Here is a 71,525-nt window from a genome sequence, read left to right as displayed (position 1 = left end):
TCGATAATAGATTCAAATAACAATCTACTGATTGCTGGTTTCACCACGCTCTGCTACAATTTTCGAACGGGTGAATACTGGCACACGTGGTTTAACTGATCTAGAAGAGCTGGGTCGAGCTGTCGAACGATCCGGAGAGTCTCTTGTACCTTCAAACAATAATATTTATCAGTCTCAAATCCTATTCAATTGTTCAAAGCTAAACTTCTTAAGTATATACGCATTTTTCGGGTTTGACTATCAATTTGAGGTATTTCGAGTCTGAATTTGGCCAAACGGATTATGGAATCGGAATCAGGGCGTCGAAAAACATAAAGTATGACTTTTCGAAAATTCAAATTCTTGGTCAAAGTCAAAGTCAACCACTTTGACCGTAAATTTGGAGACCTTCGGATTCGAATTTGACAAAACGGACCACGGAAACGGATTCGGCACGTCGAAAACTATCAGGATAGGTATACTCGGAAAAGATTAACGGTCGTTTAATGCTCGGTCAAAGCCATTTTAAGTTTTGGTCAAAGAAAGTCAACGGTCAACGGTCAACGGTCGGGTCGGGTCGGGTCAACGGTCGGGTCGGGTCGGGTCAACGGTCGGGTCGGGTCAACGGTCTGGTCGGGTCAGACCGGTCAAACCGGTTCAGACCGGTCAGAACCGGTTGAAAACCGGTTAAACCGGTTTCCAGCAGCCACTCGCCCTGCGGCGGCGCGTGTGGCGCGTGAGGCGTCCTCCGGGGCCCTAAAAATCCCGGAAAAATTTCTAAAAATTATTTTGAGCGATTTCAAGATACTTACAACGATCGGTTCAAATTTTTGAACGGCGGAGAGCTCGATTTCAAATCGGCCGAATCTTTGACTGCACCACCTCCCCACGCGCCGCCGTCTACGGCGGACAAGGTTGACACCGGTGAACTCGGAACGGCACAAGGAACACGATGGTGCGGGAGGTGTCGTAAACAGAGCAACGATCAGCGGTGAATTTAAGATTTTCTCGGCGATAGAGCTAACAAAACCGTCGCTACTTTGACTGGAAATTCCCGACGTTTGGCCGCGTTTCGCTTCAATTAATTTGAAGGTTTTGCTCCTCGCTCGATGATGAACACAACGGTGGTTTCAAAACAACGATCGGAATTCGGACGGCGTCGGAATCGAGTTTGGAAGTTGTGTGCGTGAGGAAGAATTTCACAATTGTTTTCTGTTTTGAAAACAGAAAACCATTCATATATGTTTATATGAAATTTTCTGCCGACACTAAAAGGAGTAATGCAGGGCTTGGTCCCTGAATTTTCTTTAACTTCTAAAATGGCCTACAATTTTTAAAACTTTCGATTTAATCCTCAAATTTTTTGCCAAATTACTTAATTAATTTTTTTTTCTCTAAATTTTATTCCGAGTTGTTACAAATATAATATATATTTAATTTTTTTCTTATCCATTGATAATGCACTCTACAAGTAGAGTAATTACTCGAGTTTTAAACTTTAAAAGAGAATGATTCTTTTTTTCGAATACTAAGATCGTTTGATGAGTTTGTTTAGATTTAATATCTGAATCTTAATATTTGTCCAATTGGACTCCAATAGGACTGGGATGCCCCAAAATGCCTTAGTTTGTGATTCCCAATGCCCCAACCCCTCTTTATATATTTAATATGCCGAAGAAAAGGTTAAAGCAAAGTTTAAATAATTAAAAATCTAGTGCAACAACAGGAGCATGTGTAGTGCTTTGTCATCTACTTGTTTCCATATTTTTTTATATTTTATTCTAATCATATAAGTATCGTCCTTCCCAAAGTTAATCCACTTTTGTTTATATAATATAATAAAAAAAGGATGAAAAGAAAATCATGCAAGTGGGTATATATTAGTATATTACATTAATCCAATCCTTATCTTTTCTGTGCTCCTCAGAGTAGGATTAAACTTGAGATGTCAGCCTCTACTTTTTTCATGGTCGGAGAATAAGTTTATGCATTTGGTGTCCCTCCAAGACCTTCTTTTTCACCTTTTTAAAGGTTTAGGTATATCTTATCATGTTATTATTTGATATATTGATAGTAAAGCTTTTCAATTTTATAGGTAGAATTAATAACCAACTTAAAGAATACAAGAATAATTACTTAAGGGTTCATTTTTATAGTTTCGTGGATAACGTATGATTTTATGTTAAATGATGAATTTATAAAATTTTAAGAGATATAAAAGTAATTTACAAATAAAAATATCTAAAATTTATAAGAATTTAATTTTTAAGAAACGGTTGTCCCATTTTCCCCTTAAATTCATTCATATATGTATATATAGGGTTAGGGTCCATTTACATCTACTGTAAAACTTTTAAACATTGAAGAACAACAACAATAACTTTTGAATACTCCAATTTCATCCTCAAACTATGACTTTCATTCTAAACTGGTCCCCAAATTGTTTAACCTTCCAATATCATCCCAAATTCGTCCAAATATGTAGCCAATTTCAACTGTAGTTTAACATAAACTTTATCTTCTTTTCAAACATGAAATAAAATAACTTGGCCTAATATTTTATTAACAACGAGTGTGATTAGTATATACGTATAATGTGGTATGAAATTGAAATGTTCAAAAAGTTTGATGACCCATTTAGAATGAAGATCATAGTTTGGGGATGAAATTGAAATATTCAAAAGTTTGATGACTAATTTAGAATGATAGTCATAATTTAGGGATGGAATTAAAATATTTAAAACTTTAAGAATTAATTTAGAAGGAAGATCATAATTGAAGGACTTGTAATGCAATTAACTTATTAAAAAAATGCATAAATGCAAAGGCTAGGAATCTGGTAGAAAAGTTGAATGGACCGGCCATATGCTACCTTTTTTAACGGTTGGGGATTCTAACCAAAGTGGTTGTGGTGTCTATTCAATTTCGGTGGGAGAAGATGCGAATGCCCCGGTTCAGGTGGACCAGGACCACTCGGCCCTCGCTCTCCATCACCTTTCGGTTTAGCCGCCGACCGCTCATTTGTGTTTCTACTTTCATCTTTAATTTTTTGATTAAACTAAGTCGATTATAAAATAGTATCTTTTATCAACATTCTCGATTACTTGATAATGAACATTCAATCACTTTACTTAGTGTTTGAATCTGTGACTTTTAAAAATAATAATTATTTCCTTAACCACCACTTAGATATATAATTAATATCATCTTCATCTCACCGTCTACATAGGCCTCAAGACTCACCTAATCTTTTTATATTTTTGTATACTCTCCCACTTTATATATAATGCATTTATAAGTATCAGTTATATAAATATAAATTAAATGTTTTAAGGGGAAAAAGGGATAAAATGTATGTCTTTGGGACACTCACCACACATGTAATCAATGTTATAAAATATAAGTCGTCGCATCATTTAATTAGTAAATTAAAGCATAACTTCATCACAAATTTTAAAAAATTCAAAGAAAAAAATTAAAACCCTTACATAATATCTAAATATAAATGCTACGCGAGTGCAAAATTTTGAGAAATCAATCAATCAACGCATGCAATCCAAGTGATTTTAAAATTATTTTTTTTAGAAGTTTATTTTTTTGAATATTTTAAGGTAATTATAAAATAATATTAGTTTAGAATTTTTTTAACTGTTAATAACGTATATATATCCTGCAAACGCAACTACATAAATATATATATATTGATAAAACAAATACGAGATTATACTCATGCATGTTCCCATTATTCACTGTGGGTCTAATCTTTTCTCCGTCTCATCATCCATATCTATCCTCAGTTAATTAGATGCTAAATGGGACTATCCACGCGAAACTCATCCACTGAAATCACTATTTTAAATTACTAATCTATATCCCTTGCATAAACGTTGATTAAAGATATTTTCCATTCAGTATGAATCCGGGAATATTGTTAAACCCACGAGTGAAACCCTGAAACGGGAATCGAACACGAGCAGGGATAGATCAAATGATGAGGGTGGGGCAGTTGCTCCCCTAAAATTTAAAATTACTATATATTTTAGATTTTTTATGTATCTTCTAATGAAAATATATTTTTGCTCTCCTGAAATTTTATAAGTTCAAGTTCGTCTGTTAACATAAAATCATTCGTCCGTCACCGAATACGAGGAAACAATACGATTGCTGGCCTACTTGGAAATTAAGAGCTTTAATTGTAACGAAAATAGCGTCGAAACAAATTTGCATGCGTAACGCAAAAGTTCATTCTTTACACACACACACCAGTTTTCTTGCTTGTTCTATTAAAAAAATTGTATCAAAAAGTATGAAAAGATGGACCAAATTGTGGACCAATTAAGACATTGGACCCCAAAAAAGTTCCGGAAAAAATGCATCGTTTTCTACATTTCATTTCGTACTCTCAACTTTTTTCATGGGATTTTTCGTACAAAATATTACTTGGATATTTTGTTTTATTAATATTAATCATCCTCTTTCTATAGCATATTAGATTTTAATCCACTTCAAGCTCCAATAACAAGAGAGTAAATTTTAAAATTATATATAAAATTCAATAAAACATTGAATTTTATAAGTAACCTTATAATTTAATATAATTAAAAGTTCACAAATAACTAATGTTATTGCAGATGTGATATCATTTAACGTTTACATATTATATACATCCAATAAAGATGGACAAGGAAATTTATGTCAGGAGTACGAACTTAAGAAGTTATATTAAAATTTTTATGGGGTTTGAAGTTATAAAATTTTAAGAGGTGGAAAATTATATAATCAATAAAAAATCTAAAAAAAAATCTAAAATATAAGTGAATTTAAAAATTCTAGGAATACGACCGCATCCCAGCAGTCCTCTCAGTCCATCATGACATTCAACATAAAATTAAAATATATATATATATATATATATATATATATATATATATATATATATGAACACAACAAAAATAAATGCATCTAATTGATCTAATTTAAATTCATGTATAAATATTCGAAAATGATACGTTTAGGAACATATACAGGTGAAGATGGGGAATGAAAAAGCTTGTGTGACTCATCATTATTATAATTCTAGAGATAGATGGAAGGGGTGGGTAAAGTAAATCGTTCCTAGAAATTTAACATTTCTATATATTTTAAAAAAATTTCATGTATTTTTATTGAAAAATTATTTTCATCCCTTAAAATTTGATAAATTCAGGTTTACTTTTTAAGTTCAAATTCGTCATCGTAACATAAAATTATATGTTTGTCTATGATCATTCCGAATGGTCCACATGCATGGTTTGTTTTATTAGCTTGTGTGCTAAAAAATTAATTAAAGATGATTAGCATATAAAGCTTTTGTAAGTCTCGTGTAATTATTAGATAAAATAAGCTTAGGAATTGAATTAGTAATTTAAGAAGATGAACGTGGAGTGGTTGGGTTTCTTTTTCTTTTTTCATTGCTAAAAAGGCCGACGTATAAAGGTGTAAAGTATGTAAGTTGGAGAAGCAAACCCCACCGTCCCTCGTTTTTTTGCCTTTTTTTCCCCTACCTAAAAGACAATATTTCAAAGTCGAAATAATTAATTTATTTTAACCTAAAAGACAATATTATTTTATTTTATCTAATATTTGAGGCTACCAAAGAAGAAAGCAAAAGAAAGAAAGATGTGAGGTTGAGGATAAGTGGCGGAGCTTTCAGTTTCAGCTATTTCCGATGCATGCGGCGGTCGAAAGATAAATACAGTTAAGATGAATTATAAATTTTATCCTTTAAATTTACTCATTATCCTATATTTACTCATTTAATTTTAAACTTTTTAATTTTTTTAATCTTTTTACTAAATTTAATACATTATATTTTTATAATTTAACTTTATTCTCTTTCTTATTTTGGTCACTCCGTCGTTAATAGTTAACAGTGTTAAAAATCGTTTTTAAAAAAATATTTTTTTCACAAAAAACAACGTCGTTTTGCATTTATATAATCGCTCATTTTAAAGCCGCTAACTATTTAACGATTAAGTGACCAAAAAAACTCAATGTATTAAATTGAGTGAAAAAAAATACAATGAGCAAAATAAAATAGAAAATAAAGTTCATTTATCAAATTTATAATTTAGTCATACGATTATTGCGGATAAAAAGGAAGAATAATTACAAAAACACGTGGCATGCATCAATGGCTAAGCCAAATGTAAGTTTTCGAGAGATTATTTTATTGATCTAACTCATCACGTCATTCATGGTCCTAATAAATGACAATCACAAATTTTAAAATAACTTCTAAATAACCATCCACTTACATGTAAAGAAAAAGATAAATATTTATCTTTAAAAATGATATAAACAAATGTTATCTGTTAAAATAAAAAATGACGTGATAAATCGAAATCATCTAATAATTTCTCTGAGTTTTCCCATCTTATTACAGCTCTGTAAGACAACATGGATCTAATGGAAGAGCAGTACATAAATATTTTAAATACGTATAAGTTATATTTTATTTTTGTTTACAAAATTGATACAGAAAGGAACATATATACGATTTCCAAAATCGTCCTCATGGAATTAGTACGTATCCATAATAAAATAAAAATCAAATAATAATAAAAAGTAGGGGGAGAGATTATGTAATTTTACCACAAAGAAGGATATCGTTAATCTATCAACATCTCCATCGCCCTCAACTAATCAATTCTTTGCGACTCAACCGTCGAAAAGCAGTTGAGCATATTTACATGTCTATCCAACACAAATCTCGAAATACCAACTCTACCCCTTTCTTTTCCGAGTATAGATATATTTTTATTCCATAACATATATTTCCTCACTACCGGATCCCATCATCAAAAACTACCTTCACACTACCGGGAAGCCAATCTACATGACTCCTGTTACAGGATTCAGGATCGAGTTCGAGTCGAAAGACTAGAGACGAATCCAAAGACGCGGGCATTCGCGTTTTGAGCTGTCGTAAGCTTGGAACCAATGCTTTCTCTGTCCATTCTTCTAATCCAGTTCGGTCTATACATATCCCGCTTGTGATTTTTTCCAAAGCTTCATTTACAATCTCGATCGTAAACCTGTCGCCGATAATGCTGCAGAACTTTTTCGTTATCAAGTTGGATATATCTCGTCTGATGGGACCGAAATCGACAGGTTTAAAGACGATGGCCTCGTCCACAGAATTTAGCAACTCATGAGAAGCTGCTGCTGATGTTGAGTTGGATAACACCCTGTTTGTCAGGCCGTGTTCTTCTTCATGATCGACCGTGAGAACACTGGAATTGTGTGATCCATCTGCTGCTTTTTCCTCCTCCACATAGGCAGCCTCATTAAGATCGAACGATGGAGAACCACAATCCGTCCTCGGCTTTGTTGCCCTGTCCTCCTCATGCAGCCAACTGGCTCGGCGCTTTGCAGTTTTCTCACAAAGGGATAACCTTAATTGCCAACCTCCGCTTGCTAAAGTGGCAAGCTTCTGTTCATCCAGGGAAATATCGTTTGATGTGAAATTAAGATTACCCGGCATCCGACTAGAAGTGAGGATAAAGATGACATTTCCTAGACTGATCTCACGACCATGAGAATCAGCAATTCGACCTCTCTCCATTGCTCGTTTTATGCTGCCTCTAACTAGCATATCTGCTTCATCAATATCATCAAGAACTACTACAGAGAAAGGGTTTCTCCTAACTGCCTCCGCTATTTTATCCACCACAGTTTTACCACGGAAACTCGCATCAGATTCCCCGTCGTCACGTCTTGAACCAAGACTTATCACAAATGGATGAACCCCACATACTTGATCTGAGAGGGCCAATGCCATCTTCTTCTTGCCGACCCTGTCAGGGCCAGCAAACAAGAGCCAAATGTCACCCTTTGAACTGGTACCCCTCCGTTTTCCATTGCCTAATCTACACTGCGTCACTGTTGTCGCCACTGAAGATGCTGCATCCCGCTGCCACCACACCTTATCTACCAGACCCTTAAGGAGTTTCTTGAATGACTCAACATCTAACGCGTTCAACAGCTTGTTGCTTTGCAAATCTTGCAACTTGTTCACTGGTTCATAAGGTATACGGAATAAAAAGTCTTGCAGACGCTCTTTATCAGTTCTTTCAGGTGTGGTCTCAATGATCTTTGGTCGTCCAAGAACAAGGTCCGTCTTTACAGGGCTTCCAGGTGGGCTACTTGTCCGCTCCATTGGTTGGCTAGCTACTAGATGTGGGTTCAGTTGCAGTGTCTCCCCAATGTTTTTGCTTAATGGTAACTTGGGTTGGAAAGTTTGGCGTCCCAGCAGACTTGAATTGTACAAGCTCATCATTGGGAGAGCAGCAGGAGCGTATCTCTCATTGCCTAGACTGGGCTGATGAAAATTTGGATGGAGTTGCAAGCATGTATCGTTCCACTTCTTTTGCAATTCTTGAGTCTTCTGCGTCCAGTTCACGTCTTGATCCTTAGTCTGTATATAACAAACCATCGTAACAATGAAGCTTAGATGGAAGGGGAAAACGATTTGCCAGTGCAGATATTCAACACCGAACACGCACATAAAAAGAATTAATAAGACTTGGTTTCTATTTGGATTGAACTTGTTACCTGCATCTCATCTATTGTTTTGACATGATTATCATGAGCCTGGGCCTTCTGCAACCACTGCGGCAATGCTGGCCGAGTTGACTCTGACCTTATATCCGGTGAACGTTGCTCAAACTCCTTGGCTGCTACAAGTTTGGCAAGATCTTGTTTACAGTTCTGCATGCATTGCGGGCAACAGCCGGTTTTCCGAGAAGGGTCAAAATTCTCAGAGGGTTGCCTAGGTTGAGCAGTTGTAGTTGCAAACGCCTTCAATGGAGAAAGGGACTCAACAGAGCTGCCAAGTATCCCATTGCTCCCAAGCCTAGAAGATAAGAAGCATATTACAAGTTAATCAACCATACCCACTGGCTACAAAATCGGTCGAAACCAGAAAAAGAGTCCAAAATCCACAGTTCAAATTGCAGCATCTGAGTTCAAAATTTGGATAGAAACCAAATAAGAGCGAGCAACACAGACAAACGGAAACATGAATGTAAAAGCCTCTTATGGACTTGAAGGAACCCTTTTGCATTAAGCAAGTCCCAAAGCTGACAGGGAGAAAAATGGTAGAAGTTTAGATCAGAATCAACCTTTTCCCAAGAATAAAATCCATTAGTAGCACAATAACCATGGATTCTATAAACAGAAATTTCCTGATACCCGCTATATTCCATATTCAACTTTAATTGAATTCCAAAACTTTGAACCTTAGCTTTTTCCCAGCGTCATCTGATCGAATTTAAACTTTTCAACATTCAAAAACCAAAGCTAAAAATTTAAAAAAAAAACACACACACAAAAAAAAGCTTGCAAAGTTGTTAAAGTACCTAGAGAACATTCCCGGCGACGGAGCTCTGGCAGCGATCGGAACAGCCTGTAAACCCCAGTCATTCTCCATTGAAGGATGATAAACTTGACATCTTAAATAAGTTTCACAAGTAGCGGTTCCGATCAACCAAACTCTGGCACTCCCTTCTCCAAATCTCCCCAACAGCTTCCCCATCTCAACCACTGCAGCGCGCCCGGCTTCAGATACCGTCTGCTGCTGCTGCTGAACCCCACCGACAAGAACCACGGCCTGATTATTCTCTACTAACCACTTCAAGTCACCCAAATCAAGAATCACCCCTCCACAATCCAAGTTCCCAATCATTGCTCCAACTTTCGTGCCCAATTCCTTGATTTTTGCAACCATTTGGGTTTTATCTAATGCGAAATCTTTCTCCAGACTAACCACCTCAACGTTTCTCAAAACCCCATCGATTTCCTTACTCTCAATCTTCCGCAAAATCTCCTTGACAATCAATTCCGGTTCCGAATCACCGACCAAAACCGGGTTCATCTTCTTACTCCTCGTCAGAATATCTATTACCCGCTTAACTTCCTCACTTCTTTGCTGGCCGGCTGCTCCTTGCTGTAATCTCGGATTCAAATACAAGTTCCGATTGGGTGAGGGCGCGGCCACGGTGGAAACAGGAGCTATGACGGGTCTGAATCCCAATCCGATTGGACCAGCAATGTTGGCTGAGTTCGGAGTCGTTGAGCTGAGTGATTGTTCAATGGTTGATTTAACAGCTGGACTTGAAAAACTGGCCTCACGCATGACTCTACTAACACTTGGATCATCAAGAATCGATATTATTAATTGTTCCAATTCCACCTTAACAGCCAAGAGCGGCTGCTGTTGTTGCTCGGGACATCCACGGCGTTGATGGGCTTGAGCACGTTTAAGAGCAGCCATCAAGGCATTGGAAATTGGAGGGTCGAGCCCCGGGCTGCCGCCACTACTGGCGTTTTGCGCAGTGGGGAGACGCTCCAACGCGACGCTGAAGCAAAGCTCCAAAGCTCGACACTGCAACGGATGGGAAGAATTGGGGTGGGATTTGATACATGCTTGGCGAAGGAATCCGGAGGGAGATGCAAGGAGCGTCGCCGCCACATGGAGCGGCGTCGTTTGGCCGTGATTCCGACGGGTTGCTTCAGCTATTGAATGGTTCAACACGCTGGCCGCCTCCGGCGTCAGGGTCTGTTGGATCGTGCTTAATCCGGCTCTCATTTAATTCCCCTTTCTTCTTCTTTCTTCTCCTCCTCCTCCTCTTTGGGTATTATATTCCTAATTCGTTTTAATTTACTATAAAGATTTGAGTATGGAAAATAGACAGAGTGAAACGAATCAGCAAATGAAAGCTTTCTTGCAGAGAATAACAATAAAGTATGAAAGAAACCATAGAGAAGCTTATATGCTGGTTAACTTTATGTCATCTATATCTATCTTTGGGTTTTCTTCTTTTCCAGTATATATTTTCTCTCCATCTGTCTAATATTCACACACAAATTTCTCTTTTGAAAAAAATTAAAATTACAAGGAAGAAAGTGGTCATTGAAAAAGATTCATCGCGAAAAGGAAACATCCGATCCCCTCTTTCACAAGAAACACCACCTTTTTATCTTTCTATTTTCTTTTGGTTTAATACTAAGATTAGTACATATTTAAGAAAATATAATTAATAAGAAAACTGCATGTATTTGCATCTTCCTTCTGATTCATTTGAATTTTATTAAAGTCATGTCAATAAGATTTAATTATTATTATAATATTCATTTAAAAATCTTTTTAAGTAAGTCGGGTATATTGTTCATCAAACATCTAAAGATATAATAACTAAAATATTAAATAAAAATAAGAGAATTTTTTATTCTTCATTGAGTGTGTATTCTAGGGATGAAGTTTAAATTTCCTTAAATCAATCGTAACTTTCATTTTGATTTTTTATTATACATAGTCGGAAATTAAGAATTAACATAAAATTAAAATTAAATCGTAACTTTAAATTTAAAAGTTTAAAGTTAAATTTGGTTTCAACAGCAACCTGACAAGTTTAATATTATTAAGCTAGACTTGAACTTAAGATTGAAAATTAAAACTTGATTCAACTCAAAAGCTCACGAGCTTAAAAATTATCAAGTTCAACTCAAATCTGAAATTAAAAAAATTTAAGCTCGACTCGAGCTCAAAAAACTTTGAACTCGAAACATTCCTAGATTTAACTCAATTAAACCTCAAATTCGAACTCGAATCTTAAGTACATGAAAACCTTTTATTGGATTTTAAAAAAAAAATTATAAAAATATTAATATTATCAATAATTTAATTTAAAATGTCAATATATTATTTTTTTGAGTCGAGTATCAAGTAGCTCGTTTCGACTCATTAAAAATCCGAGTCGAAATTGATGAATTCGAACTCGCATCAAATTCATTCAATTCAAATGCTAATTAAACTTTAATCGATCGATTTCGAATAACTCACGGTCTGTCTCATCTTATTCCCAGTCTGAGACTAAGACTTATGGTGTTTTTGGTTAACGGAGTGTAAGATTGTCTTTCGGAATAAGATTAGCGGAATGTAACTTTACTATGGGAATGTTGTATTATACTGTTCGGTTTGTTTAGCGTGAATGTAATATTACAGTGTTTGATTTGAGTAATATAATATTACTTGGATGCATATTTTACCAAAATTTTCTTGTAATATTATTTTTTAACAAGTAAAAATTTAATATTAAATTATAAATATTTGAATCAAACTTTATAAAAATATTTTAATTATTACACTTTCTAAGTTAAAAAAATACAGTTAACATGTAATTAATATAATTAGTATATCAAACTTATAATTTTAAATAACTTTCATAAGTATCATATTTATTTATATAAAATATAATATAATATGAAAATTAATATTTTAAATAGACAAATAATATTAATTTTTAATATATAAGATGTATTTTTTAATAACTTAAAATTAAATATCATTTTAAATATTACATTTTTACAATAATAATATTTTCACCTCATAAAATTATAAAATAATTAATATCTAAATATTAAAAATATAAAATAATTTTAACTAATCAAATTTATTAATATTTTATTAAAATAAACTATTTATATATTATTATTATTATTAAATTTATAATTTTAATTAAAACACGAAGAATAAAAATTGAGAATGATTTATATGAAAAATTTATTATTTCAAAGGTATTTATGTCCAAAGTGATAGGAATTGATCATTACCTAAAGGTTTGTTTGGTTGGGAGAATGTGAGATTCACATGGGAATGAAATCCGCATTACCCCGTTTGGTTGGCCGGAAATGTCATTCCCGGCAATCTTACATTACCAATAGTGGATTTTTTGGGGTATATTACCGGGAATCTCATTACCTCCATTTCCTTAGGTATTGTTGGATTACCGGCGTTTTGGACTAAAATGCCCTTAAAAAAATTTCTTTCAAAAATATATTTATTCTGTCATTAAATAATAAAAATTCTACGAAGATTAAATTACAAATTTATTCTTAAACTATTTTAGATTTACAAAAAAAATCTATAATTAAAATTTTATATGAACTTCAGGGGTTAAAATAAAATTTTACCCTTTCATTAAATCTTTTTATATTTTCAATTTTAAAAAATTATATAAATTTTATGAATTTAAATTTTTTAAAGAAAATATATAAATATTTTCCAACTTGTTAAAAAATAAATATATAATAAGGACAATTTGGTCAAATATACATTCCAATAATCTTTTATTCTTTTAATCAAACACGGTAATCTTACATTCCTGCTAAACCAAATAAACACAAAATACAACATTCTCAGTAATCATATTTCCTGGTAATCTTTTATTCCCACTGGTAATCTTACATTCCGTGAACTAAACGCACCCTAAGTGTTTAGAGATAATGATATTCCCACCATTTAAACCTAAAAATATTATTATTATTAATAATTTATTTCATGATAATAATTATTTTTATAAACAAAATTTGAGAATATAACTTAAAAAAAAGATCATTTCTCTTGATAATAATATTTTACGTGAATTAACATTCCCTTCAAAATCATAAGAAAACGTTATGTTTCTATCCATTTGATATAAAAGTATTAATTAAATAATAAACCTAAAACTTGCTTTCTCTTGTCTCTATGCATCTCTACATTAGGCTAATGAAGTGAGACAAACACCTTCTCTAGAGTGAGAGAGAGAGGAAATTTAAAAGTAATTATATATCCTTCATTCTTTATGATCGGGTGATTTTTTTTTCTTTTACTTTTTTTATGAAAATGATTCTCATAATTTATAATATTAAATTTAAATCATAAAAATTGTTTCAAAATTTCAATATATCATCCAACAAGTTACGTATATAAGTGATGTTTAAAATAAATATGATCGAGCAATAGTTAAAAATATAAATATATTTAACTCACTCAATTGATTTATGATATCGTTTGTCGTATTTTTCTTAGTCGATTAAATAATTATTTATAACTTGAAGAATACAAATGTGGTCGAAGGAACTGTATCTACAGGTGATTCGAAATTATATTAATAATAGTTTTCGATTAATTTAATAACTACAATAATAATTTCATTTCTATAGGGAACAATCGGGCGATTTTTTTGATATATCATCGTTGAACAGTATATTTTTCGATCAGACACCGTTCAGACTATATTTCTCAATCTAACACCCTTTGCAGAAAGGTGTGCCCCCTATAACGCGTTTTACGCTGATTTAGTACCACGTGGGGTAAAGTGCGTCCCCTGAAACGCGCCTTATGCTGACATGATATACAGATGTGTAAAGCGCGGCCCCTTAGGCGCGTCTTAGGCCACCTAGGAGTATTGCGCAGGGCAGGGGCCGCGCCTTACCATTAACACAATTATTAGGCGCGGAACAGAGGCTGCGCCTTAGCTTTATCTGATATAATTATGTAAGTCGCGGTGCAAGTACCGCGTCTTGTAGTTTTTCCCGGCTATAAATACCCTTTCCACGGGGTAACTCTTCACATCTCCTCCTCGCATCTCCTCTCGATTAGAAAAAAATTAATCCAACAATCTTCTCATATTTAATTCAGAAGTTCGTGCGAGTTTTCGTTATAAGGTAATTTTGTGATAAATTTTTTTATTATACTTATTGTTTATTATGATTATTTGAAAAAATATTATACTAATTATTGTCAATTAATTTCTGTATTTGTAAAATTAGAAAGCGAGAATATAAGTCGAAATAGTTTTGCGGTACATGTAATAATATAAAATTATATTATTTAAATTATTTACGTTAATGTGCAAACTTTTATTGTGTTATATTTTCGTTCATATATTATTTATTTAATTATCATTTTCAGTTTTTTTGCAGATATAATATTGCCGCACTTTTAAACTCAAATAATGGCGCGACTTTCAGCTATTGTTTATTATGATGGAGAAATTCGAGAAGATGAAACCGGTGTTGTTTTCGTATCAAATGAGCATGTTAAAATATCATTGAAGATAAACATAACTCTTGAGGAGCTGATAACAAAGATTTCGAGGAAGATTCATGTTGGAAGTAGTAGAAGAATGTCGTCGTTGCAGTACAGATTTCTAACATCGTTGTTGCCATTAACTTATACAGCGTTTGAACTTTTGAACAATGATAATGTTGAAATGATGGTTGAAGCTCAAAGTAATTATTCAGAAGCCGATATTGAGATGTATGTAAATTTTATTCAAGTGTGTGTTGTTCGGGATCAATCATTAAGTTTCCACTATGGGCTGGCTGAACAAGTTGATCAAGTTAACAGTCCGACGACAGTAATGTATAATGATTTTAATGTCATAATGGGGAGACATTATTCCGTAACTCCTTACGATATGTACCGAGGTGGGTCGACGAACAATCTGTATGGCAACATCGTATCCAGTTCAAGGGGAAGGCATTCATCTGCAAATCCCTTTGACCTTAATATGGAGATGCCATCGACGCAATAATCTGTGCAGTTTCCATTTGACACGATGGCTTCAAGCTCCAGGGGGAGGCATTCGATTGTGAGCTTTTTCGATATGAATGTCGATATGCCTTCTAGTTCAAGGGGAAGGTGTGCAAGTAGTAGGTTCTTCGACCTAAATGTGGAGAGCATGGAGGAACCATCATCTCCACCAAAAGAACCGCTTCGTGAGCCTGGTGCGGATGGTGCTAAGACTGGACTATTCATTCACCCAAAATCACTGCAATTCAACTCCGATGATGATGATGATGTGGATGAAGTTCCAGTTAAATTTTGTTGATAAGGAACTGATGACGATGAAGCACCTCTATAGAATAAGGACCCTGGAGGTGTATGACTGACTATCCCACCGGCCTGCGAAAACTGAGAAAACTCATAAAACCCAAACATCGCTAGTGTGAAAACTATACAGGAGGTGTCTGTATTGCGGCCATGGGTAATGAGGCATAATAGCCTCCAGGAGGGGTCATATAACTCTATGAAGGTGGCGGCGGTGGGGTCATAAAACCAGGTGATGGTGGCGGCGACGGCATCGGGTAAGGGAATGGTGGTGGCGTCATAACATATGGTTGCAGTATGTAAGTCGCTGTAGACGGTGAATGTTGTGAATGTCCTGCTGGTGCAGCTGAGGATGAACCGAAAACACTTATTCTCCGTCCACGAGTTGGGGGACGATGGAGCTGTGTCGGTGAACGTCTCTGTCGAAGTCATGGAAAGGTGTCCACTCATAAATGGGCATAATAATCATCACCAACTGTCAAGTCATCAACATAAATGGGCTCTCTACGGGGAAGACACCAATGTCGATTCTCCCACAACACGACTCACTCATGATGCCTCACCAGTCAATTTGTATCGATCATGTCGCGTCTATCTGTGGCATGTAAGTCGTCCATATTGCGAGGTGCTTCCGGAATTGGTTGAAAACAACCAAATTGCAAGAGCACGCAATCAGTGGAGTGCCACTCGACGGTCGCATAACATATCAAAGGGACCATCGTCATCCAAACATCTGATGGGCATCTCAACTCAGGTGGGATCACCGTCCTCACATCATCATTAGAATATGACACCCATTCAAACTAAAACAAATACATATAATTTTTATCAAAATAATAATCTAATTATATAACTATAATCAAAAATCAATTTTTAAATATTTAAATTCATACATGTGTGTCAGCCTTCTGATCGATGAGAACCCTAATTTTTTCTAAATCATCATATAGCTCCTGATGATTTTTCCCATCAGTAGACCACATATTCAAGAAATTTTTTTATTATATGCTATATAAAATGATTAATATACGAAATCAGTTTTATAATTACCTTAAGAGTAGCGGAAATACGAATGAGTTCTTCATAACAGGATATAAAAAGGGCAATCGATACCATGCCCAAGACTGCAGCATGAGGAGACAACTGCCGATAGCATTTCTCCTGTAGTCAATGGCTCTACACATCTCCCTGTACAATAAAGCCAAAACTGTCGAGCCCCAACTGAGTGATCCGGTCAGACGAAAGTCAACAAGATGTTGCAACCACATACAGTGAACTTGGTTGCGCGATTTATCCGGCATCAACAACCCTCCTATCAGCTGCAGTATGCATGCTCGTGCATACATTTTAACTTCATCATCTGACGCGTCCTCGCTCAACTCCCGAAAATTGGCATCTAACCAATTTAACGGTATCCAACCACCGTTAAAACTTTCCGGGACACGTCCTAGATTATCCCGACATAAAGCAGTCCAGGAACCCTGCGCGATCCCTAATATTACATCTACATATACCGAAAGCCCCAGTGCATAGCAACATCCTCAAATGTAATCGTACACTCTCCGCATGGAAGATGAAATGTGTGGGTCTCCGGCCTCCACCGCTCTACTAAGGCAGAAATAAGGACTGGTTCTATCTTACAGTGACCCTGATATCTACCTATGTAACCGAATCCAGCCTCTACTAAATACTGCAAGACACGGCCAGGTATCACTAACTTAAGATTCTTAATAAATGGATCTAATACACGGTCCTTCTCCTAAAATTAAATAATTACAAAAATTAATTCTTAATCGAATAATCATGCATAAAATAAATCAACAAATAATTACTAATAATTTAAATTAAATTAAAACGTTAAAATGTTACCGTGTCAGCAAAGTTTCGAGATATATGATTTCCATTCAAGCGAAGTAGACCGTCTTCCATTTTATATCAACAAAAAAAATTAATTAAATAAAATATTAAATAAATTAAATACTTAAATAAATTAAATACAAAATATTAAAAATATAATAAAATATACCTTAGACATAGATTATAAGAGTATTTGAGAGAAGTTGAGAAAATTTGGTGTGATGAAAGTGATTGAGGATTGAAGTATTTATAGGGAGGGATTGAGGTGTGAAACGTCGGGGTATGTGGGTAATTATACCCAAGGCGCACCGCAGGGGCGCGCCTTACTAACGCGTGGCAGATTCTGGGGTAAGGCACGACCCATTCACCGCGCTATACCCCTGTACACACGTGTATACCATGTCAGCATAAGGCGCACTTCAGGGGCACGTCTTACCTCACATGACACCAAATAAGCGTAAAGCGCGTTACAGAGGTCACGTCTTTCTGTAAAGGGTATTAGATCGAGAAATATAGTATGATCGGGAAATATACTATTCAACGGTGATATATCGGGAAAATCGCCGAACAATCGTGGATAATAATTTTATCTGAATTCGACATATTTTTTATTCGAGTTGATATTATATGGTCTGATTTTTTATTTTTGAGTTTAAATTAAATCGAATCATTTTTTGTAAATGATGAAGTTAAGTCATACTAAACTTTAGGGTGAACTTTTTTTATCCCGACTCAAATAATAATATAACCGTCATATATATTCTTAAGAACAATTATTAAAATACTTCTGTTATATATGTATATATATTCAATTAATTATTTTTTTACTTAAAGTAAACTAATGAAATCTCTAAAAACAACTAATGAAGCGATTTCGATGTGTACATTTGAGTATCCATAACCGATGCACTCCAATTTTCTTTTTTAAAGACTGTACAGTAAACTTATCCTCAAAAGCTCCTTTTTAACTTTTTTTTATTCTTTTACTTTGAGGTATTATCTTATTTTTCTCCTCTCACTTTAGACATTTTGATTTATTTTTAAGTGATTGGCATGATTTTCTGATTTATATATATAAACGTAGATATGGTTTGAATTTAATTTGGAAACTTTTTTTAATTATAAATAATTTTAAAAAATGATTTATAGATATGTAAATTTTGGGATTGGATAATCAGTTAAATTTGAAAATGGGAAACAGTCCAAAAATGGACAAAAGAATTAATCCCCTTTAATGGTACAACTATGCTTATTTAAACGGGGGAGTGTAGTGGCAGATCATCGAGTGTTGAGAGTAGTCTGAAATTTGAATTTTTTAGGTTAGTTATTTATTTTAAAATTTTATTTGTATTAATATTAAAATTCGAATTTTTTAAATTAATTATATATTTTATTAATAATATTTATATATAAAAATATTTCTTGATCGCTACTTGGAGAGCGAAGGGAAAAGAAAACAGCCTTTTCGAGATTCCTGACTTTACAAAAAGCGATTTGATACTTCTAATGCCAACGACTCCTTTAGTAGATAAAGATAAAGTCTTAAAGGATCAAATTTCATCATCACTCGCCTTTTTCTCTAACGCACGCCCACCTGCCTTCCCTCCCCTTTTACGCGTTTCTCGACCTTCCTTTTTCTTCTCACGACTAATCTCCTCACGCGTGGGCATCCCCTCAACATATCCGGACCGTTGATACAGAGAGGCGAAATTTGATTTTATCGCCGGAATACGAAATTCGTCGTATGCCTAGAAAAACAGATGGAATTTTAAAAGAACCGACGCGTGAAACTTACTTTCCCGGTGACCGAGAGAAAAAGATTTAGATGTCAGAAATGTCTATAACGAGAACGGTTATGCGTACGGCGCATTAGTATACTATTAAAATAAAATATTATCGATTTTATTTTTTTAAATAATAAAATCAGTAAAAAATATAAAAATATCATTATTTTGATTGATTTTAATTATCTATATAGGTAAACGCGGTAAAAAAATTAGGTTAAAAAAAAGATGTTTTCAGTAAAGCGCAACGTAAAACATTATTTTTTGATCGGCTTTTTTCTACCGTATTTACATATATAAATAATTAGAATCGGTCAAAATAATGACGTTTTCAGTTATTTTTTACCGATTTTATTATTTAAAATAATAATAAAACCAATAGCACCTTATTTTAGCCGTATACTAAGGCGCCGCACGTGAGCGTTTCCCTCTATAACGAAAATTAACAATCGGCTTTCAATATTAAAACTATAATAAACTACGTATTTATTATTTAAATTATTGATTTTGATTGATTTTAGTATTTTAGTATTTTATTTTTTAAAATAACATCTAAAATTTAATTCTTATTTTATTTTAGTACTCACCGTTAAAAATTTAACGCTTTTAATATTTAAACTATCAATTTTGATCTATTTTAGTATCTAAAATTTTCATCATTTTTCAAAAAGATAACGCTAAATTTTGAATGAAGTACTAAAATGAAACAAATACAAAACTTTAGGTATGATTTTAAAAAAAGTGAAAGTTTAGATACTAAAACAAACCAAAAATGATAGAATAGATACTAAATGCATAATTTACGCATATTTTTATTAATCCGAGATAAATATAATACAACATTTGTTTAAAAACTCTCAATTATTTTATTAATAATATGGTACTTGAATTTGATATTTCAAATAATAATAATATCTTTTAATTGTTAAAACTATTTGGTTGGTGCATATATGTATAACATTTATTATAATTCATCCACGAAGTTTGGTAAATACAATAGATATTATGCAAACATGAAAACGTGTGGGGGCATAAAGGGTTGCTTGCTTAGCCGGGGAGAGGTAAGTGCCACAACTTTGTGATGTTCTTTTCATCTATTCTATCCCCCCCCCTCTGTTACAACATAATAACTGTAATATAACTACACATTTCAGATATAAAAATCGAAAAAAGTTATTACCGTATGCAACACGATAAACGGGAAGTAGGCCATGAAAAATGTTCTCACCGTGACGAAGAGAAAATGATTTGAAATAAAAAATCTTTTTCATCTCAAAAAGCAAAGGAGATTTTATCGTCTTAATGAATGATGATAACGATTCACCTTCGCGGGTGAGAAGAGATGATAGAGCCTTACGAGCCACAAAAGTGCTTTGTTTTATGTAATGTTATAAATTTTAATTTCATTCGACTCGATAACATTATAGATTAATTCAAATTAGGAAAAACTATGCTAAAACTTTAAAATTAAATGACACAGTCCATATGTTTATTTAAGAGTTAATTGTACTATATATCCCTAAACTATGATCTTTACTTTAAATAGATCCTTAAACCTCAGAACATTCCATTCTCATCTTTAAACTGTGATCATCGTTCTAGACTGGTCTCCAAACTTTTAAGTCTTCCAGCTTCACTCCCGAATCCATCCAAATATGTAAATAGTTTCAATCAAAGTTTAACCTAAATCTTTTTATTTTCAAACATATAATTATATAGCTTGGCCTAACGAATTCCATTAACAATGGATGTGATTAGTATATACACATAGTTTGGGATGAAATTAAAATATTCAAAAAGTATGAGGACTAATTTAGAATAAAGGTTATAGTTTGGGGATGAAACTTTAATGTTTTAAAGTTTGAGAATTAATTGAGAGTGATAGTCATAGTTTAGGGATGAAATTAGACTCTATTTAACTCTATTTAGTTATTTTTTTAAGAAATAGACATTTTCCGATTCAACCGAGTCAGACATAGTCGGTGTATTAAAATAAAATAAACAGTAAAATTTCAGAAATGTTAAGAAAGTGAGGAGTAATTCCTATTTTCTAATTTCCATAAATTCTTTTTATTATTTTTTATTAATATGTAAGTACAATATATAATATGTTTAGATATAACTCTTAATCAATTGATATTGAACGTTCACATTCTTAACATTCTTGATGATTGAACCTGAGACTTCGAGAAATAACAACAATTCATTTACCAACCAAATAGTTTGGTTCGTGCTTGTTATTTTTTTTGTGTAGAATAAAACAAACATATTTTCATGCAACTCAACCAACCCTTTAACTAATTCGCTTTCTCGTCCCTGGGTTTTTTCTCCAAACCATTTCTCTCTTTATATTTCTCTTGAGATTTACGTTTTGCCCACTTCATGGGTGGTGGTGAGGCAAAGTCTAAAATGTTAAAATTAAATTGTGTTGGATGTTTTTGTTATTAATGAATCAAAATCAAACAGAGAAAAAAGAAGAAGATAGATATTCCTATAAAAGAGGGATCTCATATATCCTTCACAAATACTAACCTTTTTAATATTCCTTCTTCTTTATTGTTTTCTGGGAAAAAGAGAAAAAGAATTTGATCGCCTAAAAGGCTTCCTTTCGCTTAGTTTTGGGTAAAAAACGCATTTGGTTTCTGAATTATTAGTTTTGATATATTTTAATACATAAACCTTCATTCTTTTAAAATAATTATACCATACATGACGTTTATTTTTATCTCATTACGTTTAATATCTAAACTATCAGTTTTAGTCCGTTTTAGTACCTAAACTTTTAATTTTTTCAAATCTTAACGTTAAATTTTGAATGAGTACTAAAATAAAACAAAAACTAAAATTCGAATGGTGGGATACTAAAATAAAATAAAAAATAAATTTATATATGATTTTGAAAAAAATCAAAATTTATGTACTAAAATAAACTAAAAATAATAATTTAAGTACTAAACATGCAATTTACCCTTATAAATTTTATAAGTTATGGTGAATATATTAATTCTAGAATTTTCCCTAATGTAAGAGAAAGTTTTTCAGCTTTCTGCATTTATTACCATTCACGTATCTTTGCCAGTTGCCACCTTCTTTTCCTCTCCCATTTTTTTAAAAAAAAATTCTTGAAAAGACGATAATACCCTGCTTGATCACTCCATTTTCGAATTACCATTTTCTTTAAAAGATACGTCGAGCATGCAGTCTTCCCCCCCAACCCAAAGCCCGCTAGAGCATGCATTCAGCTAATTTAAAAGGTGATTTTTGTAATTTTCGTAACAAAAAATGTTAGAAATAAAAATATATAATGTATAGGCACCCATGACCAAATATTTTGTTAATTATTGTTAGTTATGATTACGGAAATTGTTAAGAATATAAAATATTATTTTTCTTTTTTTAAATTCCTAGTGTACTTATTTTCTTTAACTAAAACGAAAAAAATACCTTGAAATTATTAATTGGAAAAATATGGCAACTTTTTACACTTATTTGATTTTTAAAATATATATTATTAAAAGTATAATTATGATATTTTCTTATTAATATAAGATGATTATAAAATAATATTTATTTTAAATACTCTAAAATATTTTATAATAAATACTCAATTATTATATTACAGATGCTAGTGTTTGAACTAATATTTTTATAAATAATAATATTTTTTAATTATTAAGATAAATTGATTCGTATATATATAATATATAATTTTTAACTATCACAACAACAACAAAACCCTATTTCATATGTAATGGGGTAAAGAGGAGGTAGGGTAGTAGGCTGCCCCCAACGCCAGATTGAGAGTAACTTTCGTAGAAGACTCTAACACTAAAAAAATTAAAAATAAAGATAAAATATATTTCATATATAAATAAATAAATAAATGATTTAATGAAAGGCGATTTTTTGGTCCAATAGCTTTTAGGTGGGTGATTAAAATGCTGACCCCAATTGCCAAAATCCAATTGCTTTTGCTTTGACTTTACTGTTTGCAAAGAATCTAAAAAGTTGAAAACTTTTGCTAGATCTGACACCAGGAACCGCCCTTTCCTGTGATTTTGATGAGATACCCAAAACAGCTTTTCCCATAACAGAGTGTAGGCTGAGTAAAACTAAAGTCCATTTTAAAAATTGACTTTATTCGACTCGAATTAATTTCGAGTTATAATTTTATAAATTCAAATAATTTGAAAATTTTAGTAATTAGTGAATATACTTTAAGTTAGAGTCAAGTCTTTGAATTTTGTATGTTATATATATATCACATATGAAAAAATAATATATATATATATTTGTATTGTATATATAATTATAGAAATTTATTTAAATTGGAATCAAATAATATTATAATATTATAAATATTTACAATTAAATTAAAATAGAAACTCTAAAAAAATCAACTTGATCCGACTCAATCGAACTCTCACCCTTAAAAGAGTGTGTCAATTAGAATAAATTGTCCATTTAGTTATGTATTAACGTGGGTAAATTATGTGTTTAGTACCTAAACTGTCAATTTTAATATTGGCTATTAATAACTTTAGTTTTTGTTTCACCTTTATATATCGTTCAAATTTTAATGTTAAGTTTTGATTTTTTTTTAAAAAAGTTTAGGTACAAAAATGGGTCAAAAGTGATAATTTAGGTATTAAACACATTAAGTTTTTAACGACGGATACAAAAACGAAATAAAAACTAAACATTAAGTATGATCTTAATTTTTTTTGAAAGTTTAGGTACTACCAAAATTGATAGTTTAAATGCTAAACACATTAAGTTTTTAATTACATGTACTAAAATAAAATGAAAACTAAACGTTAAGTATGATTTTGAAAAAATGAAAGTTTATGTACTAAAATGGATTAAATTTGATAAATTAGATGTTACATGTGTAGTTTAACCTATTAATTTTTGCTGTTTCGTTTCAATTATTTAAGTACTGTTTCTTTAAAATTATGTTTAATATTATATTTTTATTTAATTTTAGTCTACTACATTTAAGAAATAAACAATAATATTAACATGTCATCGAAAAATAATATTACATCATCAATGAAAATGTTAACACTTATGTTTGTTTTAAACGATGAGTAACCAAAACCCAAAAAAAATTGAGTAACAAATTCAGAATCAAAAAAATAACTAGTGATCAAATATACAATTTATACTCTCAATTAAAACTAAAGAAAAATTAATAAATGATCATTGAATTAGATTCATTTTCTTAAAAAAATAGAATTTATTATTTATTTTATAACTTTTAAAAAAATATTATCAAAAATGTTATTTTATTGTAATTTAGTGATTGACTAATTCAAACTATATTTTGCACATATGTAAGGATAGATCGAAGGAATTAAAATGAAATTTTAAATTCTCATATATTTAGTTATTTTATTTATATTTGTATTAATAATTTATTTTTGCAAACAACATAACATCTTATGACTGATCCTGGATATATACTCATTATAGGATGTCCCTTCAAACCTAATTTGTTATATTCGCAATATCAAAATTTAAACCGTTAACGTTGTTTAGGATAAATTACACTATTTTCATTAAATTTTGATTAGGCCTATATTTTGACCAATACATTATAAAAGGTTGCAATTATAGTACTGATATTTTCAAATTTATTTTTAAAGACTATAACATTATTTCTTTAATATGGTTGAATCTTTTTTCTTCTCTTTCATAAGCTCCAATCTCTTTTTTATTGTCGATATTGTTCGATCGTTATTCGTCACTGATCATTGTTTGTTACATAATTGACACTAAAATTTGACCTTTATCCCTTTATTTTTCTTATGGAATTCATGTACGTTAAAACTCATTCAAAATCAATAAAAAAAAGAAACCTAAGCTTTGATGGATGCTTCTTATCTTTTAACAAGTTTGATTACAAAATATGTTATTCATCTCTTTAGATGGATGTTTATCACCATTGAAATTGTTGGACGAACATCTCAAATCCATTAAATCTTCCAATGATCCAACCCCAAAATTGTTGGAATTCATATTTAGCGATTATAAAAATAAGTTTTTTAAAATAATGTTATAATTTAATAATTTAAAGATTAAAATAAAATTGAATCAAAACTTAGCAACCAATAACGTAATTTACCCTTAATTTATTAAGCATTTTTAATAAAGTCTTCCAAATACCCATAAAAGGAAAGTAGGAAAGTAGAAGTAGCTTAATTGGACCCGACTTTTCCCTAAATTTCTAAAGTCATCAATGAAGTTTTTGACTAAATTTCGGCACTATAATTCCTTATTTAGTTTAAATAAATAAATCTTATAATAAACACACTATATTTGACATTTTTCTCTTCTTATAAAAATTAAAAGTTCCTTTTGACATGTTCTACCTAGGGATGGGTATGGGTCAGTTTTGGGTTGAATTTCGGTCAACCCGACCGACCTGAAAATATATGCACTCCAATAGAAACTCGACCCGACTCAGTTTAGGTGTGACTTCATCTGGTCCGAAAATCTAACCCGGCTTTTTGATATAAAACACGAACTCCACCCGAGTTGACCCAATCTGAAATATATATATATACATATATTATTTTTATTCAATAAAACTAGGGATATAATTGAAAAAATATAAAAGGTTATTATTACAGTTATCCCTAAATAATAAGATAAATTTAATTTTTTTTTGGGTCAGGTCGGATAAGTTACTTTCACCCTAAAGCCAAACCCAATTTTTTTTAAAAAAAATCCAATCCGATTGGGTCAAATCGAATCGGGTCAGAATCCATCGACTTTGGATCCCGTACCCATCCCTAATTCTACCTTTTTTTTCCTTTTTAAATATTATATGTTTATATTTATGCAAATTAAAAGCAAAATAATGATAAGACGAGGCAGGTCTCAAAATCAATAATAAAAAAAAGAAACCTAAGCTTTGATGGATGCTTCTTATCTTTTAATGAGTTTGATTTCAAAATATGTTATTCATCTCTTTAGATGGATGTTTATCACCATTGAAATTGTTGGACGAACATCTCAAATCCATTAAATATTTCAATGATCCAATCCCAAAAAATTGATATTTAGCAATTATAAAAATAAAATTTTAAAATAATGTTATAATTTAGTAATTTAAAGATTAAAATAAAAATTGAATCAAAACTTAGCAACCATTAACGTAATTTACCCTTTAATTTATAAAGCATTTTAATAAAGTCTTCCAAATACCTATAAAAGGAAAGTAGGAAAGTAGAACTAGCTTAATTGGACCCGACTTTTCCCTAAATTTCTAAACTCATCAATGAAGTTTTTGACTAAATTTGGCACTATAATTCCTTATTTAGTTTAAATAAATCCATCTTATAATAAACACACTCTATTTGACATTTTTCTCTTCTGATAAAAATTAAAAGTTCCTTTTGACCTGGTTCTACCTAGGGATGGGTTGAATTTCAGTCAACCGGCCCGAAAATATATACATTCCACTCGAAACTCGACCCGACTCAAGTTTAGGTGTGACTTCACCCGATCCGATTTTTGATATAAAACACGAACCCCACCCGAGCCGAGCCGATCTGGATATATATATATATATATATATATGTATGTATGTATGTATGTATGTATGTATGTATGTATATATATATATAGATAAATTTTGTTATAATTTAATAATTTAAAGATTAAAGTAATAATTTAATCAAAACTTAGCGATCAATAATGTAATTTACCCTTTAATTTATTAACCATTTTTAATAAAGTCTTCCAAATACCCATAAAAGGAAAGTAGGAAAGTAGAAGTAGCTTAATTGGACCCGACTTTTCCCTAAATTTCTAAACTCATCAATGAAGTTTTTGACTAAATTTTGGTTCTATAATTCCTTATTTAGTTTAAATAAATCAATCTTATAATAAACACACTATATTTGACATTTTTCTCTTCTGATAAAAATTAAAAGTTCGTTTTGACCTGGTTCTACATAGGGATGGGTATGGGTTAGGTTGGTTTGGGTTGAATTTCAGTCAACCCGACCGGCCTGAAATTATATACACTTCACTCGAAGCTCGACCCGACTCGAGTTTAGGTGCGACTTCATCCGGTCCGAACACGACCCGGCTTTTAGATATAAAACATGAACCCCACCCGAGCTGACCCAATATGGAATATATATTATTTTTATTCAATAAAACCAATGATCTAATTGAAAAAATATAAAGGGTTAATATTGCATTTATCCTTAAAAAAAAAGATAAATTTAAATTATTTTTTGGGTCATGTCGGATAGGATATTTTCACCATAAACTCAAACCCAATTTTCTTTTATAAAAAAAATATAATTCGATTGGGTCGAATCGGGTCAGAACCTATATACTTTGTTCCCGTGCCCATCCCTAATTCTACAGTTGTTTTTTTTTCTTTTTAAATATAACATGTTTATATTTATGCAAATTAAAAGCAAAATAAGGATAAGACGAGGCAGGTCTCAAAATCAAAACTTTAGACATTGAAAAGAAGAGGAAATAAAGAGTAAAGAACAAATTTGGCAGAGAAAATGAGACGAGGAAACGACATATATATATATATATATATATATATTATGATAATTGAAAAAAAATAATTTAATGGCATAGAATAAGGATGCAACCAAATTCATGTAAATGTGGTGGTCCAATTCCATTTCTTCATGTTCCCTTGGCAGCATGCTTATACATCTTCAGCCTCTAGCCCAGCATTGCAAATTATAATAAGAGACAAATATAAAATTTTATGTTCGAAGAGATGAGTTTATAAATTTAAAAAATGAAAATAAATTTTCAATTAAAAATTCAAAGAAAATGTCGAAAGTATAGAAATTTAAATTTTGTTAGGGGACGACTGCTGGTCCAATTAATAAAGTTTCATCTCATTCAAGTTATCAAACCATAAAAGGAACACAATTGATCAGTCCATGATCATCTGTTATCAGTAAAAGAGAAGCCTCTTCCAAAGTGTAATCAAAGGGCACCAGAACTCTTTTCACTAGTGCAAGCCAAACCCCACATTTTAACTTTCTTCACACACGCATGTACAATAAACAAATTATATGTGATCATCATGTCATGGAAGGTCAAACTTTAAGCAAACATAACTCACAGCTGGGGGAGCATAGGGGAGAGAGAGCAACCACCGCCTTTTATCTATAAAGTTCTGGTACCTTCTTGCACTCAAAGCAACTACATTTTTTGGGGTAATTTATATATTTAGCCTACTAATTGTTCCGGTGATTTCGTTTTAGTCATTCGACTATTTTTTTTTTCAAAATCATATTGGGCATTATGTTTTGGTTTCATTTCTATCACCCGCAGTTAAATTACATATTTTACATAACTATTGACATGATATTTTCATTTTTCCCAACAATGATGTGATATTATCTTATGATGACACGTCAACTTCACTATTAATTTCTTAACGGCGGGTGCCCAACATGAAACCAAAATGCGACGTTATGTATGATTTTGAAAGAAAAATAGTCGAGTGACCAAAACGAAATCGAGCAAATAGTTAGGTGATTAAATATGCAGTTTACCATTTTCTTCGTTAGATGAAGCACCAATCAAGCAAAAAGATAACCATTGATTCCTCACCCCTTTTCACAATTGAAGAAGGGTACACCTAGTTTTTCTCTTTTGAACTTTTGGAATCCTTAAAGAGTTGGCAACAAAAGGGAAGAAGAATCCCACTTAGAATAAGCCTGAGGGAGAAAGGCTACTTTTTCCCACCACTAATGGTGTGGAAAAATTAGGGTTTTGTGCCACTCATCTCTTTCATCCTTTGCAAACAAGCATATTCAACTTTTAGGGGGGGAAATATTGAAGAAAAGGCTTGTAAGATTGATTGACTGACCCTTGTTGGTACGTCTATGTGAAAAGCAAGACATGCCTACGTGAGGCACTTAAACCATACACATTAAATATATGCATCCAAGGTGTGATATTTGGGCTTCATCAAGGGATAAAAGACATACTTAAAAAGACACCCAACTTTCAGCAGGGTCTACCTTGATTAGTTGATAAATAATATTCTTGTATAACCAATAATTTGAATATAATAAACTATAAAAAATCACAAAACCTTTTATATAACCGAAGTTAACGATCATATTAGATATTTATAATTGATTAATAACATTAATCATCATAACATGACTTTTTAAATATAAATAAGTATACATTTTTAATAAATTGAAATGATTACAAGGTAATATATATTCAAAATCTTTATTAACTATCAGTAATACATACATTATAGATGCAACTGTTCAAACCTAAATCCTCTAACGATAAACACTCTCTTTTATCACTGAGACCATTTGTTAAATTCATAATTATATTTTATTAAACATTAGAAATCTCATGCTCTATTTTTTTTCTTGGTATGAAATGGAACCAACAAAATTGATAACGATAAAGTATATCTAAGATTTATTTACTCTTGTTGATAATTTTTAGATCAAATAGTTAAAAGCTTTCGGTTAACACACCCTTTTTTGGTTACAAAAAGTTTAGACCAGAGGTTGCTCTCACAGTCTAGGGTCAGGACATACCTAGATCAAATTGGGATTTACATAAGAATTTATAGATTGTTCACCAAAAGTTATAGTAATAAGATTCAAAATTGACCTTATAAACTCAACTTCTAAATCTCAACTAATTGTGCCAACATTAGTCCCCAATACATCCTTTCTCTATTAGGCTATGAGTTAAATACTCTTGAAGGTATGATTTCACAAATAAATTAATGAGCGGTAACGACCATAATGTTACGATTCATAAAATTATTTTGCAAGGACCCACACATTATTACAAGAAAACGCATTGAACACGAATATGAGCATAGCCCACTTTCAACTACAATCATAAATGTTTCATGACTCATCCTTATCTCAACGTTCAATAAATTGAAGCATTAGCTTTAGGTGGCGATTAAATGCCATTGGAATCATTGAGAAAGACGGGGAATCATCATTTTGATAATACATATAGATCATTATATTGACAAGTTTTCTCAAGTTTTCCCTATTCTTTTTTTAGTAATACGGGTAAGTTCAAATAACTATCTATTTAAAGATAATTTTTAACCATTTGATATTGAATGTTTACACCTCTGATATTATATTCTCGATGCTCAAATCCGAAACTTAAATGAGTAACATCAATTCTTATACCATCAAAGTCGTTTGATTCGCATCGATTGACTTTGTAATCAATATTTTTACCCTTGGAAAGGGACCCACATTTTTCCCCTAAATGACAAAAGGAAGAGACAAAATAAAAGCCAAAAGGCATTGATTCAAAGCTTTACAGCATAAAAGGCAAAAGCTGTGTAAGTGTATAAACTGTGATGGGTACAAATTAGATACAGCTCCAAAAAGGCTGCCCACAGCTGAAATGTACAGAGGGGAATTTAGAGTTAGAGAGGGAGCAAAGTGACCAAAAATCTCACTACTTGAGATTTTGTTTGTTTTTTTATGATAAATGACGTTTCAAACATGCGCCCCATACCCTCCGTTAAAAGCTGAACCCTAAACCCATATATCACCCAACACTGTCGCTTAGCCCAATGACAAATCATGCTGCCTTTTGCCTAAAACTTCGTGGCTCCCGTTATGCTCAAGTTGAATAATTGTACAGAGTCCAAATAAAACGGTCATCACTAGATGTATTAATACGGTTTAAGGGTTAATTTTGTTTGTCTTAGATCAAAATTATCATTTTCGTCTATATGATTCTTTCGCATTAATTTAACTCTCAAAATTACTTAAAAGTATTATTCTAGTCTTTGATGTCCGTTTTGACTAACAGAACCGTTAATCTTTTTATGTTTGTCGACGCCAATAATTTTCACGCCAATTAATATTATTGACTTTATTTGATGATGACATGACATTTATTAACAAAATAAATAATAAAATATTTAAAGTATTTACTAAATACAACTGTTAAAAAAAGATCCATAAAAATTTGACAAAATCACTTAATCTCACTAAAATAAATAATAAAGTTTTGGGATACTTTTTTTCCTAATCGTTGTGTTTAGTAAATATTTTAACTTAATCACTTAATCCACAGATGTAGAAGACTCACAATTTTATTTGTCAAAATAGTTAGTGGACTTTGAAGGCTAGGTCGATGTCCTAAACAACTTCGAGTACTAAATTGATGCAAAAAAATCATAAGGGCGAAAAATGATAAATTGAGTCTACTATAGGACAAAAATTGTCATTAGTCTATTAATATTACTGTATGATTTATCGTTTATTATCATAATTTATATATATATATATATATATATATATTGTATATCTATGTATTAATTCTTATTAGGACATTTTGTTATAGATTTGGACTGTTTTTATTATTTGAATTTATTCAATTCACACGTGAAATTGAGGTGCACATTGCATTGAAAACATTTAACAGATGGAAGAAGCGGAACTGCTTTAATTTATTCGTGGTGGCAGGTGGGCTAAGTAGCCAACTTCTGGTAATGAGAGCCGAATGTCAACCGATTTACCTAACTTACAGCTATTTCATTATTCAACGCCCAACATTTTTAACAAGTAAATAGTTAAAGTTGTACGTAGATATTACACTCAAATATCTCATAACTCGAACAAAATATGACCTTTTAACTATATTTATCTTGTCCGTTCGATTCAACACAAGTCATATTTTAATGGGTGAAGTATACAAATGTTCCTCCGACTATAGGATATTGCTCTATTAAATTCCTCAACCATTAAAAGTTACAAAATGGTCTTCTGACTATATAGTGTTGCTTTGTTGAGTCCCTCAACTATTAAGAGTTACAAAATGATCATTCAACTATTCGTTATGTTTCAAAATCGTCCTTTTCCGTTAAAGATTGACTGTCGTCTGAGCTGAACGTTAGCCTGATGACCGAGATATGATAGTCGTTTGAGATTCTAGGTTATATTTTATCATATCACATTCAACATGTTAACATTCAGCTCAGAATGCCGTCAATTTTTTAACATAAAATGATGAGTTTGGAACATAATAAAGTTGAATGTTGAATGAGGCTTAACAAAGAAATAAACTATAGTTAGAGGATCATTTTATAACTTTTAATAAGCTATAGCCGTTTGAGATTTGGATCATATATAACTATATTTTCATTATCTTATTATTTTTAAATTAAAAAAGAGTTGAATTAGACTTAAATCAAAATGTAAAAGCCTTTACAACTATGTTTCGACTTAATCCAACGCAACTATAGACACCTCTACTCCCGACACCTGACCCAAATTGAGTTACGGAATGAAATGTTATGCACCAAATTAGAACGAAAAAAACGTTAGACACCAAATTGAAAAAAAGACATACGTTGGGCACCTTTTTAACATTTAAGCCTCATTATTATATGGAAGATGTGTTTTACATGTTTAATACCCATCATGAGAATTAAAATTAAAACAGAAAAAATGATAATCAAGGTACTATAGTTTATCTTAAATAATAATAGGATAAATTATGCATTTAATACCTAAACTATCAGTTCAAGTCCGTTACCTAAGCTTTCAATTTTTTTAAAACCATATTTGAAGTTTAGTTTTTGTTTCATTTTAGTATCTCTGTTCAAAATTTAACGTTAAATTTTGAAGAAAATTAAAAATTTAGGTACTAAAACAGATAAAAAGTGATAGTTTAGTTACTATATGCGTTAAGTTTTTAACGGTGACGTTATAAAATGAAATAAAAACTAAACATTAGATATTGTATTGAAAAAATTAAAAGTTTAGATACTAAAACAAACTAAAACTATAGCTTAGGTGCTAAATGTGTAGTTTACCCACAATAATAAGATGGGAAGTAAAAAATAGTGGAGGGATAAGATTTATTTGTCAAATTCAATAAACCATCCGAGCTATAAAATGTAATTAAACCAACAAAAAAAAATGACGGGACAAAACCCTATCAACCTTCAAGTAGTTCCAATGGACAGGAATTTTACGAGTTGACATATATAATTTACACATAATTGTTCAAAATATCAGATAAAGTCATATGAATTCAGGATGTGAACTTTAGACATTGTTCTTTTTTGCGGTGAAACAATACTGCGGTGCCTGAACCATTGAGTCTGGCACTGTTGCACCAACTTCAAATGTCACGACGTGTGTAATTATTCCTGAAAATTTTCCATATTCACTCGGTCTATATCTATTATCTAAAAGTTATAAAAACGATAAGTGTTTCAAAAATAATCAAATTTGAGCATGAACTTACCAGCAGAGAAATCCCAGCGAACTGGCCTCTTAGTAGCAACGTCTTCACAGTACCAGATAAAATCCACTTTCTCCCACACGTTACAAAGGAAACCATCCTTGAGTTGAGTCCCCACATAATTAGCTCCATCGAGAAAATCAGGCCTGGGAATCCCAACTCCAAAATCAATGGCATCGCATGTTCCATTGATGCCCAGTGTGTAGTAGAAGGTGGTCTTATTGTTCCACTCCACCGCATAAATATGATCCCCGAGCTGCTGCTGCCTCTGATAGAAATTGCGGCCTTTCGGCCAGTCATACCACATGTCGGATACAAGGAGACGCCCCGACTCCTGTGTGGTGGAAAGAAGTGCATGGAATTGTTCAGGCCATGGTGTTGGTGTTGGTGTTGAGTCTGAGTCGGGCCATTCCGCTGAACAAGGCTGCATAAGTATCAGTGACCAGGTTGTGTATAAAAGGAAGTTCTTCCAACTCATTCTCACTCTTCTGTTTTCTTATGGAATTGGAATGTTCCCAAGGGATTGAAGGATGAAGAAAACGAAGGGAAATGGATAAAGGATCAGTCAAATGAGAGGTTCAAATTAAAAGATCAATTTAGAAAGTGGATTTGAATCACTATTTGATGTTTCGGCCTTTGATCAACAATGTTGGGCTTCTCTATTTTTTTTGGGTTGGACTGACAAGGTTTTCTTTTTTAGGGTACCAGCACACGACCAATCCCCTTCCCTAAAATGGTTAAATAGGTTTACAAGTAGGCAGGCAATCCCCATGGAACCCTACAGCATGCTAAAAGAGAACCCCACATAGAAACAGTGGCAACAAAGGGCATTCTCTGTATCAAATCGTAAGCTTCAGAAACCATTCCAGCTCGACCAAGGGTATCACCCATGCAAGAATAGTGAAAGACATTAGGTGATATATTTTGCTTCGTCGACCAAGCCCATATGGCTACATTGCCTCCAAGGCACGAGCATGTTTGGCGAAGCCAGAAATCATGGTGTGCCAAGAAACAACATTTTTCTTGTCCTCAAACAACTCATTTTGAACGTACCCCACCACCATACAACTCCATATAACAACACTCCTCTCTCCTGCATGCTCTTGAAAACGCAACTAGCACCCTTTATCCACAAACATGCTTGAATCTACGGCAGCGTTTGCACACACAGAAACAACACATATTGCAACAGCGGCGCAAAGAACACTTGAAATGGCGAATTCACTGAACGTGCTTCCATCCCTTAACTAGCATAGGCTTGAAAAGACCCAATGCTTCACGGGCTTCCCTGTTTAATTTGGGCGTATGGAACAATCAAGGTATTCCAAGAAACCAAGCTTCGTTCTGGCATTCCATCGAGCACCTTGCGGGGACAAGACAAAAGGCCATATTTAGAATACATGTTAATGAAAATGTTGTGTGTTCGATCCACACTCACCGCAGAATATTTTTCATGTAGCTCTCTTGAATTAAACAATGGCCATGCTTGTGTAAACCATTTGTTTTCTTTCTTTCTCTTTTTAATTCTTTTACATGTTTCTTTATTTGTGTCATATTATATATGATATATGAAGATGTAATAGAAAAAAAAATCAATGTTTCTTCTAAAAATTAACTATAAAAAGTTACTCTCATAACAACAATAAGGAAATATAAAAATATTAGTATAAAATGTTATAAAACGATTATAATAAATTATCAATGTGAATTTCTATAATTAGTACATGTATAATGTATAAGTTATAAATTTAATACTTATATAGTGTATAAAGTATAATAAATTATTTTTTAAATTTTTAATTAAAAAATAATAAACATATTATTAAGAACAATAATAAAGAATTCTTGGATTCTTGGCGAAAAGGAACCTGTTGGTGAAGGGGATTCTGTATGATATACACAAAAATAAGGAAATTTTAAAATTTTAAGAATTATAAAATTGATGGATTAGAAGGTAAAAAAAAAGGGTAGACTGTTAAATAGGGGGAGATGCATGTTTGTTTTGCAAGCAACAAGTTGTGACGCCAGACAGAATAGTGTTTATTCTGTAGGCTAGCTCCGACAGACGATTCACAAGAGAAAATTAGCCCAAAAATCAGAGAAAAAAAGTCTCTAGGGTTTAATAAAATATTATAAAATCAAAAACCATGCAAAAAGCAGTCCACAAGCCGGACTGTTATAGCAAAAAAACCGTCTTTATTCGAATTTTGCCAAAAATAGAAAAATCCTGAAAATCACTCTAAATTGAAATTCGAAATAAAATAAGCAATCTCCCAAAAATCCGGCCTAAATCGGATTTAAATTGACTTCCTAATTGATAATCGAAATATTACCATAAATAGTAAAAAATATCTAAATCTAGTGATTCGGAGGGGAAAACGACAGAATTTGAGGTTGAAAAAAAGACCACATGGAGTTTAGCTCAATGTGGAGAGCGTGGCGTCGAAAAGAGCTTTCCGGATTGGGGTCTTATGCGCGATTCTGACACCTGTAGCCAAAGTTATGGCCAAAAGACTGAAACATACTCAAAACGACCCCAATGAGGAACATGTCACAATCAATTCCCGCCTTTGCGCTGATCTGCCAACTCATGGTATCTCAGCGCCATCAACGTGCAATCTGACAGCTCAGCATCATCTATCTCGGATCCCCGCATCAAGTTGTTTGTTTTCTTCTGTGTGAATTGTAATGGATGGAGATGATTACTTCAACTAATTTTTTTTGCCCTTTTCATCCTCAAGGTTTTGTTTTAACTAATTGGAACCGATTTAGATAGTACACCTGATTTTGGTAAGTGTGTCTCGCACAAAAAAATTTCGACATACATAAGAACTCGAAACTTGTTTAAATGATGTAAAGGTACTAACCACTTGAACTAATCGTATTTATTTTTACTATATGGTTTACCGACCAAATAAAAAAATTGAGCTTCCTTTTTAGCGTAAATTTCCAATTGCCAAATAGCGAAAACCTATCCCATAGTTGGTTCATGTATATTCCAAAGGCAACTCAAGTCTCCTTGTTTTTTTTTTTTTTTTGTTGATAAAATGTATATTTAATTCAAAGAACAGTCCAACACCCTAAACAAACTATACAGACCATTGACTACCATCTCCTAATAAGCTTTATCTGAACAAAATCATTAATACAATCAATAATCCTCTCCTCATTCCTATGTAACTTCCTAAAATTCCTTTTATTTCTTTCCTCCCAAAGGAAATATACAAAAGCATTCCAAGAGATCTTAAACAAGAAAGTTGAAAGAGACCTACCCCTCCAACGGGATAAAATCCATTGAATTCCCTCCTCCCAACAAACGCTAGCACGATGAACCCCATTCCAAGCTAGAACTGCCCTCCAAATCTTAGTTGAAAAGGAGCGATCAAAAAACAAGTGGTCTCTAGTTTCTCCTTCCTCCCCACATAGCACACATTTATCCTCAAGAACTAACCCCATTCGGCACAGCCTGCCTTTAGTGGGCAGCCTATCCTGCAAACAAACTAGGAAACAATGGAATGCCGAGGCATATGCAATGGGAACCAAACCAACTTCTGCCAAGGAACTTTATCATTCTTCACCCTTATCTCATTCCAAATCCACCTCGTCCGAATAGTCTCCGAACATCTATTTTGAAATAAAGGTCCTGCCACCTCCCTAAGAGAAAGAATCTTCTTCAAACTCTAACTCACCCCAGTGTTCGGATCAAAACATCAAAAATCTCTTCCCCTAAGAACATAAGTTCTCACCCAAGACAAATCTCCTTATTATATAATGTTTTATCTATTCAAAGTTGAAACTCGATTCACACGCATGACATACGTTGCAGCAAAAACCCTAACTTGCCATACTTGTAAAAGCTAAGTTTCTAAGAAAATTACCAATATGCATAACAAGTAACTTGTTTAGGTACCAACGGGTTGATTCAAATAGTAAGAAATTTGATATAGTTTAATAATGTCTCGAGTTTGAGTCTTTATGTCTGTATGAAATCTTCACCAGAAGAATCGCTTATTAAAAAATCAGGTGTGTAACCAGAGTTGGTCTGGATTAATTAAGGAAGCCCTAAAATTTAAAAGGATTATTGACATGATTTATATTAGAATATCTTTTTGCATGAAACCCAGCAGTCTCGGCAATCTTTATCTCCACCACAACAAATAAGCTTAAACAGTAAACCAAGTCCCTACATTTTATTTGATGTCTTTGTCTCTAACCTACATAGGGTAACATAATTCATAATCCTGAAACACCCCATTGGATTGAAAGACAGAAGTTGAATCCCAAGAGTTGGGAGATGCTGATTTTGCATCAAACTGATCACTCGGCCACCAAATCAAGCTGTCCTTTGCACCATTCATGTCCCTGAAACAATCCAGAACTTGATCAGCCATTTGGGGATAACCGGACGTCTTATCGTTGAGAAACTCGTCCAGCTGGCCCTGGTAGCTCGAGACAGGTTGAGCATCGCCATCCTTTCCATTTCCAGTTCCAAAGGGAACTGAGCCATCTGATGGAGATATTCCATCCAAAGAATTATCAACTACCTCAAGTCCCTTGGCTTCGAAATTTCTGGGATAATCTTGCTGTGCAGGTTGAGGGTTTGGCAAGAGAGGTTGCATGATGAGAAGGTTAGGGTTTCCAGTGGAGGCAGCCTGCTGCATGCTTTGGATCATCTTGTCCTGCAAGGGCTGAATCTTCTTTGGCCATAAACCCGGATTGTTATAGAAAGAGAAAGGATTCTGAAGATCACTTTGAAGCTGCAGATGAAGCTGGAGTCGTTCCAAGGCCGAGTTACTCAAACCCATAGAGAATTGATTATCATCCGAGGCTGAGCCACTGGAGTACTGATGATGATCATTAGGGCCTTGATTTGAGGACGATGACCTATGGATGTTGTTGTTATAATGCTTGTGCCTCCCAAGTAGTTTCTTCTTTAATTTGGTGTTCCAGTAGTTTTTGATATCATTATCAGTTCTCCCAGGCAGTTGTGCTGCAATAATGGACCACCTAAAAAGGTAGATCCAACTCAGTCAAGATTATCCTCAACAAGAAAAATACGAAGCATGGAAGAACAAGGAGAGAATATCATAAGCCCTAAGAGATCTGAGAGACTGACTGTAAAAGATGCAGCTTTTTCATATAATTATTTGTGAAGGGTATCTATCTAATCCATGGAGGACAAAGAATAAGAAGACAAGCAATGAAAGCCTAAAAGTTAGAGAGAAAAAGAAAGAGGGATTGTTTTACCTGCTTCCAATACTTATATAGAGACTGCAGATGATTCTGTCTTCTTCTTCAGAGAATCCACCATGCTTGATATTTGGCCTCAAATAATTCAGCCATCTCAGCCTGCAACTCTTCCCACATCTCTTAAGGCCTATGAAATATATTACCAACAGACAAACAAGGTCAAGCTAAACCAAAATCTCATAACAACATGCTAATAAGCTCCCACCATATATATATTTCATTCAAAAGGAAGTTTTATGTTAGGGTAAACTAGGGTTACAAGTATGTACCGATTTTCTGAGGAAGAGCAATCCAATTGCCTCCAGTACCATACCGTTCGATATAAGCCTTGAGCTTAGCATCTTCTTCAGGTGACCATGGTCCTTTCTTCACGTTGGCTTTGTCACAGCAAGGTGCTCGACCCATGTTGTCTGAATTCTTTCTTCAAAACAAAGGAAAAAAGCTGGTTAGAAATGGAGAAAGGAAAGAGCAAGATTTATAGGTACTAAATTGTGAGTGACGTGAGTCATTTTGTTCCCCATAAAAATGCTCAAGTGTTTTTCAAAGACCTGACGATTACAAGTTGGCTAGCTAGGGTTGCTGTGTAAATGAATTGAAAATTGTAAAAGGAAGGCAATACTTTATCTAAAACAAGGAAATGACAAAGGATTGAGTATTCAAAACCTTTTTAATTAGAGGTAGTACCACTCATTGACCTTCATTTCATTTCTATAATATTTTCCTTTTTGATTTTAGGTCTCTAAATAATAGTTTATTAATCATATGTCTTAAAAAATAGATCGCAAACATACATATTTCTCCAATAATAACATGCTTATCGTGATTATGAATGTAACAATTGATTTTCGATACAAGTGATTGGGATGAAGATGTTTTATCATAGTTATAAAAATAATATTTGATTGATATTACTAATTTATGATAAATTGTGAATAATAAGTATCCTATAAATGGAGTCAATATCTTTTAGAGATTTAAAAAGAAGAAGAAAAACATGTTTGTGCTTGTCTTTCTCTTAACCCTAGAATCTATGCATTGACATATATACACTTCCATTTCATCATCAATAAGACCAAAGCTCAAGACTTATTGAGTGAGAGCCGGTAAAGGGTGGGGATCAGGATCAGTCCTTTGATAACAAGATAAGCTTAGATACTTGTTGTGCGTACTATATGTTAATAAGGTGGGATTATTGATGCTATTTGCAAACTAATTTGACTGGTTAAATTAACTTCAAGGTGGATATCTGTTAATTCTTTTTCTAATCAAAGTACAAGAGATACATGTAAATCAACTAACCCCCATTGAGGTTTTAGTTTGAACCAACCAGTAAGCTCATAAACATGTACACAAACAGGGACAGATACAATATTTTAAATTAGAGGGCGAACCTGAACTTATAAAACTTTAGGGGGATAAAAACAGATTTTCAATAAAAAAATACATAAAAAATTTTTAAAATAATAGTAATTTTAGATATTTAGGGGCAATCGCCCCCACCCGCTCTCCCTATGTCCATCCACAACAATGTAATCTTTGTAGGTTCAAGACTTTGGGGTCTGCAATCTGTGTTAAAAAAAGGGATTTGTAGCCAGTTGCTGCCTGGATGTGTTGGCAAAAGGTGTTCCAGGAATTGCTTTTTTTTGAGGAACATGCATAGTAAATTCGTTCAGTTCCTCCATTTCTGTAGAATAATAAGTTTAGACGCCATATCCCCATAGAAAGGACTAACGCAAGTTAATGTACTTTCCTTAGGCCTTCTTCTAGGGATTGGGTCTTCTAGTTCACCTTTTTGACCACTTCTTTTAGCTCCAGGGCTCAATCACCTAAATATTTTAACATATTAAATATCAGTCGATATTGTTTGGTTTAAGCTCTCTTGCTTGTAGTTTTTTAAATTAATACATTTAGTTTTTGTGCGCGCAATAGGGTGAATATTAGGCGTGAAAGTAAGGACAATAACTACGTTCAAACACTAGTCTAGCTTGATGAGTATTATTCATCTCCAAAACCGCCACCTGTCAGATTCCTTCAAGAGATATTAATGAAGATAAGATTGGATTTAATTGCCAAGATAGAACCCAGAAATTAACATGCAGTTACTCTAATAGTTGATGGATTAAATATTATTTTTTTATGAAAAGTATATGTTATAAATTCCGATACACTCAGTCATTTTAGAGGAGTCGTGTCTTAAATTTATCAGTGAAATTTAATAACAAAAAGTCTTCTCCGCGTATTAGGTGCATGAGTCATATTCTCATATAGCAACGAATATAAGTGTTATATATTAATATGAATTTTAATATATTGTTATACTCATAAAACAGACAAAATATTAACATTTAACGATGGATGATTTGATAGAGTTAGATATTCTTCGATGATGATTTATGATACTGTTCTTGAAATTATACAAATTCTTCTTGAGAGAAATTTTGTTAGCATCGTATAATAGAGTGACACCCACTTAGACTTATATTTCATTAAGAAAAGTAAATGGTGTCACGGTATTTGATTCCATGGGAGTTTCGGTTGGGTAGCCAACGGGGAGTTGGTCGTGCCATGGCCACGCTAATTCCTACTTAATTCATTCACTTCATTTATTTAATCACTATATAAAAAATGGTAATATATACATTTAATACCTAAACTATCAGTTTTGATCTATTTTAATACCCAAACTTCTAACTTTTTCAAAACCATACATACCGTTTAGTTTTCATTTCATTTTAGTATCAAGCCGTTTAAAACTTAACGCGTTTAGTACCTAAACTATCATTTTTTGTAAGTTTTAATACCTAAACTTTCAAAAGAAAAATTCAAAATTTAACATTAAATTTTGAACGAGGTACTAAAATGAAACAAAAACTAAAGTTTTTATCGACGGGTACTAAACTAAAACAAAAACTAAACTTTAGACATGATTTTAAAAAAATCAAAAGTTTAGGTACTGATAGTTTAGATACTAAATGCGTAATTTACCCAAAATATATCAGAAAACCCTTCAATGCCACTTCAACTTCACGCATATTATAATCAAAACAAGTTATAGCAGAAGAATAAAGTCAACCAGATGTTTGATTAGTGTATCAAAATAATCTTTGTCAGTGAAAGTGGGACATTCAGAGCACAGAGATACCAAACAAACATGGTGATGGTATTGTTTTAATTAATTTTTGATAGTAAAGCAGGTCGACACCCTTCTCTCACAACAAATAAGTCAAAAGCATACATTACCTTTTTTTTAAAAAAAAAAAAAACAATGTCCATTTGCCATCAATTATAAAATGTTTATTCCTCGGCGAAGCCTATAGGTTCGCTTCCATTGTTACGCTAACTTCACAGTGCAAACATTTTGATATTCTTATAGAATAGTGTTCAAAGAGACTAGTGGTATGTACACTTATGTACTCAATGTACAGTAATGAACTCCTGGTATGTACTATGCATTATTAATTACTATAAACTTACATACAGATGGTGAGTCCCACCTCAAATGACAGGTTTATTCACCCAAATATCAACAATCCTGAGAAAGGGAGAGTCGAGACCTGTTAGGAACCATTTTTTGGTGAAAGATGGAAGACTAAATTGTAGTTAGTAAAACTAACCTCCCCATTGAATTTCATGGCACTTGTTTGTGTATTATGCAGTCTCCTTGAGTATACTAATTCAGCCACATATGTATATCTTGGTACTCTTGAAATAACTTGCGGCAGTACCATACGAGACTCGTTATTGAAGAACCAAGGCAAGGTAGTGTGTATTATTAGCCTAATAGATAGATGACCTTTAACCTCTCTTTAATTTTTCCCAGCATGATAGTGAGGAAAATGAAATCCTTGCTTCAGAATTGAATTTATTCTATTTCATCGCGGCAGCCATGTTTCTCAGCTCTGAAAAGGAAGGTCTCTCTGCAGGATCATAGGCCCAACATTTTTCCATCAAAGCCTTCCATTCAGGATCACACCATGATGGTATTTTTGGACGTAATGTGTTGTTTACGATTCCCCCTGCATGTTAAAAGAAGAAACTGTTGGTAGAGATGACGGTAAAATATCCATTAACGGGCCAAACTCACATCTGACTATATAATCAGAATGAATCCAAAAACATGCATATTAGTAGAATAGAAATGCTTCACTCAGAAGAGATCTGAAGATACAAATCCAGTTATCGGAACCGGTCTTTTAGTATGTTAAAGAAATTGCACAAATTTGTTTTCCCTCGAACATTGGGTGACAAATCCCCAAATTACAGCTATCAAATGAAGATTGACAAATGAAGTTGAACACTGAATAAAAAGAAAATCCAGATAACCTTCTTAAAATTTATATAAGAAATAGTCCCAGCTAAAGTGATAGGACAAAGTCATGAGTATCAGGCATAGACCCAGATCTGATGAAGGGATGCTTGATCTTCGGTAGGTCCTTATAGCCAAATGCATAGGCTGACGGACATGTACAAAATTTTGTCAATGTAAAGAGTTGAGGAAGCAAAGATTTTGAGCAGAACGCATGGAAGACGTGCAGCGAGATACTATACAACAAGACACTTACCGATTATAGAAGCACAATGAATATCTGCATAACGATCCCAAAAGAGTAGACATCAATTTGGAGTGCAGTAATTAATGAAACATGAATAAAATCAGTATCTGGCCAAATAAAAAATATAATAAACAAAGAATTCATGTTGCAAACAACTGTATCTGTGCACTGATGCTACTACCTTTTCAGATACCATGTCACTTTTACCACTCAAAAGCTCAGGTGCCATCCACGGTAGAGTTCCATGAACACCTCCTGAAACTAATGAATGTTGTCTGACCTTTGATAAGCCCAAATCACCAATCTAAAAGGCCCCGTGCATTGCATGAGTTCCAGTTCCGTCAACCATCAGAAAAAACTAATAGTAACTGAAGAATATGGTAAGAGGTCACATGCTATAGAAACAATCTCAAGCTGAAACAATTACCAAGCTTCAACCGTTAAATTAATCACCACAAGTATACAGTAACATCTAGAATTTTCAAGAAATATGGAAGAACAATATTTACTGAACACAACCAGCCCCAGCCCCAGCCCCTCCTACACCTATGGCCTTAAAGTTTGAGTTCAGGAAACAATATCTAAAACAGTATACCTTGCAAACTGGACGTTGTGGATCTCGCATGTTTACCAACAAATTTGCACGTTTCAAATCAAAATGTACAATGTTCTTCGCATGCAAATACTCCATGCCAAATGCAACGTCCATGGCTATGATAAGTCTCTTACGACGATCAATAGTCCTGCTAAATAAAATTATTTTATCACAAAGATTACTTAAGAATTAAGATGGTGCATGAAAAGGAAAACGGAACTTCTAAAACAAACTACAGTGAGGATGCCCAAAACACAACCTGACCGCAGAGTTATTAACATGGTTATCTGTCCTTCTGTAAGAACTGCTTCAAGGATCCATTAACCATGAATTCTGAAACAGTAGCTAAGGATCCATCAGGACTATCACGAACTACACCATGGAAGGAAACAACATTTGGATGATGTAATGAACTCAATATCAAAGCTTCCTTCCAGAAATCTGCAATCTATGGAGGCAGAGAAATAAAAATTGCAATCAACAATATATGAGAACTGACATGCATAGAAGTATCATATATCATGAGAGCTCTGGGAAAAAAGAATCCTTGGGAGCGAGTTAACAAATCCAAAAAATTGAACTATATCGCACAAAATATCCTTTTGCTTTAACTGCCACCATACACAGGCATCAACTAGATGAGGATTAAACAGAAAGATTACATCTGAAGAAACATACAACTAAATACGAAAAGCAAATTGTAAAAAGTTGGTCTTCTAGAAACATATGGTAGGTTAATCATAATAAGGGCAACAAGGAAGTATCATTAAAGTGATAACAAAACCTTTCCACCTGGACTCTGCCAAAGAGGGAAGAAAGAAGAGTGAACAATAGGCAAAGAAATCACAAGTTGAATTGCTTCCATTTAATTGAAAATTTTATAAGAATTTTACATTTATTTTCCCTATTGGTAGTGATCAAGACTTCATAAGAGATTACAAGCATTGTGTATGCGGAGAAAAGAAAATAATTGGGCTTGACAATTATTTTTTGGTAATAAAGCACCAACAGTTTTTGTCCGATACGTGAAACCACATAGTAGTTCATTCTTCAAGTTATATAAGCACTTATTTTTAGTCTTTGTGCAATAATTTAGAGGAAAAGCTGTAAAAACCATTAACTTTGCTCCTCCCCCCTTTAGCTTCTAACCAATTCAGTTTTTTTTTTTAATTCATGGTGGAATATCAACTTAAAAACTTAGCTACACAGCTAAACAAATGTGCCATAGCATCTGTGACAAATGAGACATATCAGGTTAATCATTTGTTCAACCTTTTAATCATCAAGCAGCCTTGTATAAAAAGGATAAGCTACAAAAGATTCACAAAGAAAAGTGCTAATACTTATTACCATTCGTTCTCTTTGCGAAGGCCTTCCTGCAAAGCAGCTAGCTTTAATTCTCTTGATTGCTACAACAGAACCTTTCCATTTGCCCTGATAAACTGTCCCCCGTGTTCCAGAGCCCAATTATAAGATCTCCTCGAGATCATCGTTTTTAATTGCTGAAGGTAAAATGCAAATACCATCAGAAATAAAATAGTATCAGATGTGTAAAATAGGTAAAACATCGGGTTAAATATTGAGTTCGTCCCTATACTAGTATACAATATCTGTTACTTTGGTACCTAGAGAATTGGAATTTGCAATTAAGCATCTGAACTTTTCATTTTGTAAACTTTTTGGGGCTTTAAGACTAACCCATTAGTATACCATTGTTTGATTGGACTTTCTGGCCACGTAAACTACTTAAATAATGATGTTGATCCTAAGAGACAAGTACTTAGAAAATGAAAGTTAAAAGTAACTAGTTTTTTATATGCAAATTCTAAATTTTTAGATGAATATTAATCCTAAAAAGATTGACGATCTCAAGAAATAATCCTGAGATATAAATTAAAGTTAAATGAGGAGAAGGTAGAAGAAAACAATGACCTGTAACCCTCTTGCAAAAGCTTCTTCCTCAGCCTTTGATGGTTCAATTTTGGCCAGGGCTTCGTTGTCATTATCAGAATCCAATTCCATCTCGCCATGGGCATTCTAGAGAGAAAATGTATATTAGAAAGAGAAAAATATAACATTGCATGAATGTTATCTAATATAGAAAAAACATTGCATGATGTTCTCTAATATAGAAAATTTTCTTTAATCTCACCAGTGATTCTGATTCATCCGCAGCTGCTTCTTTGTCAATTGCATCACACTTAAGGGGAGTAAAATCTTCGCATTTGGCTTTCACTTCTTTAACCTCCTCCAAAGCTACTTTTGTAACTGAAGCTACGAAGTCCGGTATGAAACTCAGACAGCTTACAGACAACTCTGAGTTTTCAGCAGCGGTAGTATCTTTTTCACCAGGTTTTGCCTGGCTGCCACCCTTTTCAGCCAGCTTTAAACAATTTGAAACGTTAACCTCATTAGATGCTACTTTAGATTCATATTCAGGAACTTTGGTTTGCTCAGGAAAGTACACACTTGGAACATCAGACTTTTCCATCTTCATCACATGGTTTGCTTCATCTTCCAAGGGAACAATTTTATCCTCAATCCCCAATGCCCCAATTACACTACAATCAACTCGTGATTCCTGATTGCCGCTGGAAACAGATGTATCATGGATTAAAGTTGAAGGTTGATCTGGCAACTGAACAGGTTCTGTGGAAGTGGCAAATTTTAGCATGTCTCGAGGGGCTTGAACTGGTTCCGTAGTTACAGCATCTTGAGTTTCCTGACAATGAGGACCAACGTCCATCTTGAGAGGATGGGCATAAGCAATGTCTCGAACAGCATTCCCATCAGAACTCAGCATCTTTTGTGGAGACTCAACCCAAGTACTTTGACTATCTGTTTCAACACGAGGCTTTGTGCTAGCTTCTGCTGGATCTTTAAAAAACGCAGTGTTAACTGCAGAATTTACTTGCTGAGGTAAGCTACATGCTTCATAAGCTGGAGCACCATGAGTTTGATTCTGAACATTTCTCAACAAAGAATGCGTATGGACATGTAATGCTTGGTAAACGTTGTCTCCTCCATATGGGTAAGGATAATTCCCATAACGGGCCGCTCCATGTTCTTCACGAGGAATGGTCATGTGGGGCGAAGCAACCACGGCTTGATCATGAAATATTTCATTCCCCAACTCAGATCCAGCTCGCTGATTAACATTATTTGAGAGCATGTGATGGCCATCAGATAAATTAGCATGCTCAAGAGGTAAATTCATGCCAGTACCATCTACAACATTGTGGTCATTCAATCTTCCAGTTCCATGAACATGATTTCTTACTTCCTCAACACATGGGTTCAATTGATGTTGCAAACCCCATCCTTTTTCATGACCATGTGTTTCACCATGACCAGAAGAGGGATCAACTTGGTCTTTGGAATAAAATCCAAGATGCAATTTTCCATCTGCATTCATCATGAATGCTTCTCGGTTCGAGGGGCATTCAGCACGTAGACTATTTATCTGAGGAACAGCCTTTCCATTGTTGGGATGCTCCAAATGTGGTGACTGATTTCTGCAAAAAGTGACCCTGCCATACTCCCAGAGGTGGTTCCCCTCATACACAGCATGACCATGAAGGATGTTACCAGGAAAACCACAAGCCTTATCTCCAGACATAGCTCCTGTAGGCATCCATACTACACTATCCGAAAAATGTGGCTGGTGCTCATATTGGGGATGACGATTTAATCGCTGCCTTACATATTCTTCTTGCATTCTATCCATGCATTTGTCTTGAAATTCAGGAAAAAGTACCCTGTAACGAGAAGATAGTGAAGGTGATAGTGTTCTGGGAGTATGGTGTCCATGGTGACTAGGAGAATAGCACACAGGACTCCATGGACCTTCCACTTCATTGTGTCTCTGAGGAACTTGTTGCTGGAACTGCCCAGAACCCAATTGAGGAATAGTAGGACTAAGCAAGTTATATACTGGTATGGGTATTTCACCACTCCTCTGGATATGAAGTCCACCATCAATACTCATACTGTTAAGGTATTGTTCTGCTTAATGAATATCCTCAGAAACTGGAGACATCACAGGTGAGTCACATTTCCTAAAATCGGAACCCTCATTTAAACTTTTCAAAGCATCCACAAACATCCTCTCAGTCACCCTCTCATTCCCATCAATGAATTGTGATAAACCATCTTGGTCAGGATGCGAAAACAAAAAATCCTAAGCCTAGTGAACCCATCACTTGAACCCAACTTCTCATACTCTTCCATCATGTTCGTCACATCATCATCATTCACAACTGACACTAAAGCATCAAGATACTCTTCTGGCTGCTGATATTTCAAAACTGCTGCTCCATCATAAAGCTCCCTCATCTTAGTCATCAACTCCTCATACCTAATATCTCTAGGCACACTCACAATTCGAGTTTCTCCACCAACATACCTCAATTTCCCATCATGGGGACCAGGCAAAATGCTACCTCAGAAGCTACACAAGAATTTGTCACGAGGGGTTGCATCATTGGAACCAGCGGTGTAGGAAGGCAAGGCAGATTCTGGGGATAATGAAGGGGAATCCATCAAATACACAGCTTGACGATTTGCTGCTCTTGATGATCACTTATTCTTTTATTACACATGTAAGGTTTTCGCCACACCATGTATTTCAACAATACGGAAAACTCTACCCAATACGGAAACAGTTATACAAGTTCCATACTTTTAACACCATGAACAGATTGGTTCTCCATCTGGTAACTCAAAAAGAGTACCAGAAATCATCAAATCTATTAAATTTCTCAAATACCACGAAAGAAACACAAAATAAAGAAGAGAAAATGGAAACCTAAATTGAATCCAACGAATCAAAACCTACAACTAACCTAAATTCGTCGATAACAGCTGAAATAAAACCCAGAAAAGCTTCCGAATATAACAGTTTCTAGATTCAATATAAAATCCAAATCAGTTTTGATAATTCACATTAGTTTAAGTTGCGAATAACTTAAATCCTTAAGCTTAAAAAGGAAAAAAATGTACCTGAGAATGGGGATTATTAAAAGAGGGTTTTCTTTTCTTCTCTCTCTCTCTCTCTCTCTTTCTCTGCTTGACTAGGAAAGGGTATATTTTGATGAAATGAAGAATGGAGGTAATATGAATATGTGATTGATGTAAAGAAAAAGAGAGAAACAAAAAAGAAAAGAAGAAAAACAATCTTAAGTGTGAGGGTGGAGGTGGAGGTGGAGGTGGAGGTGGAGGTGGAGGTGGAGGAGGACGATGAAGAAGAAGAGGAGCGCCAGGCAGTTGGAAAAAATAAAAAATAATAAAACAGAAAGTGGGGACATCTTTGGAAACATGCCAAGGTAGCGTCCCACGTGGCACAATCTATCTCTCCTTCCTTTCTTTCCCTCTATTCTTTATTTCCCTTAATTATTTTAGGATAAACTACCATATTGGTCACCAATCTATTATCATGTCTCTACTTTGGTCCCCTAATTATTTTTTGGTCACCATATTTCATGTATTATCAGCAGCCAACTTGTTCAGGTTGAATTGCTTTATGAAATATGTAAAACAAGGCCACCTTTTGGAATATGTTTTTATCAATCTATCACATACAAAGTAATGAAAATTCTCAAATATCAAAATAAAGATAATAAAATAATCAAAGAATAATGAATATTGATAATCTGGTATAATTATCCCTAAGTGGCTGGCTCATAAGTCTTTCAAGACATGTTGCACTCTGGCGGTAGACCTTGAGGGAACCTCTTGGCATCAGTGCAGTAGTTATAGATCATATAGTTCTTCTGCACCCATTGCAGCCTTTGTTGATTCGTTGAATCCATCTCTTGAGAGAACCATGCGTTGTTGGATGATGATGAATTTGATTTGCAGGAAGTAGCTCCATTGGACCACACACAAGCATCGGCATTGAAGTTCCTGTAAGAGGCGGTGAAAGGAGCTTGGGTCCAATCGGTCTTGACCAGACCACCCCTTGTGGCCCAGTCATCAGCGTTCCACAGGCTGGAGTAAATTCTCATGGGCTGGTTCTTGGGGAACGGGACACCAAGCGATTCCATGTTTTTGAACTCTCTGATGGGTGTACCATCCACAGAGAAGATGATGCGTTGGGGATTCCAGAGGATGGAATAAGTATGGAAATCGGCAGTTGGATCAAACCAGAGGTAGAACTGTTGTTCTCTGTTGCCCTTTCCTTGACTGAACACATTGGTGTGAAGAATGTAAGGGTCGCCACTCAGATTCCCAAGGAACTCGAAATCAATTTCATCCCATGTCGATCCTTTCGAAGATAGCTGCACATACAAATAGTGAAATATAAGTAAGTACCACCATGACCACCGTATTATAAACAACTGTTACCTATTATGTAAAAAAGAGAGTGGAGAAAGAAGAAATGAATGGATAATAACTTACATAATATGCAGTGACTGTGCCAGCAGAGTTGCCGGGAACAAGCTTGAGTTGCATATCAATCTTGCCAAAAAGATACTCATTCTTGGACTGGAAACCAGAGCCAGAAGCTTTATCGAGAGAAAGAGTGAGAACCTCTCCATTGTTGATGATGTTACCACGGCCATCTCCCCATGTGATGTCGAAATCGTTGTGGAGGTTGCCGGCGTTTGCCGCCATGAGACAGCCGAGAAAAAGGGGCATAAACAAGTTAAACTTGAGACCTGAAGAACTCATTTTGTTTACTGGTTTTTTTGCACAGGTAGCAGAGAGAAACGAGAGAATATGCTGGGAAATGAGAAGTTAGCAGGTTGAAAAATGTGGAGTGATGGTGAGGGGAATGGTAGAGCTTGGCATTTATATAGTAAAGAAAAAGGAATGGGAAGAGGCGAAGAGCCAAGGAAGCTCCCTTGAGCTTGGTTGTAGACGGTTGTTTAAGCGTTGTATACAAAAATAGCTGTAAATATGGCCCGCAGAAACAAGGTTCGTGATATAACGCGGCTTTATTAATTATTAGAAAGTAAAATTTGTTGTGCTAATTGCTGCTCAGTTCCTTTCACCGGGCTAGCTAACCAATACGACAACGCCGCCTCCAAGTAACCAAATATACCCACTCAAAGGTCCCCTTTGTCGATGAAAATGATTTGTGATTAAATGTTGATAACTATTTAAATGGTCATCAAAGTTTTACGGCGTTAAAATTCTGGTTAATTTTTTAAAATTTAATCTTTTAGTTAATTAATGATACTTAATGATCTGTTCATTCAACTTTTAGTGATTAATGTTTGGATCATCTGAACAATTTTACTTTGATATTTTAGCTAATAAATTATTAGTTTTATTTAAAACACACATATTCAGGTGAACAATATTTGTTTCTATGTAGGGATGGATCGAAGAAAGTATTGGAGGGTGTGTTTGCACTCCTTGAAAACTTTAAATCCTTATATAGTTTATATATTTTCTAATGAAGATATAATTTTAAACTCTTTAAATTTCTAATATAACTTCGTAGATCTATTCTTATAATATAAAATTATGTGTTATCATTGACTCTATAAATATAAAATTTATTAAAAACAATTATTAGCATAACAATTATATTATAAAGATTTATAACATTTAAGTACCTAAAGTATTTATTTGTCAAAATAAGTATTTAAATTTATCTTTTTGGTCAAAATAGATACTTAAAGTATTCAATTTTTTTAATTTAAGTACTTAAAGTATTTTTTAATTAATATAGCATGTCAATTTTTTAAAACTTATATGAAATTTTTTTTTGAATACTTTAGGTACATGTTTTGACCAAAAATACTTTATGTACTTATTTTGACTAAAAAAGATAAGTTTAAGTACTTTTCTTGAGTAAAAAATACTTTAGATACTTAAATGAAAAAAAAATATTTTAGATATTTATTTAAAATATAAACCTATTATAAAATAATATAATTTGACATTTAATTTTTTTTGTTAAATTAGACATTTAACTTTGGCAAAACCCAATCAATACAATAAAATATATATTTTCCCAGCATGTTCATTACTTATTTTTAGCCTAGCTTGGGTAGATAATATCTCGGGAAGATATACTGAGGTCAAAATTTTCACAGTTGGTTGTCAAATGATAAGTAACGCGAACTTCGATTATCGTAATGCGAATATGTAAATCGTAATGCGAACTTGGACTCGTAACGACTGGTTGTATTGCATTTGTTTCTTAAGAATTTTCTTTAAAAAGATAGTATTCGCGCGGACGTGTCGAAGACACGTATTACCACGACCACGACCACGACCACGAGACGAGACGGACGGCGGCGGCGCGCGAGAGTCCCCTTGTTCTCTATCACTCAACAAGGAAGTGAGAAAACCAAGCCTTAAATACCATTCTCAATAGTGTTTCAAATACTATGTGGGATTGAGCATTACCAACACTTGTTTCCAATACAATGTGATTATTCAGGAAACAATTAACAATCATGCACCTTAAAACAACTGAATTAGCAACCAATTGCATTAGTATTATACGATTAAATATGTCATAATTAAATGTCGACTATCGCATTGCGATTTACATATTCGCATTGCGATAGCCGACTATCGCAACGAATTTGAAATAAATCGCAACGCGAACTTCGACTATCGCAACGCGAACTTGGACTATCGCAATGCGAATATGTAAATCGCAATGTGATAGTCAAAGTTCGCGTTGCGAATCTGGAAACTGATTTGCGATACCGGAGATCGCGTTGCGAATTATCGATCGCATTGCGATTTAGTTGGTCATTTTGGCAAATCCAAAAAAAAGTTGGTTAAAATCGTATATTATAAGGCATTTTTTGTCACTGAGATTATTTTCTCTATTATTAACTATGATCATCATTAATTCGGTTTATAAAAATTTAAATTTTTAAAGAGCTTAACGTATAATTATAAATTAGTTGAAAATTTTAAAAAAAAAATATTTAAAATAAAAGATAAACTATACAAATGATCACCTAACTATTACTCCTTTTTGTTTTGACCATTATTTTTGAAATTTTTTTAATCATGTCACTTAACTATTTAAATGCATTCAATTAAACCATTTGGTGTTAATATTTAAAGAAAAAACTGATGTGGCAGTTAAAATATTTAATATAATTACACATTTTGTCGATGTTACTTATATATTTTATCAATTTGATCTTAATTTTAATAAATTATAATAAACTTAGCCCTCAAATCAAATGATGCCAACGTAGTATTAATTCATCTTATTCTTCTAATTTGTAAAAACAAACAAGAAAGAAAAGAAAAATTAAGAAAAAATATTTCATTTTCGAGAAATAAAAAAAATTAAATCATTAACCTCAATTTCATTTCCCTTTACCATGTCTCGTGTTGTTGTCGTCCTTATCATCTCTTTCACCATCGCCATTTTTTATTCTCTCTCTTGTTAGTTATTGTTGTCGTCGCCCTTATCATCAGCCACTCAGGCGATGTGGATTTGGGTATTTATGCTTTAGGAATTTTAATAGATTTAAGTGAAGTTTGTTGGGGTAATGGCTGCTCAGTTCCTGTGTCCAGGTTAGCTAAACCCATACGACAACACCGTTTCCAAGCAACCAAATATATCCACTCAAATGTCCCCTTCGTCGATGAAAATTATCTGTACTAAATGTAGATAACTACTTAAATGGTCATCCAAAATTTACGGCGTTAAAAGTTTAGTTAATTTTTTAAAATTTAATCGTTTAGTTTTTAAAATTTTAATATTTTAGTCACTTAATGATCTGGTCATTCAACTTTTTGTCATTAAGCACGAACCAACTTATCTTAGTGGTTAAAGTAATCGTTATTATTATTTGAGATCACGGTTCGAGCACCAACGATTGTAGCAAGGTGATTAAGTATTCATTGTCAAATGATTGAGAATATTTAGAACAAATACTACTTCGTAGTCACCTCAGCTTAATAAAAAAATCTTTTTTACCATTAATGTTTTGATCATCAGAACAATTTCACTTTGATATCTTACTAATAAATTATTATTTTTTAATAAATATTAATATTTAATGTAAAGTAGACAAATGGTTCCACGAATATAGGATATTGTTTTATTAAGTCCATCGATCATTAAAAGTTATAAAATGATCTTCAGACTATAGAGTGTTGTTTTGTTGAGTCACTCAACTATTGAAAGTTACAAAATGGTCACAAGACTATTCATCATGTTCCAAACTCGTCCTTCTCTGTTAAAAAAATTATGTTATTCTTAGTTGTACGTTAACATGCTGACTAAGATATGATAAAATTTGATCCTAGAAACTCAAATGATTATCATATCTCAATTATCATGTTAACGTTCAGCTTATACAACTGCCAATTTTTAATAAAAAAGACGAGTTTGGAACATAATGAATAGTTGAGTGACCATTTTGTAATTTTTAATATTTAAGAGACTTAATAAAGCAACAACCTGTAGTCATAAGATCATTTTATAACTTTTAATAGTCGAATAAGTATTTTTCCCTAATATCTAAAACATACATTTATATGAGAATAATATCTATTTCATAGAGATGGATTGAAGGAAGTGTTTGAAGGTATGTTTGTACTCCTTCAAATTCTTAAATTCTTATATAATTTATGTATTTTTTTAATAAAAATTTAATTTTATACTCATGAAACTTTATAATTTTGAATTCCATGCATTTCTAATATAACTTTGGCATAACCCAATCAAGATAATAAAATAATATTTTTCCCAGCATTTTCGTTACTTATTTTTAGCCTAGCTTGGGTGGATAATATACCGGGAAGATATACCAACTGAGGTGAAAATTTTCACGGTTGGTTACCCAAGGCTTATAGCCTAAAAGAATATAATACATATTTGAGAGGAGAACAATTTCACACTAATTTTATTGTGTTTTATAGTTTCGTGTATGATATTTTCAACATATAATTACAAATTTCTAAAGTTAAAGGGTTCTTTTTGTATTATTGATTCAGTAACATTTTGGGAGTTTCTGGTTACTTAAAGGCGGTGTTGTTCATAATGGTAATAGCCAGCTAACCTGGCGACAGGAACTGAGCTGCAATTAGCCCAAAGCAGCTCACTTTCCAGTAAAGCCGCGTGTTATCATGAACCGTGTTTTTGTAGGGTCGTTGTCAGTGCGATATGGCAGCTATTTTTTATATACAAAACAACTGTCCACAACCAAGCTCAAGGGAGCTTCCTTGGCGCTTCCCACGCCCTTTTCTTTTACTACATAAATGACATGCTCTACCATTGCCCTCACCACCATCACACCGCATTTTCAAGTTATTAACTTCTCATTTTCCTACATATTCCCTCGTTTGTATCTGCTACCCGTGCAAAAACCAGTAAACGAAATGAGTTCTTCAGGTCTCGAGTTTACCTTGCTTATGCCTCTTATTCTCGGCTGTCTTATGGCAGCAAACGCCGGCAACCTCCACAACGATTTCGACATCACATGGGGAGATGGCCGTGGTAACATCATCAATAATGGAGAGGTTCTCACTCTTTCTCTCGATAAAGCTTCTGGTTCTGGTTTCCAGTCCAAGAATGAGTATCTTTTTGGCAAGATTGATATGCAACTCAAGCTTGTTTCCGGCAACTCTGCTGGCACAGTCACTGCATATTATGTAAGTTATTATCCATTCATTTCTTCTTTCTCCACTCTTTTTACATAATAGATAACAGTTGTTTATAATATGATGGAATTACTTGCTTATATTTCACTATTTGTATGTGCAGCTATCTTCGAAAGGATCGACATGGGATGAAATTGATTTCGAGTTCCTTGGGAATCTGAGTGGCGACCCTTACATTCTTCACACCAATGTATTCAGTCAAGGAAAGGGCAACAGAGAACAACAGTTCTACCTCTGGTTTGACCCAACTGCAGATTTCCATACTTATTCCGTCCTCTGGAATCCCCAACGCATCATCTTCTCTGTGGATGGTACACCCATCAGAGAGTTCAAAAACATGGAATCGCTTGGTGTCCCGTTCCCAAAGAACCAGCCCATGAGAATTCACTCCAGCCTGTGGAATGCTGATGACTGGGCCACGAGGGGTGGTCTGGTCAAGACCGATTGGACCCAAGCTCCTTTCACCGCCTCTTACAGGAACTTCAATGCCGAGGCTTGTGTGTGGTCCAATGGAGCTTCTTCCTGCCAATCAAATTCACCATCAACCAACAACGCATGGTTATCTCAAGAGATGGATTCAACGAATCAACAAAGGCTGCAATGGGTGCAGAAGAACTACATGATCTATAACTACTGCACTGATACCAAGAGGTTCCCTCAAGGTCTACCCCCAGAGTGCAACATGTCTTGAAAGACTTATGAGCCTGCCACTTAGGGATAGTTATATTAGATTATCAATATTCATTATTCTTTGAATTTTTTATTATCTTTATTTTGATATTTGAGAATTTTCATTACTTTGTATCTGACAGATTAATAAAAACATATTTCAAAAGGTAAATAGGATTCTTAAAAGTTAAATCTATATTTTAGTTCTTATATGATTTTGATTGAAATGATATATAACACAAAAGTAGACACTGCCCATTTGATTGCTGCGACTGAGTCAGGAACTAGGAAGAAGAAGAAAAAGTTGGACTCACCCTTTCTTTAGTTTAAACCGATGCATCCACTCTGTTAGTTGAAATGATATTTGAGCATACGCCATCATTGAAATAAATATAAAAATTCAGGTCAACGGTTATATTTAGTTTTAATGGCGGTGATCACAATAAAATGGGTAAAGTATAGTAATGGTCACTGAACATTTCAGAAGCTTGCATTTAGGTCCCCCAACATTTAAAACTTGCAATACAGTCCCCCAACATTTATTCCGTTTGCAATATGGTCCCCCAACTTAAACCACAGTTAGAAAATTAGGATAAATTATATAAATGGTCATTGAACTTTTCAGTCACTTGAATTTAGGTCCCCCAACTTTTAAAACTTGCAAAACAATCATCAATTTCATTCTAAACCCCAATTTCCAAAGTAATTCAATTTTATTCTAAACCCTAAATTCCAAAATACTTAAATTAAATTCAATTATGTCAAAGTTATTATTATTTAATTTCATCTTATTTCATGTGATACGTATTTTTTATATAAATATAATAGTATAATTCTTATCTGTTGAATAATTTTTTTAATTAAAAAAAGTAGTTAGGATATAAAAGAGGTTGAAAATAATTCGAATTTTAAATTTATAAAATGTTATTTTGACGTATAAATAAAAGTGTAAATTACTCGGTTGACAACTTAACTATCTAGCCCTTTTTACTTTTGTCATCGATCTTTTAAATTTATCAATCATACCACATAATTATTTAACTGTTTCAACTAAGCCACTAGTCGTTACCAATTGATAAAAATGATGATGTGGCAGTTAAAAGGAATTGACATTATTATACATTCAGCCTTTATTATTTATATAATCAATTTGGTCCTAAATTAAATAAAATTTAATAAATTAATCATTTAATTAGGATCTGACATGTGTTAGCACATGATCATGACATGTGTCATTGGTGACACGTGTTACCACCTAATTATTTATATATGCTATCAATTTGGTCCTAAATTAAATAAAATTTAATAAATTAATCATTTAATCAGGATCTGACATGTGTTAACACATGATCATGATATGTGTTATTGGTGACACATGTCACCTCCTAATTAGAAGAAAATTAAGTTACAAAGAAGTAAAATTTGGGTCTTGGGCAAACTCAAACCTGAGTCACGCAAATGAAAGATATAGGGTGGAGCCACTAAGCTAACACCATCGTTTGTGTTAAGAGATATACAATAATACATATACTAATAGTATGACCAATGCCAGAAAAAAAAGAATATAATGTAAAATGGAAATAATGAGATTTGAACTTCGGCAAAAAATTTGAAAGCAATAAATGATGGGAAAATATTATATTTTTTACAATAAAAAAATATTATATTTGATAAATTGTTTGATAGATTTAATATATTTTTTAAATATTAGTTGATACAATATTTTAAAAGAATAAATTTAAGATTTATATATTTTAAACTAAATTTAATAATTATATTTTTCATATTATAATTCATATATATATAATCTTAAGTTGAGTATTTCTAATATAATTAATAATTTTAATTTCTTATTAAAAATAAAATATTCAAAAAATATAAATGATTCATACATTAATATATGAATATATTTTTATTTATACATCTAAATATAAATATACATTTATATAAATATATTTTTATTCGTTGTGTCTGTGCCTTGAACTCTTTCTTCAAGCCTATATTACCTTAAATTGAAGTATTTTAGAATTTAATTGAAGTATTTTAGAATTTAGGATTTAGAATAAAATTGAATTACTTTGGAAATTGGGGTTTAGAATGAAATTGATGTCTGTTTTGCAAGTTTTAAAAGTTGGGGGACCGAAATTCAAGTGACTAAAAAGTTCAATGACCGTTTATATAATTTATCCTAATTTTCTAACTGTGGTTTAAGTTGGGGGACCATACTGCAAACGGAATAAATGTTGGGGGACTATATTGCAAGTTTTAAATGTTGGGGGACCTAAATGCAAGTTTCAAAAATGTTCAGTGACCATTACTATACTTTACCCTAATATTAAAACATAAAGTTAAGTTGATTTTCGGAAAAAAATATGTCGACTAAACAAAACTGAAATAATAATTAGGTGACTAAATATACAATTTACCCTAAGTTTTATCCCAATTTAAAGTTTTTTATGTATTACTACAATAATTGATGAAACACTAATATTATCTCAAGTGAATATATATTATCTTACTCTTATGGATGCTTTGACTTTTAGTATTAAAATTCAAACTTTTTTCATAATTATATTTAATTTTTTTTATTAATTTAAGGTCGGACACCATCTTACCTGATCTGCGTTGTACCAGAAACGTGTCGGGTTCGGGAGACGGTTACAGTCAAGGAAGGATTAGCACCTTTAAAACGCCCTTTCGGTACCAATTAATTTATCGATTGTCTTTAATTGCGAAAATTAAAAACTTAAATTGAAATTTAAAAATCCGATTCAAATTACTTACCTTTGATTGGTTGGAAAATAAAAGTCGAAAATGTTAGATAAAAAATAACAAACAACTATTAAATAAATCAACATTGTCTTCATTTTTTTGAAACCAAATTATGCAATCAAACAATCAATTATTGACGTAATTATGCTAATAGGTTAATTAAGGTTTCATCTAACTAAAGTGTCAAATTATGGAATTAGATGACTTAATAAAGCTAATCCTAAAATTGAGGCTCTAAATATTCATGCTAAATAACTTTTGATATTTTAATCGAATAATAAAAAACCTCAAGCATAAGCATAAACTATTTTAAAAAATTCCCTAATTATTCAAAGTGATTACCTAATAAAGGAAGGCTGATAGTTTTGAATCACAGTCAAGTAACCTCCAAAATTAAGGCTAAACTAAATACCATGGAATCACGAGCTAATCTAGAAATTAAGATATACCAAGTTTAAAGGGGGCAAGTACATGGAAACTCAAAATAAAAGTAAAGTAAAGCCTATATTCATGGCTAAAATTACAAACTAATAAAAAGAATAAGGAAATAAAATTAATAAGGAACAAAGACATGCATGAATCAAGTATATTCCATATCAACACAAATGGCTTAGATCACGCACTACTAAACGAAAATGAATTAAAAAAAACATAGAATCAAGACGTAAATTTAAATAAATTAGAAGGTTCAAAATAAAACCAAAACTTTAAACATGGCCAAAGTGAAAACACTACAAAAGATTGAACCTTCCTCAAACCAATATCCCACATTTTCTAAACATGGATTTCTCAACCTTTACATACACAAAACACCTGTGCCTTACCCATGAATGAGTTTGGTACCGAAAAATTGGTACCAAAACTTTAAATTTGGTATCGCCCCTTGATAGCTTTGTCGGATGTTCTAAAAAGGCATCAACTTCAGGTCCTTTGAAGGTACGCCAGCCTCTCTCTCGCTTCCAATCTCCTGAGATCCAGATAAGATTCAAGTGCTTTAGCTGGAACTGTAATTCCTCTTTGATCGAACTACTTCCATTTCTTCTTTCTTTTTCTGTGAGCAGCTCGGATGATTAAGCTTACGAACGGCGTTTTCGTTATTTTCCCTTTGATTTCTCTGTGTTTTTTTCCCGAATACTACGTATAATTCTCGTCTCTTTTCTTTATTGTGTATTTCCATGAATATTTATAGCGCTAGATTTCAATCCAGTTTTAGACTCTCATTAGGACTGAAATTACTGACTTGGTTGTTCTTCAGTTTGAGTGGGTACCGAGAATTTTGGTTTGTTGGAAACGGCCAGAACGGGCGAGGAGTCTTCGAAGGAAGGAGTTGCGGCTGAAACGACACCTAACTATTTCGGGTCAGACTTCAATGGACTCGGGTCTCGGGTCAGGCTCCGGATCCGGGTCTGTGGGGCTCCACTTGTACTTGGGCTGCTGGATTTGAATGTGTAACACTTGTATTTGGTTTTTGGCCTTATTCTATAAATGAATGAAAAAATAAATTAATATGTATACATAATAATAAAATATATGCTATATAATTATAGTATATAACATAGTATGTATATATTATATAACATAATACATATAAATTATATACCATAATTAATAACACATTGACTATATGTTATAAATTAATATAAATTAATTTATAAAAGTAGGACGAAAATGTGTGTCAACACTGTATTTATCAAATGTAATTAATCTTTTATGTAATTATTATATATTTTTGTATATATATATATATATATATATATATTGGTTAAAAGAATAAATACATTTATATTTATACCGAATAAATATAATTATTTGTATATAATATGTAAACATAAATAATTTGAATAATTTATAGAAAAATAAATAAATATTTATGTGTGTGGATACATAAAATAAAAAATTATATATTAAAGGTCTCATTTATTAAAAAATTATGTGTAAAATAATGGCGAGCCTTCTTTTAGTAACTCTACAGTCTCTACTATGTTGTATTTTGACGTTTAGTGATAAATGATACTAATTCATTAACTTTTTATCTTAACTAACTTTTCATACTAATTACTGATTTAATTGTTAATTTTGTTAAGGATTATATATATAAATTAAATATATTTAAATTGAGATTTAAATATTTATGTATATGGATACATCGATTTTTAGGGTAAAGTACACAAAGGGTCCCTCGATTTTAGGGTATTGCTTTATTAAGTCCCTCGATTATCAGAAGTTACAAAATAATAATCCAACTATAGAGTGTTGCTTTTTTGAGTCCCTCAACTACTAAAAGTTATAAAATGGTCACCCAATAATTCTTTATGTTACAAACTCATACTTTTCTATTAAAAAATTGATGGTATTCTGAATTGAGCGTTAACCTGTTGATCGTGATATAATAAGATCTAATCTTAGAATCCCAAATGACTATCATATCACTGTCATTATGTTAACGACCAGCTTAGACAACCATCATTTTTTTAATGGAAAAGGTCGAGTTTGGAATATAACTAATAGTCAGGTGACCATTTTGTAACTTTTAATAGTCGCGAGACTTAATAAACCAACATTCTATAGTCAGAGGACCATTCTGTAACTTTTAATAGTTGAGGGACTTAATAAAGTAATATCCTATAATTGGGGGACCATTTGTGTACTTTTCCCTTTCTTTTAATTGGATTCAATTGTTTTAAATTCTTATCACAAGATTTTGCATCCAAATTAACAAATGGACACAAATGCTCGTGACAATAACTAGGAAGGTCGGGAACTTGGGAAAAGCATGAATCTTAGAATAGGATTCTCAGTCAATTTATAGCGAGTTTTCTTCTCCTCCAACATCACTGTCTCTTTGAGAGAGATAATTGGAGAAGTGATTGGAACTAGAAAGAGAGATGGGATCTGGGATTCAGAAAATGGAAGCCTTGCTAAGACTTACTGCTATATCCATGTTGGTTTTGACTGCCTGCTTAGTTGGCTTCGACTCTCAAACAAAGGTCGTCTTCTACATTGAAAAGAAAGCTTCCTTCAAGGATTTACGTGCTCTCGTGTAAGATGTTTATCATTTATCACTTGTAAAACAACAAATACATATGTATTTTTTGATTGATTCTGATAAAAAAGATTTGACAGTGGATTGGTGTATGTCACTTCGTTGGCTGCTGCTTATAACCTCCTTCAACTAAGTTGTTCTTCGTTCTCAGCTCGTTGCAAAGGAAGCTCACTGCAATCTTGCACGTATCTAGCTTGGCTTCGTTTTGTTTTGGACCAGGTAGATTTTTTTACCCATCTTCTAATATTTCGTCCAAGATTATTTAAGGGTAAATTACACGTTTAGGAATTAAACTATAAATTTTAGTCTATTTTAATACCTAAACTTTCAAATTTTTCAAAACCATACTTAATTTTTAGTTTTTGTTTCATTTCGGTATATAACTGTTAAAACTCAACGACACTGCATTTTTTATGAGTAAATTATATCATTCATCACTCAACTATCTTATCACTCCTGTTTTGGTACTAAAGTTTAAAAAATTCAATTTAAATACTCAACTGTTAAATTGTTCATGTTTCAAGAACTCTAATTTATTTTATTAATAAATTTTGTGACATGATATTTTTATTATTATTTTGTTAATATATAATTAAAAATAAACTTGAAAGTTATTTTGATTAAATTAGGAGTAACTTGAAAGTTAAGTAATTATAATTTTTAAAAATAAACTATAGTGACGAAAATAGGAGTGAGAAGATAGTTGAGTGATGAATGATGTAATTTTCCCCATAAAAAAGGTGCCACGCAAATCATCCGTTAAAATTTTAACGGCCAGATACTAAAATGAAGTAAAAACTAAACGTTATATATGATTTTGAAAAAATTGAAAGTTTATATACTAAAATAGATCAAAATCGATAGTTTGGTTACTAAACGCATAATTTACCCATTATTTAAACTAAGTCGATATTATGACGTTTTGAAATGCTTTGTCAGGCAGCAGTGTACGTGGTGTTTGCAGGGAACTTAGCGGCAACGGAGCATGCGCTTCTGGTGGTAACAGGAGAAGAGAACTTCCAGTGGGTAAAGTGGTGTGGTAAATACAGTCGATTCTGCGTCCAAATCGGAGGGTCGCTGCTCTGCGGCTTCGGAGCAAGTGTCGCTATGATTTTCATCGCTTCCATCTCCGCTTTCAACTTGTTTAGGCTTTATTCCCCTACCAAGTTCATGCACTTGAAGCCCAAATCATAAGCACTCCTAGTCAAGCCCACTTTGAGTTGTATATTATTATGTTATTCATTGACATGAGAAAAAAAGGTAAAAAGGCGTTATAGAGGTATTTGTACTTTTGAAAAAAATAATGTGATCTTTGTATTATTATTTTTTTAATGTGATCTTTCAATTCAGAAAATAAATTTAATGTGATTTTTGACCAACCTTTTTTCTTCATTGATTGTTACGGTGATGGCGTGACAGTTCACGATGTTGACTGACGATCTACGGTACTGATGTGACGGTTCACAATATTGATGTGCGGTCCACTATGATGATGTGGTGGTCCATCTACCATGTTTGAGTTACTAATTCAATCTATCTGTCATGTTTGAGTTATTAATTTAGTCCATCTGTAATATCATCTACCACGTTATCAAACATCATGGACTGCCACATCAGTCCACTGTGAACTGTCACGTCAGCACCATAACGATTAATGACGAGAAACTTTGGTCAAAGGGTCATATTACGTTTATTTTCTGAATTAAAGGACCACTTTAAAAGAAAAAATAATACAAGAGTCAGATTAAATTATTTTCAAAATACAGAGACCTCCTACGTTTTTTTCCCGAACAATGATAATGAAATGTTTCTTAACGTTGCTTGTAATTCTTTTTTTACTAAGAGTGTACCTGATTATACTAAGAGTGCAAAACATGGACCAAGGATGGCTATTCTGCTCCTGCAATTTCTCTTGCCGTTTTTATTCAAAAATCACTCTAACACCGAAATATTACTTGTTAGACATAATTTCTCCAAATCTTACTGATCTAGCATTCATTTTGACAAAGTACGGATCATGAAGCGCGCTTTCGCGGGGTTCTATCCGAGCTATCGCCACATTAGAAGGCACAAATCATGAAGTGCACCTTCGCAGGGTTCTGTTCGAGTTGATCTGCGCCTTTCATTTAAATCCAATGGTCCGCCATAAATACCGCTCAACCGTCCGTCCGCCTCCCCTATAAATACCGTTCTCCCTTTCAACACTTGCACCACAAAACGAAAATATTATATTTCTTCCTTTTATCTATCCTTCTATCATTGCACCAACATTAGGCATATCCGAAAATTCTGGCCCGTACATTACACCATAGTCAGCTTCATACATTTGTTCTGGAGGTTCCGTATGTACCGTATTTGTGGGAACTTCATCTACATCATCATCATCATCGGAGTCCATGTTGAATTGCAGTGATTATGGCTCAACGAATAGTTCAGTCTCAGCACCATTCGCACCTGACTCACGAAGAGGTTTTTTTGGTGGAGATGAGGGTTCCTATGTGATGCCAATATTTAGGTCGAACAAGCTTTTAGTTGAATATATTTCCCTTGAACTTGAAGGCATCGTGTCATACGGGGTTTTGAACTAGGTGTTGTGTCGCAGACATCTTCACATTGAGGTCGAAGAAGCTCGCAGTTGAATGCCTCCCCCTGTAACTTGAAGGCATTATGTCAAATGAGTACTGAACAGATTGTTGTGTCGATGACATCTTCATATTTAGGTCAAAGAAATTGGCAGATGAATGTCTTCCCCTTGAACTGGAAGTGATGTCACCATACGAATTGTTCATAGAGCCACCTCGGTGGAGATCGTAACAAGTTGTTGATGATTGTATCCCCATTGAACTTGATGGGATTATATCAGGATGTGAATTTCCCATTAATGAGTTAAAATCATTAAACATTACTTGAGTTGGGCTATCAACTTGATCAACTTGTTGAGCCAGCCCATAGTAGGAGCATAATGTCATACCACGAACAGCAAAAACTTCAACAAATCTGGCATACATTTGTGTATTAGCGTATGAATTTTGATTTTGAGCATCAACCATCACAACAACATCGTCATCGTTGGAGAGTTCGAACGCTGTATAAATTAACGAAAATAGTGCAGTTGGAAATATATTCTGAAGTGAGGACAGTCTTCTAGTACTTCCAACATAAATTTTTCTTGAAATTTTAATGATCAACTCCTCAAGAGTGATGTTTCTCTTGAAGGGTATTCTGAAAGAATAATTTGATACGAAGACAACGTCAGTTTCATCTTCCCAAATTTCTCTATCATAGTAAACAATAGCTGAAATATGTCTCATTTTGAGAGTTTGAAAGATTGAGAGTCATATATTTGTAAAAATAATAAATGAAATACATCTAATTAAATAAATAAAATACGAATTAAAATATAAATTAATGCTAAAAATAAAAAAAATCACAATAATTTAAATAACACAATTTAATATTGTTACCGTATCGATAAAATGTCTCGAGATATGATCTCGCCTTCCATTTTACAACCGCAAAAAATAATAGAAAATAATTAGTACAATAAAATTTGGTCAAATAATTAAATATAAAATAAATATGATATAATAAAAAATAATTTTACATTTTAAAAAGTATAACAAAATATACTTAGCTTGATAGAAGAAATTGATAAAAGGAAGAATATGATAGTAATTTTAGTGTGGGTTTATATTTTCATTCGATGGTATTTATAAGGGAGGAGAATGAGTGAATAGCTGAGATTTAAGGCTCGGGTAATAATGGAAGGCGCGTCATGATATGTACCTTTCTATACGTGTCAGATTTTCCCGCGAAGGCGTGCTTAATGATCAGCGCCTTTCAACATGGTGTCAGCTCGGACAGAACCCCGCGAAGACCCACTTCATGATCCGTGCCTTTCAACATGACACCAACTCGAATAGAACTCCACGAAGGCGCGCTTCATGATCTTCGCTTTATCATAAAGGATGTTAATTCGATAATATTTAAAAAAAATTATATAACATATAATATTTCGTTGTTAAGGTGATTTTTAAGTAAAAACGTCCAATTTCTTCATATGACCGACATCCAATCCATTATTTCAGCTAATGTGACAAAAGTGACACAACTGCTGCTTTGGTTTATCCGTGAGAGAGAGGCATTTGCAAAGTTGGCACGTGTCATTCCCAGCACACAAACAACAAACCAAAGATCGAAACACCAATTGAATAATAATATAAAACATAGATATAAACCACAAGAAGTTTCCATGACATGTTCTACGACATTTGTTTTTCCAATTTGTCCACAAATCATATACATTAAAAAAAACTACAAACATTTTCATGACATGCTCCAATGGAGTAATAACAGTTTCCTCGACTCTGGGGTTTCCAAAAGTGACAAATTCAATTCCTTGACATTAAAAATCACCAGCACAACACACTTGGGCTAGTTGGGTACATCTCCTGATAGCATCTTTTCTACATGGAACTGTCCCATTTGGGGCTAGTTTGGTGCATCTGCAGCAAGCTTTTCTCGTAGAACTTTCCGCAAAATCTTGCCCGAGGGAGCTTTAGGGATCGCATCCGTGAAGAAAACATGGCCCAGCCTCTTGTAAAACACAACCTGTGCAAATAATAATCAAACCATGGGGTGCCATATACAACATTCAAATAACTCGAGGACTCGATTTAATGTTACAAACAACTTTTGGCATCACCTGCTTTGAGATGAACTGCTTAATCTCATCCTCAATGATCTTGGAACCGTTGGATCTTACAACGAATGCAACTGGAATCTCTCCCGCCGCTTCATCTTTCATACTGGAATACATATATATGATAGATGCTTATGTGATTTGCATGACTCAAATTATTGTTCGACGCAAGGATGGATCGAGGGGTATTGGGGTTCAGTCTCACCCCCTAAAATTTTTAAATTCCCTTATATTTTAGATTTTTTTTGTATTTTTTATTGATTATCTAATTTCGCTCCCTTTAAAATCTCTAATATAAATTTTTAAGTTCACACCCTGACACAAATTTATGTGTTCGTCCCTGATTCGACATTATTTTGTTAAAGGAGACTTACGGTACAACAGCAGCATCGGAGATGTCGGGATGAGAAATCAGCATTGCTTCGAGCTCGGCAGGTGCCACTTGAAAGCCTTTGTACTTTATTAATTCCTTCAATCGATCGACAATGAAAACTTCATCGTCGTCGTCAATGTAGCCAATGTCACCCGTGTGCAACCATCCATCTTTATCTATGGTTTTCTCCGTGGCTTCAGGATCATTAAGATAACCTAAACAATCGATTTTCACAAACGAAAGCAAATAAATTTTACAAAAGATTGTAAATAAGGAGAAGGAATGAAGCTAAATTCCATATATAACAATGCATGTTTGACATCTCACTCAATTCATGCCCCAATCAAAAGCCATTATTGTCTTAGGTAGAAGTCCTGATCAAGGGCTGGTAAAGATGAATTAAAATACCTTGCAATATATGTTCAAAGTCAATGTTTCCCAGTGAAAATCACAATTAGATACATGCGCATGTGCCTAGATACATGCACATGTGCCTAGATACGTGTGGGATGTTGTTCACCATATACAAAGCAATAATACAAAGGAAGAATTTATGGATAATAATTAGTGTAGTAATAATATTTTTAATTGGTTTAAAATCTTACCTATATAATTACTAGATCATGAAATATAAATTGATTTATTAAAACATTTTGCAAAACTGTTGTATATATATATATTCAAAGAAAATGAAATATTTTTAAGTTGTTATCAATGGCACTTCACATATAGCATTAAGCTGTCAGCTTTCATAAAAAATATTATAATTTTTTTTTAAATGAATCAGAGGTCGGCATTTTTGAACATTTCTTATTTACAAATTACAACTTCGGCTAAGGCTTTGACTTTGGGGCCTGCAAAAGATGCATCCCACCAGACAAATTGGTTATCTAAATAGTGTGTTAAAATATGAGTACAAGTTCATAGATTAAGGGAGTGTTTATGTGTACGAAAGGGTTATCTAAATAAAGTGGTATAGTTTGAGAATATACATTTAATGTCAAATAGTTAAAAGTTATATGTAAATACTTGTAGTTACTTTAGATTAATAAAAAATAAATAAAGTGGTAAAATTTAAAGGGCAAATTATGAATTTAGCACATAAATATCATATATGTCTGTTGTAGTACTTAAATTTTTAATTTTTTTTTCAAAATCATACCTAACGTTTAGTTTTTGTTTCGTTTTAGTATCTCGCCGTCAAAAACTTATCAGGTGATTTGCACGCCGCACCTTATGGATAAATTGCATTATTCATCACTTAACTATTTTTTTCTTCCTATTTTGGTCACTAAAGTTTAAATTTTTTAATTTAATTACTTAATTTTCAAATTACTCATAATTCAATCACTCTAACTTTAAAATTTATTTATTTATTATTTTAATTATATATATTAATAAAATAAAAATAAAAATATCATGTCACAAAAATTATTAATAAAATAAAATAGAGTGATTAAAACAAGAGCAATTTTAAAGTTGAGTGGTTAAATTGAAAATTTTTAAACTTTAGTACCAAAATAAGAGTAAAAAGATAGTTGAGTGATGAATGATTTAATTTACCCATAAAAAATAAAATAAAAAGTAAACGTTCAGTATGGTTTTAAAAAAATTGAGGGTTTAGGTATTAAAACGAATTAAAATTAATAGTTTAGGTACTAAATATGTTATTTAACCAATTTAAATGGTTTTATACCTTTCATGATCTGACTTCCCCGAATGCAAATTTCGCCGGACCGATTACGCGGAAGCGATGCCCCAGTTTCAGGATCCACAATCTTCATTTCAGCATTCCTTACCACAGTGCCACATGCACCAGATTTTGTGTCCCGCGGCTCTTTCGCAAAAGCCAAGTTCATGGCCAGCACCGGCCCTGCCTCCGTCATGCCGTAGCCCTGAACTCACCGCCACAAACCCATTAATATTGCAGTTAGTCCCCTAACCAACACCAAAATGCATATTAATGTTGGGTGGTGCTGGGTTCAGTCATGCTTTGGCCTTTATTATAAACAGAACTTGGTAGGTCAGTTTTGTTTTAACTTTATGTAAAAGTCCAGTAGAAGAATAAAACTCATTGCACCACCAGCATTTATTAGAGGAAAGCAATATCGGTGGTTTAATATTTTGGAAATAAAATTATTTTGGTCCAGAAAATTTGGAAGGGAATTATTTTCAAAAATAATGAGATTTTTATTTGTTTTTGTTTTTATCATATAAATAAAGCTGACATCTCGAAATTATTAGTCCTTCAAGGCCCCCACGACAATAAGAAACATGGCTATGCTACCACATCTGGAAGACTTTTAGAGGCCATTCCTAAGACCTTGTAATAAGATTTCATTACTGATAGGTTTCTCGTTGCATATGAAACCCAATCTCTAACCCTCCAAATACGACATTAATAGGATCGGTGAAATAATTGAATTTATAAAATTTTAGAAGAAACAAAATTATATTATTAATAGACGTTTATGTCAGTCATCTTTCTCGGTCTATCGTTATATAAACATGTTAACATCAAACATAATTATGTTACCTGTCCCAGTTTAGCGTTGGGAAGCCTGGCTCTAACAGCATCCTCTAGCTCCTTTCCCATCGGAGCAGCGCCGGACATGACCATCCGGATTGATGAAAGGTCGTATTTATCGACGTCCGGAGTCTTGGCAATGGCCAAGACGATGGGCGGGACGAAAGGGGCGATGGTTACCTTGTATTTCTCCACAAGCTCCATTAACGTTACGATCTCAAACTTTTGCATGATCAAAATCGCAGCCCCTACTCTCAGAGAGCAAAGCAACACGGAATTGAGTGAATATATGTGGAACAAAGGCAGCACGCAGAGAATCACATCTCTCTCATGGAAATAAAGGTTGGGATTCTCTCCGTCAACCTGTTGAGCCACGCTCGTTACGAGACTCTTATGAGTCAACATCACCCCTTTCGGTAACCCGGTTGTTCCCGACGAGTACGGAAGTGCCACGACATCGTCGGGATTGATCTTGACGGCTGGGGTTTCATCATCCTCGTCTATCCGATCAGTCAACTCCGAGAAATGCAAACAACCCTCCGGTGGATTATCTATCGTCATGATCTTGACGTCGTTTTCTTTAGCGAATCTCTTCACTTTCTCCGCGTAAGCCGCGTGAGTTATAAGCAGCTTAGTTTTGGACGCCGTCGCCTGCTTCGCAATCTCCGCCGGGGTGTAAAAGGGATTGGCGGTAGTGATGATTGCTCCCCTGAACGATGCACCGAGGAAAGAAAACACGAATTCCGGCGAGTTCTGAAGCAAAAGCATGATAACATCTCCCTGTTGGATGCCGAGTTTGTTGAGCCCGGCTGCCACTTTCCGAGAAGTGAGCTCGACTTCGGCATAAGAATATATCCGACCAGTAGGACCATTGATCAAGCAAGGACGATCTTTGAAGTGGGAAATGTTCTCAAAGCAGTAAGTATGTAAAGGGAGGTGATTTGGGATGTAAATGTCAGGGAGGGTGGACCGGGAGATGAAATCTTGCTGGTCTAGTTTGGCCTCCATTGTTGGGGAGAGTTAGAGAAAGAAGTGAACTTGGGTGAAAGTACAGGGGAAGGGGAAATAAAAGCGAGAAGAAGGTGTGTGTTTGGTCTTTTGCTTTTGGCCGGTCTGGTTGGTTTGAGTTTTGGTTGAGGTAATAAACAAGTAGGTAAAGGTAGAGGGAGCTGCTTTGATTAATAAGTTTACAATTTTCAAGTCACCAATTCTTTTTGGGCAACAAGTCTCCTATTGTCTCATTTCGACATACAGATCTAAATTATCCACAAAACTTAAAAAAATACGTAAAAAAAACATCAACCCTAGTATTATTTTTCTCTCGATGTAGTTTTCCAACTCAGAATATAAACTCAATAGATACTTTGACTAACGTTTTTCGATGTTGATCGTTACAGTATTGACATGTCAATTCACGGTGCTAACATGACTGTCTACAGAGTTGACGTGACAGTCTAACTATCATGTTTGAGTTACCATTTAGCCAATCTATCATGTCATCCGTTGTGTTACCATATACTGTTATGTTAGCACCGTGAACTGTCATATCAGCACCGTAACGGTCGACGATAGAAAAATATTGGTCAAAGGATCACGTTTGGTTTATTTTATGAGTTAAAGGGCCACAATAAAAGAAAAATAATACAAGAGTCACATTGATTATTTTTCAAAAGTACAGGGATCTATGATTTTTATTTTGCTGGAAAAGTATATATGACCTTGGCAAATATATTATTTGATAAATAGGGAAATAATGGGGTTTGGTGAGAGCTATGAACAAAAAAGTTTACAGACTGCAGCAATGAGGTCACATATTTGAGTCTGAAATTGTTATTTCTTTATGCAAATT

General features: G+C 33.3%; 7 protein-coding genes, 2 long non-coding RNA genes and 1 pseudogene across 11 annotated transcripts; 3 read left to right on the top strand and 7 right to left on the bottom strand.

Annotated features, from left to right (window-relative positions):
- Positions 1 to 6,657: 6,657 nt before the first annotated feature.
- On the bottom strand, positions 6,658 to 10,684 carry LOC120132325 (protein SUPPRESSOR OF MAX2 1-like). Its single transcript, XM_039149109.1, has 3 exons — positions 9,381 to 10,684; positions 8,575 to 8,875; positions 6,658 to 8,437 (listed from the first exon to the last, which is right to left on the bottom strand). Exons 1-3 carry the CDS (start codon positions 10,607 to 10,609, stop codon positions 6,803 to 6,805), a joined length of 3,165 nt encoding a protein of 1,054 aa, XP_039005040.1. The 5' UTR covers positions 10,610 to 10,684; the 3' UTR covers positions 6,658 to 6,802.
- Positions 10,685 to 33,221: 22,537 nt separating this feature from the next.
- On the bottom strand, positions 33,222 to 34,163 carry LOC120132306 (uncharacterized protein At4g14100-like). Its single transcript, XM_039149093.1, has 2 exons — positions 33,598 to 34,163; positions 33,222 to 33,499 (listed from the first exon to the last, which is right to left on the bottom strand). Exons 1-2 carry the CDS (start codon positions 34,070 to 34,072, stop codon positions 33,396 to 33,398), a joined length of 579 nt encoding a protein of 192 aa, XP_039005024.1. The 5' UTR covers positions 34,073 to 34,163; the 3' UTR covers positions 33,222 to 33,395.
- Positions 34,164 to 37,733: 3,570 nt separating this feature from the next.
- Positions 37,734 to 39,285, bottom strand: LOC120132297 (transcription factor MYB36-like). The gene is made up of 3 exons (XM_039149083.1): positions 39,114 to 39,285; positions 38,842 to 38,971; positions 37,734 to 38,601 (listed from the first exon to the last, which is right to left on the bottom strand). The coding sequence occupies exons 1-3, from the start codon at positions 39,247 to 39,249 to the stop codon at positions 37,809 to 37,811; spliced, it is 1,059 nt and encodes a 352-aa protein (XP_039005014.1). The 5' UTR covers positions 39,250 to 39,285; the 3' UTR covers positions 37,734 to 37,808.
- Positions 39,286 to 42,286: 3,001 nt separating this feature from the next.
- On the bottom strand, positions 42,287 to 44,500 carry LOC120132320. 3 transcript variants are annotated; one of them, XR_005516993.1, is made up of 7 exons: positions 44,252 to 44,500; positions 43,993 to 44,140; positions 43,579 to 43,765; positions 43,407 to 43,430; positions 43,168 to 43,297; positions 42,459 to 42,860; positions 42,287 to 42,376 (listed from the first exon to the last, which is right to left on the bottom strand). It is a non-coding gene; the product is annotated as an uncharacterized LOC120132320 (long non-coding RNA). The 3 variants fall into 3 exon arrangements; XR_005516992.1 differs by having other exon boundaries at positions 43,579 to 44,140; XR_005516991.1 differs by lacking the exons at positions 43,168 to 43,297; positions 43,579 to 43,765; positions 43,993 to 44,140; positions 44,252 to 44,500 and having other exon boundaries at positions 43,407 to 43,570.
- An 848-nt stretch (positions 44,501 to 45,348) lies between these two features.
- Positions 45,349 to 48,690, bottom strand: LOC120132319 (annotated as a pseudogene).
- Positions 48,691 to 49,538: 848 nt separating this feature from the next.
- LOC120132335 (xyloglucan endotransglucosylase/hydrolase protein 22-like) lies at positions 49,539 to 50,679 on the bottom strand. The gene is made up of 2 exons (XM_039149117.1): positions 50,392 to 50,679; positions 49,539 to 50,270 (listed from the first exon to the last, which is right to left on the bottom strand). Exons 1-2 carry the CDS (start codon positions 50,662 to 50,664, stop codon positions 49,683 to 49,685), a joined length of 861 nt encoding a protein of 286 aa, XP_039005048.1. The 5' UTR covers positions 50,665 to 50,679; the 3' UTR covers positions 49,539 to 49,682.
- Positions 50,680 to 55,235: 4,556 nt separating this feature from the next.
- On the top strand, positions 55,236 to 56,319 carry LOC120132288 (probable xyloglucan endotransglucosylase/hydrolase protein 23). The gene is made up of 2 exons (XM_039149076.1): positions 55,236 to 55,581; positions 55,694 to 56,319. The coding sequence occupies exons 1-2, from the start codon at positions 55,309 to 55,311 to the stop codon at positions 56,279 to 56,281; spliced, it is 861 nt and encodes a 286-aa protein (XP_039005007.1). The 5' UTR covers positions 55,236 to 55,308; the 3' UTR covers positions 56,282 to 56,319.
- Positions 56,320 to 59,879: 3,560 nt separating this feature from the next.
- On the top strand, positions 59,880 to 60,515 carry LOC120132292. Its single transcript, XR_005516989.1, has 3 exons — positions 59,880 to 59,967; positions 60,093 to 60,169; positions 60,287 to 60,515. It is a non-coding gene; the product is annotated as an uncharacterized LOC120132292 (long non-coding RNA).
- Positions 60,516 to 61,903: 1,388 nt separating this feature from the next.
- Positions 61,904 to 63,279, top strand: LOC120132290 (CASP-like protein XL3). Its single transcript, XM_039149079.1, has 3 exons — positions 61,904 to 62,071; positions 62,155 to 62,293; positions 63,014 to 63,279. Exons 1-3 carry the CDS (start codon positions 61,917 to 61,919, stop codon positions 63,266 to 63,268), a joined length of 549 nt encoding a protein of 182 aa, XP_039005010.1. The 5' UTR covers positions 61,904 to 61,916; the 3' UTR covers positions 63,269 to 63,279.
- Positions 63,280 to 66,281: 3,002 nt separating this feature from the next.
- Positions 66,282 to 70,886, bottom strand: LOC120132287 (4-coumarate--CoA ligase 2-like). Its single transcript, XM_039149075.1, has 5 exons — positions 69,686 to 70,886; positions 68,846 to 69,044; positions 67,151 to 67,364; positions 66,780 to 66,882; positions 66,282 to 66,685 (listed from the first exon to the last, which is right to left on the bottom strand). The coding sequence occupies exons 1-5, from the start codon at positions 70,682 to 70,684 to the stop codon at positions 66,566 to 66,568; spliced, it is 1,635 nt and encodes a 544-aa protein (XP_039005006.1). The 5' UTR covers positions 70,685 to 70,886; the 3' UTR covers positions 66,282 to 66,565.
- Between the last annotated feature and the right edge of the window lie 639 nt (positions 70,887 to 71,525).

Source organism: Hibiscus syriacus, unplaced genomic scaffold, assembly GCF_006381635.1.
Source record: "Hibiscus syriacus cultivar Baekdansim isolate YM2019G1 unplaced genomic scaffold, ASM638163v2 tig00110560_pilon, whole genome shotgun sequence".
In the NCBI taxonomy this organism is placed as follows: domain Eukaryota; kingdom Viridiplantae; phylum Streptophyta; class Magnoliopsida; order Malvales; family Malvaceae; genus Hibiscus; species Hibiscus syriacus.
The sequence above is the reverse complement of the archived record's forward strand: the minus strand, read 5'-3'. Positions and strand labels throughout refer to the sequence as shown.

Coding starts and splice junctions, on each gene's coding strand:
- LOC120132325 (XM_039149109.1), bottom strand. CDS start 10,609: ATGAGAGCCGGATTAAGCACGATCCAACAGACCCTGACGCCGGAGGCG. Junction 8,876..9,380: donor TCGCCGGGAATGTTCTCTAG/GTACTTTAACAA, acceptor CTTATCTTCTAG/GCTTGGGAGCAATGGGATAC. Junction 8,438..8,574: donor AAACAATAGATGAGATGCAG/GTAACAAGTTCA, acceptor TGTTATATACAG/ACTAAGGATCAAGACGTGAA.
- LOC120132306 (XM_039149093.1), bottom strand. CDS start 34,072: ATGAGTTGGAAGAACTTCCTTTTATACACAACCTGGTCACTGATACTT. Junction 33,500..33,597: donor TCGCTGGGATTTCTCTGCTG/GTAAGTTCATGC, acceptor GAAAATTTTCAG/GAATAATTACACACGTCGTG.
- LOC120132335 (XM_039149117.1), bottom strand. CDS start 50,664: ATGAGTTCTTCAGGTCTCAAGTTTAACTTGTTTATGCCCCTTTTTCTC. Junction 50,271..50,391: donor GCACAGTCACTGCATATTAT/GTAAGTTATTAT, acceptor TTGTATGTGCAG/CTATCTTCGAAAGGATCGAC.
- LOC120132297 (XM_039149083.1), bottom strand. CDS start 39,249: ATGGGTCGAGCACCTTGCTGTGACAAAGCCAACGTGAAGAAAGGACCA. Junction 38,972..39,113: donor TGCTCTTCCTCAGAAAATCG/GTACATACTTGT, acceptor TATATTTCATAG/GCCTTAAGAGATGTGGGAAG. Junction 38,602..38,841: donor TATATAAGTATTGGAAGCAG/GTAAAACAATCC, acceptor CTACCTTTTTAG/GTGGTCCATTATTGCAGCAC.
- LOC120132290 (XM_039149079.1), top strand. CDS start 61,917: ATGGGATCTGGGATTCAGAAAATGGAAGCCTTGCTAAGACTTACTGCT. Junction 62,072..62,154: donor AAGGATTTACGTGCTCTCGT/GTAAGATGTTTA, acceptor AAGATTTGACAG/TGGATTGGTGTATGTCACTT. Junction 62,294..63,013: donor TTCGTTTTGTTTTGGACCAG/GTAGATTTTTTT, acceptor ATGCTTTGTCAG/GCAGCAGTGTACGTGGTGTT.
- LOC120132288 (XM_039149076.1), top strand. CDS start 55,309: ATGAGTTCTTCAGGTCTCGAGTTTACCTTGCTTATGCCTCTTATTCTC. Junction 55,582..55,693: donor GCACAGTCACTGCATATTAT/GTAAGTTATTAT, acceptor TTGTATGTGCAG/CTATCTTCGAAAGGATCGAC.
- LOC120132287 (XM_039149075.1), bottom strand. CDS start 70,684: ATGGAGGCCAAACTAGACCAGCAAGATTTCATCTCCCGGTCCACCCTC. Junction 67,365..68,845: donor GGGAAGTCAGATCATGAAAG/GTATAAAACCAT, acceptor TCGATTGTTTAG/GTTATCTTAATGATCCTGAA. Junction 66,686..66,779: donor AGCAGTTCATCTCAAAGCAG/GTGATGCCAAAA, acceptor TTATTTGCACAG/GTTGTGTTTTACAAGAGGCT.